At 43.2% G+C, this 71,570-nt stretch overlaps 1 protein-coding gene, 1 long non-coding RNA gene, 1 other non-coding gene and 1 pseudogene across 3 annotated transcripts; 3 read left to right on the forward strand and 1 right to left on the reverse strand.

Moving 5' to 3' along the window:
• Positions 1–15,965: 15,965 nt before the first annotated feature.
• LOC123573169 (U6 spliceosomal RNA) lies at positions 15,966–16,072 on the forward strand. The gene has a single exon (XR_006697912.1). It is a non-coding gene; the product is annotated as a U6 spliceosomal RNA (small nuclear RNA).
• Positions 16,073–17,544: 1,472 nt separating this feature from the next.
• LOC102118070 (calponin-2-like) lies at positions 17,545–18,770 on the forward strand (annotated as a pseudogene).
• A 12,396-nt stretch (positions 18,771–31,166) lies between these two features.
• LOC135970516 (uncharacterized) lies at positions 31,167–31,684 on the reverse strand. Its single transcript, XR_010586197.2, has 2 exons — positions 31,578–31,684; positions 31,167–31,375 (listed from the first exon to the last, which is right to left on the reverse strand). It is a non-coding gene; the product is annotated as an uncharacterized lncRNA (long non-coding RNA).
• Positions 31,685–32,019: 335 nt separating this feature from the next.
• Positions 32,020–53,971, forward strand: AMD1 (adenosylmethionine decarboxylase 1). The gene is made up of 9 exons (XM_045391654.2): positions 32,020–32,450; positions 45,638–45,724; positions 47,058–47,184; positions 48,466–48,568; positions 50,429–50,471; positions 50,571–50,715; positions 51,006–51,098; positions 51,192–51,347; positions 51,753–53,971. The coding sequence occupies exons 1-9, from the start codon at positions 32,341–32,343 to the stop codon at positions 51,891–51,893; spliced, it is 1,005 nt and encodes a 334-aa protein (XP_045247589.1). The 5' UTR covers positions 32,020–32,340; the 3' UTR covers positions 51,894–53,971.
• The last annotated feature ends 17,599 nt before the right edge of the window (positions 53,972–71,570 follow it).

Below are 71,570 nucleotides of genomic sequence, written 5' to 3' on the forward strand. Positions count from 1 at the left end.
CTAGCACTTTGAGAGGCCAAGGCAAGAAGATTGCTTGAACCCGTCAGTTTAAGACCAGCCTGGGCAACATGGCAAGACCCTATTGCTACAAAAAAATTTAAAATATTAGCCAGGCATGGTGGTGCACCTGTAGTCCCAGCTACTTGTGAAACCGAGGTGGGGGGAATCACTTGAGCCTGGGAGATTGAGGCTGCAGTGAGCTGTGATCATGCCACTGAACTTTAGCCTGGTGACAGAGCAAAATACTTTCAAAAAATAAAAAATAAAAATAAGAAAATGACAGGGAGTTGAACTCTCAGTTCAAAGAATAGAGACCCAGAGAAGTTCCACAATAACGTTAAAAGAGCCAATCTCTTCATATATACAACCATAAATCATTAATTTACAATAAAATTAAACTAAAAAAAAAAAAAAAAGAAGAACTGATTTCTTGCAACTGCCTGGCAGACAAAGCCCCAAATTTAATTTTGCAGATTATAGAATTATGACACAACATACAACTTCATCAAGTCTTTCATGTTAAGATGAGGGTATTGGGAAGGAGGTAAACTCTTAGACATGGGTTGGGAATATCTGGGTGGTGGACTCAGGCGAAGCTGGAAATCTTATACCTCCAAATTCCCCTGACCCTCCCTTGCCAGTGAAAACTCCTTCACTGTCTCAGGAAACTGGTTTCCCTTGTTTTAACCTTTCCTAAGGCAGTAACCTTGCAAGAGGATGCCTGTTCTCCTGAAGACCCACCCCAACCATTCCTGCCTGCCTCTATAAACTAGTTCACTCCCAGAGTGCCTTGGGGAGAAAATTAAAATATGTGTTCCAAGTAGATAAGGCTTTACATACCAAAATAATTGCAAAATCTTGCAAGTTGGTATTAATAGGAACCTAGGGAACTTATGGGAATGCATTGAAGTGTTGAAGGAATATGCAATGTAACACTGAACTGGGCAAATTTTACCAATACAAGGCTTTAACTAGAGATTCTGAGTTTAATGTTCAAACTGGAGCAGCTGGAGGTGGCTCTAAGTATTTGCTTAATTAGTTCACTGAAGCCTAGACTGAGGGCTGAGTGTGGTGATTACTTGGAAAGAGGGCATCTTGGTTCTAGTTCTATTTGAGATTAATTTTTTAAATATTTAGAAATGATTTTTGAAATGCAGAGGTAATATATGATCATTATAACTAATAAAAGGTTATATAATATTTAGAAGTTATTTTATTTTATTTTTTTAGATGAAGTCTAACTCTGTCGCCCAGGCTGGAGCGCAGTGGTGCAATCTTGGTTCGCTGCAACCTCCGCCTCCCGGGTTCAAGCAATTCTCTTGCCTCAGCCTCCCGAGTAGCTGGGACTATAGGCATGTGCCACCATGCCCGGCTAAGTTTTGTATTTTTTAGTAGAGATGGGGTTTCAGCATGTTGGCCAGGGAAGTCTTGAACTCCTGACCTCGTGTGATCCATCTGCCTCGGCCTCCCAAAGTGCTGGGATATCAAGCATGAGCCACCATGCCCGGCCTTTTCTTTTCTAATAAAGAAGGGGTCTCATTGTGTTGCCCAGGCAGGTCTTAAACTCTCGGGCTCAAGCAGTTGCCCCGCCTTGGCCTCCCAAGATATTGGGATTACAGGTGTGAGCCACCATGCCAAGCTGTAAGTACTTTTTTGAAAAGTTGTTTTTGTTGTTGTTGTTGTTTTTTCATTGTTGTTGTTGTTTTGAGATGGAATCTTACTTGTCGCCCAGGCTGGAGTGCATTGGTGCAATCTCGGCCCACTGCAACCTCCACCAAGTGATTCTCCTGACTCAGCCTCCCAAGTGGCTGGGATTACAGGCATGTGCCACCACGCCCAGCTAATTTTATATTTTTAGTAGAGACAGGGTTTCTCCCTGTTGGCCAGGCTGGTCTTTTTTTTTTTTTTTTTTTTTTTGAGACGGAGTCTCGCTGTGTCACCCAGGCTGGAGTGCAGTGGCGCGATCTCGGCTCACTGCAAGCTCCACCTCCCGGGTTTACGCCATTCTCCTGCCTCAGCCTCCGAATAGCTGGGACTACAGGCGCCCGCCACCACGCCCGGCTAGTTTTTTGTATTTTTAGTAGAGACGGGGTTTCACCATGTTAGCCAGGATGGTCTCGATCTCCCGACTTCGTGATCCACCCGCCTCGGCCTCCCAAAGTACTGGGATTACAGGCTTGAGCCACCGTGCCCGGCCCGCCAGGCTGGTCTTGAACTCTCGACCTCAGGTGGTCCACCTGCCACAGCCTCCCAAAGTGCTGGGATTACAGGCATGAGCCACCTTGCCCGGCTGAGAAATATTTTTTAATTACCAAAGAGTATAAAGAATAATGGGTATTGTTCATTTATCTCTCACTATGCTAGAACAAATTTGATACATTTTTTTAGCCTTTTGATTTATTACTCAAAAAGCTGCACTTTCTAAATTTAGCTTTTTGATTCTGTGCTTGTGCTCTCAACACTTTACTGATTTTCTGCTCCTTGATAAGGAAAACAAACTTGGTCCTGTTATAGACACATTTAGCACACATGGAACCACCATCAGCCCTCCTGACATTTTTTTGTTTTAGACAATCTCATAAGAACTTTAGGTCTTGTAGCATGAACCCCTGGAAGTCAGCCTGGGCACATGCCACATGTGGATTTTGGTGCTTTCCCAACTTTTCTGGTATCAAGGTAAACAAGTCTATTGCCAGGGGTTCAAGAGAGGCTTGCATAGGGGCTAACAGAAAACTTCCCCTTTGCCCTCTGAAAAAAGCTCACAAGAGGCAGTGTAATAGTTCATTTTGTGCTGCTTGTAATGTAATACCACAGACTGGGTAACTCATCATGGACATAAATTTATTGGCCCACAGCTCTGTGGCTGGGAAGTACAAGATTGAGGAACTGGCATTTGGCAAGGAGTTTCTTGCTCCATCATTCCACAGTGGAAGGGCAAGAGAGGGAGTGTCATATTATATATATATGTAAATAGATAGTTGTGCATCCAAAGCTCCTGGCTCATAAGCCCCATAACTCTTGTTATAATGTTGAGGCACTTTGGGCCTCAGAAAACAGAATCTCTCTCTCTCACCTTCTTTTGCCCTCTTTCACTTACTTCTTTCCCTCCCCAAGGCAGGACTCTTCTCTTGCCTTTCTGTTTTGAAGCTGGTCATAAAGAAATTCTCAGGCCTACCTGGTCTGACTGTAGGTCACAACACCCTCAATTCAGAAGCGGTTCTGCCCCATACCCTGGAGGAAGGAATCCTGCAAGGGACCCCAAGACGAATATGGGGTCCCTGTGACTCAAGGCCTGAACAGTCAGGCCTTGCTGAGTTTCCCTCCTCAGTCTGTTAGTGTTAGAGCATACCCTTTTTCTCCAATCTCATTTCCAAATGGTGGTCAATCATGCCTATCCAGTGAAGTTTCCATACAGTTCCAAGAAGACAGGGTTTAAGGAGCTTCCAGAAAGCTGAACACGTGGAGGTTCCTGGAGGGTGGTGCACTCAGGGAGGGGACCGAGGCTCTGTGTTCCTTCCCCCATACCTCAACCCATGTGTCTCTCCATCTGCATTCTTTGTCATATTCTTTAGAATAAACTGGTAAACGTAAGCGTTTCCCTGAGTCCCAAGACCCATCCTAGCAAATGAATCATACTCAAAGAGAGGGTTGTCAGAGCCCAGAGCTGGTCAGTCAGAAGTTTTGGAGGCCCAGACTAGTGACTGGTGTCTGAAGTGGGGGAAGTCTTGGGGACTGATCCTTGAACTTGTGGGATCTCAACTATCTCCAAGTAGATAGTGTCAGAATTGAATTTGAGGACACCCAGATGGTGTCTGCTGCAAAAGTGATTGCTTACTTGGTGTGTGGGAAAAAAACCTCCACACATTTGATCACAAAAGTCTTCCATGTTGATGACTGTTGTGTGAGGGCACAGAAAAAACAGTTTGAGTTTTTCCACACTCAGGGAGAGAGAGAGAGAAAAGAGGGCAAAAATTGTTTTTTTTAAAATAAGGAAACTACTCCCACAGTAATGGCATTAATCCATTCATGAGGGTGGTGCCCTTATGACGCAAATACTTCGAAGCGTAGGGGCACACCTCCCAACACCACTGCATTGGGGCATCAAGTTTCCAACACATGACCTTGGGGGACACATTCAAACCACAGCAAAAATGTAGACTGAAATTTAATCTCACATTACAGTATCGAAAATAGATTAAAAACAAAGAAACAAATTCGTTTTTATGTTCTGATACATGAACTCATTCATTTTGTCCTTAAAAAGTAATGTAGTTGGCGCAGTGGTTCATGCCTGTAATCCCAGCACTTTGGGAGGCCGAGGCAGGCAGACCACATGAGATCAGGAGTTCAAGACCAGCCTGACCAACATGGAGAAACCCCGTCTCTACTAAAAATACAAAATTAGCTGAGTGTGGTGGCGCATGCCTGTAATCCCACCTACTTGGGAGGCTGAGGCAGGAGAATCGCTTGAACCAGGGAGGCAGAGGTTGCAGTGAGCCGAGATCACACCATTGCACTCCAGCCTGGGCAACAAGAGTGAAACTACATCCTCCCCCCAACAAAAAAATGTAATGTAGTTTATAATTTTAGCTGTTTTGTGTCTCAATGATAAAAGAGACAAGGTTTAGGCTGCTTTTTTTTTTTAACCCAAGATCTAGGGATGGTCTTCAGAGAGTCCAAAATCTCATGACAGCACCTGACCACACAGGACACATAGCGGCTATGAAGCACAGCCTGTTTTTTTCTTATCTGAAAGTTGGTTTTTTTTTTTTTTTTTTTGAGAGGAAGTCTTGTTGCTCTGTTGCCAAGGCTGGAGTGCAGTGGTTCAATCTTGGCTCACTGCAACCTCTGCCTCCTGGGTTCAAGCGATTCTCTTGCCTCAGCCTCCTGAGTAGCTAGGACTACAGGCGCACGCCACCACACCCAGCTAATTTTTGTATTTTTAGTAGGGTTGAGGTTTCATCATGTTGACCAGGCTGGTCTTGAACTCCTGATCTCAAGTGATCTGCCCACCTCAGCCTCCCAAAGTACTGGGATAACAGGTGTGAGCCACCGTGCCCAGCCCAAAGTTGGTTCTTTTTTTTTTTTTTTTTTTTTGACATGGAATCTCACTCTGTTGCCTAGGCTGGAGTGCAATGGCACCATCTTTGTTCACTGCAACCTCTGCCTCTGGGGTTCAAGAAATTCTCCTGCCTCAGTGTCCTAAGTAGCTGGGATTACAGACGTGCATCACCATGCCTGGCTAATTTTTGTTTTTTTAGTAGAGATAAGGTTTCACCATGTTGGCCAGGCTGGTCTTGAACTCCTGGGCTTAAGCAATCCTCCTGCCTTTACCTCCCAAAGTGCTTGGATTACAGGCATGAGGCACTACCTCTTTTTTCTCCCCCCCCCCCCCCCGCCGCCCCGAGATGGAGTTTTGCTTTTGTTGCCGAGGGTGGAGTGCTGTGGTGTGATCTCCACTCACCGCAACTTCTTCCCGATTCAAGCGATACTCTTGCCTCACCCTCCCAAGTAGCTGGGATTACAGGCATGCAATTTTGTTTCTGTTTTTGCTTTTTTTTTTTTTTTTTTCCAGAAGGGGTCTTGCTCTGTTGCCCAGGCTGGAGTGCAACGGTGCCTCTCGGCTCACTGCAATCTCTTTCTCCCGAGTTTGAGCGATTCTCCCTGCCTCAGCCTCCCGAGTAGCTGGGATTACAGGAGCCCCGCCACCACATTGGCTAATTTTTGTATTTTTAGTAAAGATGGGGTTTCACCATGTTAGCCAGGTTGGTCTCGAACTCCTGACCTCAGGGGATCCGCCCACCTCAGCCTCCCAAGGTGCTGGGATTACAGGCGTGAGCCACCATGCCTGGCCCTAATTTTGTATTTTTAGTAGAGACAGGATTTCTCCTTGTTGGTCAGGCTGGTCTCAAATTCCTGACCTCAGGTGATCTGCCTTCCTCAGCCTCACCCAGCTGCCTCTCTTTTTTTAAATCATCTTATATTTCATTTCAAAATTTCTTTTCTAGCCAGGTGCCGTGGCTCTCACCTGTAATCCCAACACTTTGGGAGGAAGAAGCAGGTTGAAGTCAGGAATTCAGAACCAGCCTGGCCTACATGGTGAAACCCTATCCCTACTCAAAATACAAAAATTAACCGGTCGTGGTTGCAGGTGCCTGTTGTCCCAGCTACTCGGGAGGCTGAGGCAGGAGAATCACTTGAACCCCAGAGGCAAGGTTGCAATCAGCCAAGATTGGACCACTACACAACCCCAGCCTGGCTGAGAACAGGCCACTGCACTCCATTCTGGGCAACAGGACGAAACTCCATCTAAAAAAAAAAAAAAAAAAAAAGCCCTCTTTTCTGGATGAAAATTAAAATGTCCCAGCTCTGTGAAATAAGCATCAGCTTGATAATAGGACTAATCAACTTTGTTTTGAAGCACATTGTATTTATTATATACTTGAAGACATCCAATATTTTCCTATACAGGATTTACTAAAAAATGACAGTAAAAACAACAGAAAAATCTCATAATCCATCAACAGAAAACACTAGCCTAATTTTAAAGATTGAAATTTGTCTACCATGATATGCTTTTGTTATCAGAGTAGAGTAATAGAGTAATACCACTAAAAGATGGAGAGGGGGTGTCTTGGTAACATTTTTTTTTTTTTTTTTTTGAGACGGAGTTTTGCTCTTGTTGCCCTGGCTGGAGTGCAGTGGCTCCATCTTGGCTCACCGCAACCTCCGCCTCCCAGGCTCAATTGATTCTCCTACCTCAGCCTCCCGAGTAGCTGGAATTACAGGCATGCGCCATCACACCCAGCTAATTTTGTATTTTTAGTAGAGATGGGGTTTCTCCATGTTGGTCAGGCTGGTCTCAAAATCCCAACCTCAGGTGATCCTCCCACCTCAGCCTCCCAAAGTGCTAGAATTACAGGCATGAGCCACCACGCCCAGCAGTAACTTTCCTGTAGTTAGACTCTCCTTTACAGAAAGAAAACATGAGGACCAGGTGCAGTGACTTACGCCTGTAATCCCAGCACTTTGGGATGCTGAAGCAAGAGGAGTGCTTGACCCCGGGATTTAGAGACCAGGGCAACACAGGGAAACCCTTGTCTTAAAAAAAAAAAAAAAAGAGAGAGATAAAAATTGGCCAGGCATGGTAGCTCACACCTGTAATCCCAGCACTTTAGGAGACCAAGGCGGGTAAATCACTTGAGGCCAGGAGTTTGAGACCAGCCTGGCCAAACATGGCAAAACCCTGTCTCTATTAAAAATACAAAAATTAATTCAGTGTGGTGGTACATACCTGTAGTCCCAGCTACTCAGGAGCCTGAGGCATGAGAATCGCTTGAACCCGGGAGGTGGAGCATGCAGTGAGCTGAGATCGCACCACTGTACTCCAGCCTGGGTGACAGAGTAAAACTCTGTCTCAGAAAAAAACAAAAACTGAAAAATGAAGAAAAAATATGAATAAGGAAGTCCTGGATATGAAAGAAAAAAAAAGAATAAGAAAGTCTATGGATATCAAAGATGCCCTCCAATTCCCACTGAATGACTTTTTCAGGATGGCCCCTCATTCAGTGACAAAGTCAAAGTTTGGACACAGCACTGGGTTAAAGGCTGTTCCCATAAAATTTATGTTTACCTGGAACCTGCGAATGTAACCTTTTTGGAAATAGGCTATTTGCAGATGTACTCAAATTAAAATGAGGTTATGCGGGACGAGTGAGGGCCCTCAATCCATTATGACAAGTGTCTGTGAAATAAGAAGAGGAAATTTTGTTAACACAGCTACAGAGAGAAGATGGCCGAGTGGAGACAGAGATTCGAGTTATGCTGCCATAAAGTAAGGACTGCTGTGGCTTGCAGGCAACACCAGAACCTAGAATCTGCACAGAAGGATTCTCCCTTGTGGGCTTCAGAGAGATCATGGCCCTCCAGATATCTTGATTTCAGACTTGTGGCCTCCAGGACTGTGAGCTAATCAGTTCCTGTCATTTTAAGCCACCCAGTTTGTGGCAATTTGTCACAGCAGCCTGAGGAGACTGACGCAGGCATCAATCAAACTCTTCTCATACCCTATCAGGAGGAGGCGGGCAACCCTTCCTTAATCTGGTCAGCATCCTCATCCAACAGAGAGAAGTTTGCTTCTTTTAATTTTTTTTTAAAATTACACAGAGTCTCTGTTGCCCAGACTGGTGTGCAGTGGTGCAATCATAGCTCCCTGCAGCCTTGAACTCCTATGCTAAAGGCCTGAAACTTCTCCTGCCTCATCCTCCTGAGTAATAGGGATTCAGGGGCCATGTCGCCACGCCTGGCTAATTCTATAATTTTTTGGTAGAGACAGGGTCTCACTATGTTACCCAGGCAGGTCTCAAACTCCTGCCTCAAGCAATTCTTCCACCTTGGCCTCCCAAAATGTTGGGATTACAGGCGTGAGCCACTGTGCCTGGCTAGAAGTCTGATTTTGTGTGTGTGTTTGTTTGTTTGTTTGTTTGAGACAGAGTCTCACTCTGTCACCCAGGCTGGAGTGCAGTGGTGCAATCTCAGCTCACTGCAACCTGCACCTCCCAGGTTCAAGTGATTATTGTGCCTCAGTCACCCCAGTAGCTGGGATTACAGGCACCCGCCACCACATCCAGCTAATTCTTGTATTTTTAATAGAGTCGGGGTTTTACCATGTTGGCCAGGCTAGTCTCGAACTCCTGACCTCAAGTGATTTGCACACCTTGGCCTCCCAAAGTGCTGGGATTACAGGCATGTACCTGGCCTTCAAAATTGGTTATAATCACATAGTGTTTAACATCACCCCAGCTTGCATAAATTAAGTGCTTAAAAAATGTCACTGTTCATTTATCTTAGACTTATTTGCCAGGGGAAAAATAAAGGATATCCTAGACACAGAATAGTGAATGAATATGCAAAAAAAAAAGTAACAAGTGCAGCTCACTTTAACAATACACTTTTTGAAATGTGCATAAATTGAATTGTTTAAAGTAAAATCAAGAGCTAGAGTTCAAAACAGAACTCTAGCAATCTTCTATAACATAATGAGTTTCTGTTTTGTTTTGTTTTGTTGAGATAGGGTCTCTCTCTGTTACCCAGGTTGGAGTGCAGTTGTGGGAACGTGGCTCACTGCATCCTCAACCTCCTAGCCTCAGGCAATCCTCCCTACTGAGGATAGGCGTGCACCACCATGCCTGGCTAATTTTTATTATTATTATTATTATTTTATTTTTTTTTTTTTTTTGGAGAAGGAGTCTCTCTCTGTCGCCCGGGCTGGAGTGCAGTGGCACAGTCTCGGCTCACTGCAACCTCTGCCTCCCGGGTTCAAGCAATTCTGCTGCCTCAGCCTCCTGAGTAGCTGGGACTACAGGCACATGCCGCCAAGCCCGGCTAATTTTTTGTATTTAGTAGAGACAGGGTTTCACCGTGTTGCTCAGGCTGTTCTCGACCTCCTGACCTCATGATCCACGCATCTCAGCCTCTTAAAGTGCTGGGATTACAGGCGTGAGCCACTGTACCTGGCCCATAATGAGTTCTTTTTTTTTTTTTTTTTTTGAGACGGAGTCTCGCTCTGTCGCCCAGGCTGGAGTACAGTGGCCGGATCTCAGCTCACTGCAAGCTCCGCCTCCCGGGTTTACACCATTCTCCTGCCTCAGCCTCCCGAGTAGCTGGAACTACAGGCGCCCGCCACCTCGCCCGGCTAGTTTTTTGTATTTTTTTAGTAGAGACGGGGTTTCACCGTGTTAGCCAGGATGGTCTCGATCTCCTGACCTCGTGATCCGCCCGTCTCGGCCTCCCAAAGTGCTGGGATTACAGGCTTGAGCCACCGCACCCGGCCAATGAATTCTTAACATTATGTAGCTATTCATGTTAAAAGGCTTCCTGGTCACCTCCTGCAATATCTGGGAAACATCAGTTTTGGAATCCATAGTCATATCTAATAAAGTCTCATTCTCTTGCCTTATCTTAGAAATAAAATAAAACAATAATCAATACAAAAATTGCTGTCTTTGGTCTCCATACTTTTTCATTTTTACAAGAAACTTCTTACTTAAACCTTACAATGTCAGTGTAAGAGCCACAATATCAGTGTAAGAGTCAATTTTCCTCCCCCGCTCCCTTCCTCCCTTCCTCCCTTCCTTCCTTTTTCTTTTTCTTTTTTTTTTTTTTTTTTTTTTTTGAGACAGAGTCTCGCTTAGTCGCCCAGGCTGGAGTGCAGTGGCGCGATCTCGGCTCACTGCAAGCTCCGCCTCCCGGGTCTACGCCATTCTCCTGCCTCAGCCTCCCGAGTAGCTGGGACTACAGGCGCCCGCCGCCTCGCCCGGCTAATTTTTTGCATTTTTAGTAGAGACGGGGTTTCACAGTGTTAGCCAGGATGGTCTCGATCTCCTGACCTTGTGATCCGCCCGCCTCGGCCTCCCAAAGTGCTGGGATTACAGGCGTGAGCCACCGCGCCCAGCCTTCCTTCCTTTTTCTTTTTTGAGACAGAGTCTCGCTCTGTAGCCCAGGCTGCAGTGCAGTGGCACGACCTCCGCTCACTGTAAGCTCCGCCTCCGGGGTTCACGCCATTCTCCTGTCTCGGCCTCCCTAGTAGCTGGGACTACAGGCGCCCGCCACCACGCCCGGCTAATTTATTTATTTATTTATTTATTTATTTATTTATTTATTTATTTTAGTAGAGACGGAGTTTTACCGTGTTAGCCAGGATGGTCTAGATCTCCTGACCTCTTGATCCGCCCACCTCGGCCTCCCAAAGTGCTGGGATTTCAGGCGTGAGCCACCACGCCCAGCCAAGAGTCAATTTTCATACTCCAACCTAACACTCTGCCTTATAGGTACTCAATAAATATTTTTTTGAATGAACAAACATTTTAATTAATTAGTTCTAAACCTAAGATTATTCTGGGGTGCGGAAGGAACTAACATGAAAAATTCAGAGATATTAGCAACCATATCGGTCTTTCTTTTTTTTTTAACTTGCATCACTGGCACATCTTTTTTTTTTTTTTTTTTTTTTTTTTTTAGTATGTGTGACTCTATTGCAATATTCACTTTGTTGTGGGATGGTCTAAAATTGACTTTGCAATATATTTGAGGTATGCCTGTATACAACAGCATTTCTGTTTTTTCTTTCCTTTTCTTTTCTTTTTGAGACAGAGTCTCACTCTGTTGCCCAGGCTGGTACAATGCTGTCATCTTGGCCCATTGCAACCTCCGCCTCTAGGGTTCAAGCAATTCTCCTGCGTCAGCCTTCTGAATAGCCGGGACTACAGGTGTGTACTACCACGTTCAGCTAATTTTTGGGTTTTGTTGTTGTTGCTGTTGTTGTTTTGAGATGGAGTCTCGCTCTGTTGCCCAGGCTGAAGTGCAGTGGCGTGATCTTGGCTCACTGCAACCTCCACCTCCCAGGTTCAAGCGATTCTCCTGCCTCAGCCTCCTGAGTAGCTGGGACTACAGGTGCGAGCCACCATGCCCAGCTAATTTTTGTATTTTTTTAGTAGAGACAGGGTTTCACCATGTTGACCAGGATGGTCTGGATCTCTTGACCTCGTGATCTGCCTGCCTCGGCCTCCCAAAGTGCTGGGATTACAGGCATGAGCCACCGCACCTGCCCATTTTTGTATTTTTAGTAGAGACAGGGTTTCACCATGTTGGCCAGGCTGGTCTTGAACTGCTTACCTCAAGTGATCCTCTCACCTCAGCCTCCCAAAGTGCTGGGATTACAGGTGTGAGCCACTGCGCCCAGCCTAACCACATCATTCTTAAACTACCTGACCTTTTGGAACTCACAGTTGAAGCTAGGAATTCTCTATTTTGCCACTCTGTCTACAATCCTCCATTATCTACATAATATTGCAGCTCTTCCCTTATATTGTGGAATGGCTGTGAAGTCACACAAGGCTCAATGTCAAGTGTCATCTGATACTCCATCGCACAACTAAACCCCATGTCACTTAGCAACATTTCCCTGCCCTGCTCTCTCCGCTCTTGTTGGGAAGCCTGCTCCGAGACTGTGGAACTTAGCAGGGGTGAAGGAATATCCAGTGACTGATGCTTTATGTCCAGGAATTTTCAAAGGCTGTAGATGACTTTTGGTTTTGGGTGGTAGTTTTTGTTTTCTTTCTTACATTTTTTCTTTATTAAAGGATTAGAATTTATAAATAATAGAGTGTACTGCACAATGGAAGATGCAGAACACAAACACATTTAACTAGAATAGTATTCTTTAGCACTGGTGGTGCCGCACCTTTATTGCTAAAGACCTGCTGTTGGGAAATGTGGACACTCCCCTTCTTATACTTCAGGTTACAGCCCTGTCCAGTTAAGCAATACACTACTTCACACTGGAGACCTGAATTTAAATGAGTTACAACTAACTTTTATGTAAGGCAGCAAGGCGCATGAAAAGGAAAACAAATGAGTACAAAGGATAAAAGAATCACTCCTTTCTTTTCTTTCTTTTTTTTTGGGGGGGGGGTAAGAGTCTCACTCTGTCACCAAGGCTGGAGTGCAATGGCGTGATCTTGGCTCACTGCAACCTCTGCCTCCCAGGTTCAAACAATTCTCCTGCCTCAGCCTCTTGAGTAGCTGGGATTACAGGCACCCGCCATTATGCACGGCTAATTTTTGTATTTTTGTAGAGATGGAGTTTCACCATATTGGCCCGGCTGGTCTTGAACTCCTGACCTCAGGTGATGTGCCTGCCTTGGCCTCCCAAAGTGCTGGGATTACAGGCGTGAGCCACTGCACTCAGCCCTTTCTTTCTTTTTTGAGTCAGAGTCTCGCTGTTTTACCGAGGCTGGAGTGCAGTGGCGTGATCCCAGCTCACTGTAACCTCTGCCTCCCAGGTTGAAGTGGGAATCACTCCTTTCTATATAACACCTTGGTGTAATTATAATTCTGAGGGGATAAAGCAAATATATAAACACTAGCCTATATGGACAAAGCTAAGCTAAAATTACTGCAAAACCTTGTTCACATAATTGCTTTCTTTAAAAAATTAAGCTATAAAATATCTCTTGGTTAATCAATTAAAGTAGTAATTATAATAATTAAATAGTTGTATGTAATTAAACTCATGGTAAAATACTTAATTTTTTTTTCTTTTTTTTTTTTTTTTGAGACTGAGTTTTGCTCTTGTTGCCCAGGCCGAAGTGCAATGGCATGATCTCAGCTCACTGCAACCTCCGCCTCCTGGGTTCAAGTGATTTTCCTGCCTCAGACTCTGGAGTAGCTGACATTACAAGAGCCTGCCACCACACCTGGCTAATTTTTGTATTTTTAGTAGAGATGGGGTTTCACAATGTTGGTCAGGCTGGTCTTGAACCCTTGATCTCAAGTGATCCACCCGCCTTGGCCTCCCAAAGTGCTGGGATTACAGGCGTGAGCCACTGTGCCCAGTCGATACTTGAATTTTTAACCACTCAAGGCAGAAATAATTTATTTCCTTTCATCCAAAATGATGATTTTTATTTTTCATCTACCTTTCTTTCATAAGTAATAATTGTAAACAGTATAATCAATACTTATAAAGAAATGCATGTTTTTATGATGTCAGAATTAAACATAATTTTTTCTTTTCTTTTTTTCTTTTTTCATACTTCACAGAAGTCATTTTTTTAAAAGCTACTTTAAAAGTATATGTGTTGTGGCTGGGCGTGGTGGCTCACATCTGTAATCCCAGCACTTTGGGAGGCTGAGGCGGGTGGATCACCTGAGGTCAGGAATTCGAGACCAGCCTGACCGACGTGGTGAAACCCCCATCTCTACTAAAAATACAAAAAATTAGCCAGATGTGGTGGTGGGCACCTGTAATCCCAGCTACTCGGGAGGCTGAGGCAGGAGAATCGCTTGAACCTGGGAGGCAGAGGTTGCAGTGAGCCGAGATCACGCCATTGCACTCCAGCCTGGGCGACAGAGCAAGACTGTGTCTCCAAAAAAAAAAAAAAAAAAAGTATACATGTTGTAATCTGACTAGATACCAAAGTACCCATAATTATCTGATATGTGCCCATTTAGAAAAGGTATCTACTTTTACACTGGTGACAATAGAATATCCTCTTTAAATGTTTGTATTTCTTTTTGTTTTGTTTTTGAGACAGAGTCTTGCTCTGTTGCCCAGGTTAGTGTGCAATGGCGCGATCTCAGCTCACTGCAACCTCCACCTCCCAGGTCCAAGCGATTCTCCTGCCTCAGCCTCCCAGGTAGCTGGGATTATAGGCGCCCCACCCCAACTCCCGCCCCTACACCCAGCTAATTTTTTGTATTTTTAGTAGAGAAGGGGTTTCACCATGTTGGCCAGGCTTGTTTCGAACTCCTGGCCTCAGGTGATCCGCCCGCCTCGGCCTCCCAAAGTGCTGGAATTACAGGCGTGAGCCACCGCGCCCAGCCAAATGTTTGTAATTCGTACATTTTCTGGAATAAAATTCATTAGTTGAGTTTATATTGAAATGTAGTAATTCCTAGTTTCATAAATTTTATGTATATAACATTTGAAGGATCCTGATTTTTTGCCTTCTTATTACGTAGTGCTAAATACACAGTATACATGAGATTTTGCCGAGTTGAAAACTGCAATTATGGATTTCAAATAAATAATGCTAAACTAGTTATATGTAAAACGAGAAGGTTAGGTTTATTTATAAATATCTACTTGTATAGATTCTCTTCAGAGTCTCTAATTGCATGACTTAAAATTCTCTCTCTCTCTCTGTTTTGTTTTTTTTTTGAGAGAGTTGTTCAGGCTGTTCTTGAACTCCTGGCCTCAAGGGATCCTCTGGCCTTGGCCTTCCCAAGTGCTAGGATTACAAGCATGAGCTACCATGCCTGGCCTATGTCAGCTTTTTAAGAACCTTGAGATCAAAGAAATAAAAGAAAAATTTCTGAAAATTTCCATATGTACTGAAAACTCTAACTATATACTATATATTAAATCTAGCAAAAAATTGATGGTTGGGAACCTGCAACCAGGATTGAATAGCCTTGTTTTATAGAAGTGTACCAAAACAATTAGAAAAACATAGTAGCTTTTAAACAAAATTTGCTTACAAATTATAGTTTAACACAATTATAAAGTAATAAATGGCATTAAGTTACATAGGTTATGTATCACATGGCTGACCATCTGATGCCTTCCAAAGGCTGCCAAAGCTGCTGCAAGCCAGGCTGAGGCTTGAAGAACCCCTGAATCCCTGTATCTAGAAGGATGCAGGTGTCTCTTGTCTAGGACATTTCAAGGAAATATCTTCTCCCTGTTTCCCTGCTCACAACCAATTTACATACATAACAGGGAATCCGTAGGATCTGGAGGCTCAGAGAAAGGTGCAAAAAGGTAGAGTGACAAAAATGGACTTTTAAAATCTGTTCAGTCAGGTATTCTTTGGTTAACAAGTAGAAGAAAGCTATCCTAACCCAATTTAAAAGGGAATGATCAGCCAGGCGCAGTGATGCATGCCTGTAATCCCAACACTTTGAGAGGCCAAGGAGGGTGGATCACTTGAGTCCAGGAGTTGGAGACCAGCCCTGGCAACATAGCGAGACCCCAACTCCAAAAATAATTAAAAATTTGTCAAGCATAGTGGCACATGCCTGTAGTCCCAGCTACTCTGGAGGCTGTGGTAGAAGGAATAATTGAACCTGGGAGGTTGAGGTTGCACTGAGCCATACTTACACTACTGCACTCCAGCCTGGGCGACAGAGCGAGACCTTGTCTCAAAGAATAAATAAAAATTGATTGATTAATTAATTAAAAGGGGATGATCAGAAATCCAGAGGGGAAGATCACAGATCCCAAGTAGAAGTCACAGATGTCAAAGTTGTCAGACCACTACTCTCCCCACCTTTGCATACACCAAAAAAATGGCTGCCACTGCTCACACTACCTGACTCTCCAGCTCTGGTGTCCTCCACTGAGCTAGTGACTCAAAGTTGAAGTCTCTGGGTTCAAATTAGCAAGCAAAATAATTGGATTGGTGCCCACATAAGCAGCACATACACTAAAATTGGACCAATACAGAGAAGATGAGTATAGTCACTACGCAAGGATGACACCCAAATGTGTGAGGCATCCCATGTTAAGTGGGGAAAAGTATCTGAATGGATTAGGTGTTCTTCTCTGATCCAATCAGCTGCAGCTAGGGAGACAAGGTCTAATGGTAAGTAGCATAGCTGCCCCTGCCAGGGACTCTGTGGCAAGGCAGATTTTCTGAGATGGGGAAGTGGGTAGGGATAAGACAATTAGTATCTCAAATTCCTAGACACCAAATAGGCTGAAATGGACTTTCTGAGTTGGACTTTTTCATCTCTATCTCTCGAGTTGGAGGTTCAGGCTCTGCAGGGAAGAAGCGTCAAATCATATCAGCTTATTCTCCTTATTCCAAAAAAGGCAGGATTTCGGTGTGTGGCACATATAGCTTGGTTATTAAAAATTGGAGTGGTCTGGCCGGGCACGGTGGCTCACACCTGTAATCCTAGCACTTTGGGAGGCCAAGGCAGGGTGATCACTTGAGGTCAGGAGTTCAAGACCAGCCTGGCCAATATGGTGAAACCCCATCTATACTAAAAATACAAAAGTTAGCTGGGTTTAGTGGTGGGCACCTGTAATCCCAGCTAGTTGGGAGGCTGAGGAAGGAGAATTGCTTGAACCCAGGAGGTAGAGGTTGCAGTGAGCCAAGATCACGCCACTGTACTTCAGCCTGGGCAACAAAGAGAGAGTCTGTCTCAAAAAAAATAAATAAATAACCAACTAAAACCTGTGTCCAGATAACAGAATAGCTTTTGTTCTTCAGCTCCACAGAAAAATATCACTATAGCCAGGCACAGTGGCTCACACCTGTAATCACAACACTTTGGGAGACCAAGGCAGGCAGATCACCTGAGGTCGGGAGTTGTAGACCAGCCTGACCAACATGGAGAAATCCTGTCTCTACTAAAAATACAAAATTAGCTGGGCGTGGTGGTGCATGCCTATAATCCCAGCTACTCAGGAGGTTGAGGCAGGAGAATCGCTTGAACCTGGGGAAGCGGAGGTGTGGCAAGCCGAGATTGTGCCATTGCACTCCAGCCTGGGCAACGAGTGAAAGAAACTCTGTCTCAAAAAAAGAAAAAAAGAAAAAAATAATATATATATATATATATCACTACAGATTGATTGATTGATTGAGTTAGAAACAGAGTCTGGCTCTGTCACCCAGGCTGGAATGCAGTAGACTGATGATAGCTTACTATCGCCTAGAACTTCTGAACTCAAGCTGTCCTTCCCCTCAGCCTCCCGAGTAGCTGGGACTACAGGCGCTTGCCACCACGCCCCCAACAACTTTTTTTTCTTTTTGGTAGAGATAGGGTTTTGCTAAGTTGTCCAGGCTGGTCTCAAACTCCTGGACTCAAGTGATCCTCCCATCTTGGCCTCCCAATGTGCTGGGATTACAACTGTTAGCCACCATGCCCAGACCACATAAAACTATCCGGAGAGGAGCGTGTCCCAGACCCGCGCCCACCAGGCGGTCCCGTCCCCTCCCATCCCATCCCACCCCACCGCCGCACCCGCCAGCCATGAGCTCCAGGCAGTTCAACAAGGACTCCTCGTACCGGCTGTCCGCCGAGGTCAAGAACTGGCTCCTGTGCTAGAAGGAGGCAGAGCTCTGCAGCTGGATCCAGGGACTCACCGGCCTCTCCATCGGCCCCGACTTCCAGAAGGGCCTGAAGGACGGGACTGTCTTACGCACACTCATCAACAAGCTACAGCAGAGCTCAGTTCCCAAGATCAACCGCTCCATGCAGAACTGGCACCAGCTAGAAAACCTCTCCAACTTCATCAAGCCCATGGTAGGGAAGGCATGAACACTGTGGACTTGTTCGAAGCCAGCGACCTGTTTGAGAGTGGGAACATGAGGCAGGTGCAGGTGTCTCTTCTCGCCCTGGTGGGGAAGGCCAAGACTAAGAGGCTGCAGAGCGGCGTGGACATCGGCCTTAAGTACTGGGAGAAGCAGAAGCAGAATTTCGACGATGCCACCATGAAGGCTGGCCAGTGCGCCATCGGGCTGCAGATGGGCACCAACAAATGCACCAGCCAGGGCCGGGCGCGGTGGCTCAAGCCTGTAATCCCAGCACTTGGGGAGGCCGAGACGGGCGGATCACAAGGTCAGGAGATCGAGACCATCCTGGCTAACACGGTGAAACCCCGTCTCTACTAAAAAATACAAAAAACTAGCCGGGCGAGGTGGTGGGCGCCTGTGGTCCCAGCTACTCCGGAGGCTGAGGCAGGAGAATGGCGTAAACCCGGGAGGCGGAGCTTGCAGTGAGCTGAGATCTGGCCACTGCACTCCAGCCTGGGCGACAGAGCCAGACTCAGTCTCAAAAAAAAAAAAAAAAAAAACACAAATGCACCAGCCAGTCGGGTATGACTCCGATGGCACCAGGAGGCATCTCTACAACCCCAAGAACCACCTCCTGCCCCCCATGGACCACTCAACCATCAGCCTCCAGATGGGTACAAACAAGTGTGCCAGCCAGGTGGGCATGACAGCCCCCGGCACCCAGTGGACACCAAGCTGGGAACCGACAAGTGTGACAACTCCTCCATGTCCCTGCAGATGGGCTACACGCAGAGTGCCAAGCAGAGCGGCCAGGTCTTTGGCCTGGGCCGGCAGATATAGGACCCCAAGTTCTGCCCTTAAGGCACAGTGGCCAACGGGGCTCCCTCGGGCGCCAGCGACTGCCCGGGCCTGATGGAGGTCCCTGAATATCCGCCTTACTTCCAGGAGGAGGCTGGCTACTGAGGCTCCCAGCACGCTCTCTCCCCACAACGTCTCCCCGTCTGAGTTTTTGGGTTTTTCTGTGTTTTCGTCTTTCTTTTTTCTTAAGCTGTTCAGTGTTGCCAATCAACCCAGGGTCTGTGAGTGGCGGTATGGGATCAGGGAGCAGGTCTTTTTCCCCCTTGCCTTGGTCCTTCGTAGGACTGAGCCACCGGGCTATGGGGGAAGGGGTCAAAGCCGGATCCCATATGTGTAGGGTGAGGGTCTCTGCCGGCAAGTCCAGGCTGTGGGCCAAGCTGTGCTGGGGAGAAGAGACTTAGGCTTGGAGGGAACCAGTCTCGGAAGGTTTCCGGTTGCCTTGTCTCTTCCCCATTTTGTCAGCCTATCAGTTTGTGGTTTCTCTACCCGCAGAAGTTTCAGGAAGTATTAACAAAAGAAAAATACTTTTTTTTTTTCCCCCAAGGAATGGGGCAGGGACAGTGGAGAGAGTGCTGGGAAATGAGTCCCCTGGGAAAGGGGGCCTGGCCACCATGCTAAATATCTCAGGCTGCCAAGTGGCTGCATTTCCCTAGCACCCTCAGACCAACAGACCTCAGACCCTCAGACCTGCCCCAGGGCCGGTGGAAAGGGGGGCCCGTACAATGAAGTGGAATTCTGCGTTGTTGGGGCTAAGCCTGACCCCCTCTCCATGCTAACCACCCCCCTCCACTATGGCCTCAGTCAGTTTTGTTGATGTTGTTGTTGTTCTTGCCCAGGCTGGAGTGCAGTGGCAAGATCTTGGCTCACTGCACCTTCACCTCCCTGGTTCAAGGGATTCTCCTGCTTCAGCCTCCCAAGTAGCTGGGACTGTAGGTGCTCCACCACGCCTGGCTAATTTTTATATTTTTATTAGAGATGGAGTTTCACCATGTTGGCCAGGCTGGTCTCAAACTCCGGGCCTCAGGTGATCCACCCACCTCAGCCTCCTCAAGTGCTGGAATTATAGGTGTGAGCCACCATGCCCGGCCCCTCAGTAGGTTTTAAGGAGCCTCCAGCCCTCCTTCTCCCCTTCTGGGCCTGACCAGCTATACTGCTCCATCTCCCCTGGCCATACGCCCTACCAAGTACTACACAGGGACCCCCACCCAGGAGCCCTGCCCCATGAGATAATGTGAAATATGACTGTGGACCAAACGCAGTAAAACCTCTGTAAGAAGAAAAAAAATGTGTGTGTGTGTGTGTGTGTGTGTGTGTGTGTGTGTGTGTGTGTATCTCCTGAGAGAGAATATATTTATACTCATAGTTTATTATTCCAATTATTCACGTTTTTATCTTTCTCAAATAAGAAGAGTGCAGAATAAGCCAGAAACAGAAGTTAAATAATTTAATATTTTCATTCTATTGCCCTAATTATAATACCATTCTATATTATTAAAAACACACACACACATCAGGCAAGGTGGCTGACGCCTGTAATCCTAGCAATGTGGGAGGCCAAGGTGGAAGGATCACCTGAGATCAGGAGTTCACGATCAACCTGCCCAACATGGTGAAACCCCGTCTCTACTAAAAATACAAAAATGAGCCAGACGTGGTGGCATGTGTCCGTAAGTCCCAGCTACTTGAGAGGCTGAGGTAGGAGAATCCCTTGAACATGGGAGGTAGAGGTTGCAGTGAGCCAAGATCATGCCACTGCACTCTAGCCTGGGTGACAGAGCGAGACTCCATCTCAGAAAAAAGCAAAAACAAAACAACAACAAAACACACACACACATACACACACACACACAGAACAATCACATTTTACTTCTGATTTTTAAATTTGTGGTGATCCCTTCCTTTTATTAATTGGCTGGTTGGGCGCAGTGGCTCAGGCCTGTAATCTCAGCACTTTGAGAGGTCAAGGCGGGTGGATCACTTGAGGTCAGGAGTTCAGGCAAAATGGTGAAACCCAGTCTCTACACAAAACACAAAAATTAGCCAGGTGTAGTGACGTGTGCCTGTGGTCCCAGCTGCTCAGGAAGCTGAGGTGGGAGGATCGCTTGAACCCAGGAGGCAGAGGTTGCACTGAGCCGAGATCGTGCCACTGCACTCCAGCCTGGGCAACAGAGTGAGACTCCGTCTCAAAAAATAAAATAATGAAATAAAATAAAATAAAATAGGCCGGGCACAGTGGCTCACTTCTGTAAACCCAGCACTTTGGGAGGCCAAAGTGGATGGATCACCTGAGGTAAGGAGTTTGAGACCAGCCTGGTCAACATGGTGAAACCCCGTCTTTACTAAAAACACAAAAATTAGCCAGGCGTGGTGGTACATGCCTGTGATCCCAGCTACTCGGGAGGCTGAGGCAGGAGAATCACTGGAACCTGGGAGGCGGAGGTTGCAGTAAGCCAAGGTCACGCCACTGCATTCCAGCCTCTTGCTCTTGCAACAGAGCGAGACTCCATTGCAAAAATATATTAATAAATAAATAAAATAAAACAAATTGAAAAATAGAATAATAATATTTTCCAAATGTTAAAGGTGTTGCTCCATTGTCTTTAAGCTTCCAATGTTGCTGTTGCGAAGTTCAATGCATTTTGATTCTTTGTCCTTTGATTGTGACCTATTAAACATTTAAAATCTTTTTCTTTTTTTTTTTGAGATGGAGTCTTGCTTTGTTGCCCAGGCTGGAGTGCAGTGGCGTGATCGCAGCTCACTGCAACCTCCACCTCCCAGTTTCAAGTGATTCTCGCAGGAGTAGCTGGGACTACAGGCAAGTGCCACCACGCTTCTCTAATTTTTTTATTATTTTATAGAGATAGAGTCTCATTATGTTGCCCAGTCTCCAATTTTTAAAAAATCTCAGCAATCCATAATAAAAAAAAAGAAAAAAAAAAAATCTCAGCAATCCTAGCTTTAATTTCCTAGCATTCTTTTTTAGTTCTTTGAATTCTCCTCATTCACAGTATTCTGGTTTTGTGTGATTGTTCTGTTTTTTTGTTTTTTGTTTTTTTTAATGGATAGAGTGCTTTCTCTTATTTGTATGGGATATAATAATGGTCTTATCCTTGGAAGTTTCCTTCTACTTCCTGCATTATTTCTGTTTCCTCTGGTTTCCTTTTTTGCCTATTTAACTTTTTTTTTTTTTTTTTGGAGACAGAGTCTTGCTTTGTTGCCCAGATTGGAGTGCAGTGTTGAGATCTCAGTTCACTGCAACCTCTACATCCCAGATTCAAGCAATTCTTATGACTCAGCCTCCCGAGTAGCTGGGATTACTGGCTCGCATCACCACGCCTGGCTAATTTTTGTATTTTTAGTAGAGGCGGCAAGTTTCACCATGTTGGCCAGCCCGGTCTTGAACACCTGGCCTCAAGTGATCTGCCTGCCTCGGCCTCCCAAACTGCTGGGATTACAGGTGTGAACCACTGCATTCAGCCTATTTACTTTAGTTTCTCTTTCTCTCTTTAATGTTGAAAGCTCTCCTCAAATATCTGACACTTGACATTAGTATTTAAGCTTGAAGCATTACAAACGGATGGTAAACTCTTGACTTGTGGACTTGTGGTCCTCACGATAGGAAAACCAAGTTCGGTTTTTTAAGTTGGAATGAGTCTTGACTGTAGATACACACGTCTTTTACTTAGGGCTACTTCACTTCTACAAAGTAGAAGCTTCCTAACTCTGGGAAACATAAACCTGATTCTGCTTTTTTTTTTTTTAGACAGAGTCTCACTCTGTTGCCCAGGCTGGAGTGAAGTGGCGCAATCTCAGCTCATTGAAACCTCCACCTCCTGGGCTCAATCAATTCTCTTGTCTCAGCCTCCTGAGTATCTGAGATCACAGATCTTGTTGCCCAGGCTGGAGCGCAATGGTGTGATCTCGATTGACTGCAGCCTCTGCCTCCTGGGTTCAAGCGATTCTCCTGCCTCAGCCTCTGGAGTAGGTGGGATTACAGGTGTGCGACACCATGCCCAGCTAACTTTGTATTTTTATTAGAGACGGGCCAGCCTGGTCTTGAACTCCTGATCTCAGGTGATCTGCCCACCTTGGCCTCCCAAAGTGCTGGGATAACAGCGTGAGCCCCCACACCCAGCCTGAGTTACCACTAATTTTAAGAAGATAAACATTATAAATGATGAAAAATTAACAGAGTAAATAAAGTTTTTGTAAATATACAAAAGGAACCTGTACACTTCTCAAAAGGCCTTTAAAAAATATCTCTGCAGGAAGAACTGATTCTCCTGCAGAGAATCATTAAAGTGAAACAGTTAATGTTGATGAAGCTACAAAATTAATGGCTCAGCTGTAATACAGTGGTGAAGCATCTAATTCCCCCAAAAGACCAATAAATTATAAATGTTTTATATAAAAAAAACTTACTATGAGCAATAAACTCAGTAACTGAATTTGTATAAATATTTGTCCTTAGAAAACATGGGCTTTTAAATTTCAATCTGACAGATGTTTTGAGATAGTGATTTGTGGGACTCTAATCATGGGGTCAGACCCCAATAATACTGATTAATGGGACCCCTTAACTTTCTAACTTTGTCTACCAGTGGCCTAGAAAGACTAGGGAAGTTTTGGGAGTTTTGGGGACTTCATTTTGTAAACTCTAACTAGCATCACCCCTAGACCCAGCAGGAGGGGCCCCTGCCCTTAACCCTGCATATCACAAATAAATGCCAAAATGTGTTTATTAAATGACACACAGATACCTTTGTTACTTGGAATCCAGCATACAGGCTGGCATTGTATGACTTGCAAACTTAAACATCCACTCCTGGAAATAACACCTATTAGACCCCAAGGAAACACTTCACATCACTTGTTCTATGTCTACAAAACAAAAGGGAACCGAATACAAATGCCATGGTTTCTGCTGCTGTTGAAGTAGGAGAAAGACCTTGCTTCGGAATGTGGGGAGGATTCTGAACAGCAGAAACAGTTAGATAAGAGAAAAGACAAAATAATTAGCTTGTCAAGTAAATTCTTCCTCTCAGTGTGAAAGCAATAGCTTTTGGCTTAACAGAGTATCTTTTCCTAGTGTCAAGCATTTTCTTGCTTTTCTTAGGACACCAGAGATGCTCACAAATTAGGATGAAATTTCAGATGGGTAGCTGAGAAACATTCTGCAAAACTGAGCACTTTTATATTATTCTTAAATGTTTGTATAGATGTAACAAAGTGTGATACTGATTCTTTACATTTGCAGCAAAAGTGACACGGAATGTTAGAATTGCAGATAGTTTTTTTTTGTTTGTTTTCTTGAGTCTCACTCTGTCACCCAGTCTGGAGCATAGTGGCGTGATCTTGGCTCATTGCAACCTCCACCTCCCAGGTTCGAGCAATTCTCTTGCCTCAGCCTCCCCGGTAGCTGGGATTACAGGCATGTGCCACCATGCCTGGCTAATTTTTGGATTTTTTTAGTAGACACGGGGTTTCACCATGTTGGCCAGGCTGGTCTTGAACCCCTGACCTCAGGTTATCTATCCACCTCAGCCTCCCAAAGTGCTGGGATTACAGGCATGAGCCACTGTGCCCAGCTGGAATTGCAGATAGTTTATTAAAATGTTTAATAAACTTTCATTTTCTTTTTTTCTTTCGTTCTTTGTTTTTTTTTGTTTGTATGTGTGTGTGTGTGTGTATGTGTGTTTGAGATGAAGTCTCACTCTGTTGCCCAAGCTGGAGTGCAATGGTGCAATCTTGGCTCACTGCAACCTCTACCTCCTGGGTTCAAACAATTCTCCTGCCTCAGCCTCCTGAGTAGCTGGGATTACAGGTGCCTGCCACCACGCCCAGCTGATTTTTGAATTTTCAGTAGAGATGAGGTTTCACCATGTTGGCCAGGCTGGTCTTGAACTCCTGACTTCAGGTGATCTGCTTGCCTCGCCCCCCAAAGTGCTGGGATTACAGGCGTGACCCATTGTGCCTGGCCTTCATTAAATTTTCAAAAAATTAAATTAAAAAACTTTAGCCTTATCTACATAATTTTAATTTTATGTTTTGTTATTAATTTTAGTTCATTTATTGATTGTTTTAAAGTTTTAATAGATAATCAAGGTTAGAGGAAATATAGTTTTTGGAAATATCTCAAAATAATTTCCTGATTATTTTACAATTTCGGTAAAATAATGTAAATGTAATATAAAATGGAAATGTAAAGGTTTTTTATCATTCACTTTAATGCATATTTTATACACTGTAGGGATCAAAGGAGCGCTTTCCCCTTGACCCTCTGAGGGTTCACTGAAAATCGTCATGAGGCAGTTTAATGGAAGAACAGGCATACAAATTTATTTAACAAGTACATAACGAGCACAAGAGGAAAATCACAGAGTCATTCCCCACCCACATTGTGATTCAGAAGCTTATAGACCACGCTAGCAAAACAGGTTGTGGAAGTAGGGAAAAGAATTCTGTTACTAGGGAGAATGAATGGATTAGGGAACAGAGATTAAATTGTACATGATCCTGTGAAAAGCTATGTTCAGGAAAGCTACATTCCTGGTCTTCCAGGGAGGAGAAAAAAATTAATTTTTTTTGATGGTCTAGATCTTAGGAAGATAAAGAAACTCCTATTTTACAGAGGGTGGGGGTAGGGAGAGGTGTAAGTCAGAGAGACCTTGAGGCTTCCTCAGTTCACCAAGCCATATATGGTGGTATCGGTTTCTGAGCTCCAACAATACTTTCTTTTTTATTTTTTCTTTGAGACAGAGTTTCGCTCTTGTTAACCAGGCTGGAGTGCAATGGTGCAATCTTGGCTCACTGCAACCTCCGCCTCCCCGGTTCAAGCGATTCTCCTGCCTCAGCCTCCCAAGTAGCTGGGATTACAGGCGCCCAACACCACACCCAGCTAATTTTTTGTATTTTTAGTAGAGGCTGGGTTTCACCATGTTGACCAGGTCAAACTCCTGACCTCAGGTGATCCACCTACCTCGGCCTCCCAAAGTGTTGGTATTACAGGTGTGAACCACCGCGCCCAGCCTCCAACAACACTTTCTAAACAATTACTTTTTCTTTCTTTCTTTCTTTCTTTTTTTTTTTTTTTTTTAGAGACAGTCTCACTCTCTTGTCCAGGCTGGAGTACAGTGGCTCAAACATAACTCACTGTAACCTCAAATTCCTGGGTTCCGAGCAATCCTCCTGCTTCAGCTTCCCAATTAGTTGAGACTACAGGCATGAGCCACTGTGCTAGCCCAATTACTTTTTTAATCATTTAAATGACAGAATAAGTATGGTTGAGATTATAACATAAAAAGTAAATACATAAAAAGAAAATACAGGCCAGGTGCAGTGGCTCACGCCTGTAATCCCGGCACTTTGGGAGGCTGAGACGGGGGATCACTTGAGGTCAGGAGTTAGAGACCAGTCTGGTCAACATGGCGAAATCCCATCTCTACTAAAAATACAAAAATTAGCCAGGCATGTTGGCAGGTGCCTGCAGTCCCAGCTACTCCAGAAGCTGAAGCTTCAGAATCGCTTGAACCTGGGAGGCAGAGGTTGCAGTGAGCCAGATCATGCCTTTGCACTCCAGCCTGGGCAACAAGAGGGAAACTCTGTCTCAAAAAAACAAAACAAAACAAAACAAAAGAAAATTAATGTAATTCAATGTAATCTGAGGCATTACCGTGTTGTTTCTTTCTCCATTACTTTAGCTTCTATTTCTTCTGTATTTTGCAGTAACAATACTGTATCTTTACATGTTGTTTTACAGTTTCTTTTTTTTCTTCTTCTTCTTTTTTTGAGACACAGTTTCACTCTTGTTGCCCAGGCTGGAATGCAATGGCACGATGCTCACCGAGATGCTCACCGCAACCTCCGCCTGCTGGGTTCAAGTGATTCTCCTGCCTCAGCCTCCCGAGTAGCTGGGATTACAGGCATGTTCCACCACGCCCGGCTTATTTTGTATTTTTAGTAGAGACAGGGTTTCTCCATGTTGGTCAGGCTGGTCTCGAACTCCCGACCTCAGGTGATCCGCCCATCTTGGCCTCCCAAAGTGCTGGGATTACAAGTATGAGCCACCGCACTCGGCCTACAGTTTCTAAAACACTTTTCTCACTTACAGTCTCTGAAGTCCCACAACAGCCTTGGGCAGTAAAACTTGCATTGACATTAGAGAAAATCATGTTTTCTTTTTCTTTCTTCTTTTTTAAATAGAGATGGGGGTCTTACCATGTTACCCAGACTGGTCTTGAACTCCTGGGCTTAAAGCAATCCTCCCGCTTCAGCCTCTCAAAGGGATGGGATTACAGGCATTAGCCACTGTGCCTGGCCAAGAAAACCATGTTTTCAACACCATCAATGTGACAGATTTGTGAAACCAGAGGAACGCTGGTAAACATTTAACAACTGGTGTTTAACAATCACCCAGCTGAGGGTATGGAGAACCCTGATTATAGTTTGCCAATTTCACTGATGTAAATAGTCACAACATGGCTAATTTCAAACCACCACTGTGATGTCAACTGACTCCCCAAATTTCTGAGAGTGTAACGATTAGCTCTCACAAACAGTAGGAAGCCAGTTCCAGCACACTACTTGGTCACTTTACATTGAATCTAAGGCCAGGTATGGTGGCTCATGCTTGTAATGCCAGCATTCTGGGAGGTTGAGGTGGGCAGATCATCAGTCCAGGAGTTCAAGACCAGCCTGGGGAACATGGTGAAACCTGGTCTCTACTAAAAATACGAAAATTAGCCAGGCGTGGTGGCGCTTGCCTGTAGTCCCTGTTACGTGGGAGGCTGAGGTGGGAGGATCACTTGAGCCCAGGGAAGTTGAGGCTGCAGTGAGTCAAGATGGAGCCACTGCACCCCAGCCTGGCTGACAGAGTGAGACCCTGTCTCAAAATAAAAACAACAAAACAAGTTTCCATATCTTGTTTTTATAAGGAAAGTAGTTTTTGTCCCTTTCTTTTTTTCCTCTTCTTCCAAGCTAGACTGTGGACAGATTAAGTCAGCTTCAATAATGAGAATAAAGATTTTACTCTATGGTCAAAATGGGTTAGAAGGAACCTGGTTCCCTGAATGATCTCATGGAACAGAGCTGCCCACTGATCCTAGACTACCTGCCTACCTCTGTACTGTTATGTGAGAGAGAAATAAACCTTAATCTTTGAGTTATTGTATTTGGGGATCTCTTTGCTATAGTAGCTTAGTGACTTCTCAGAAGAGGCAACATTTAAGCTAAGATGTAAATGACAAGAATGAACAAGCCATACCAAAAGGGAGAGAAAGAGCATTTCAGATAAATGAAAATGACCTAAAGGGAGACAGGTCAGTATGGATGGAGTACAGAGAGTGAATGGTAGAGATGAGGTTGGAGGATAATTAATTCAGGATCAAATCACATAAGGATTTGAAGGCCAGGGTAAGAAATTTTTATTTTAAGTGTAATGGGAAACCACTGGAGAATTTTAATAAGTGTCATAATTGGGCTTATGTTTTAAAAACATCATTCCATCTTGGGCTATGGAGACATTTAAAAAAATGAAAACAAAAAACAATCACTCTAGCTGCTCTGTGTTAAATCAAGTGAGGTGGCAAAGTGAAGACAAACACTACTATAGTTAGAAAGCTACAGTCATAGTTCAGGGGAGCTAATTTTGTGCTCTGAACTAGGATGGTGGTATAAATGAAGGTAGAGAGATCAAATTCTTGAAATGTTTTAGAAATATCAACAAGGCTAATTATGAGTTGGATGTAGGACAATGCAGGAAAGAGTGGAATCATTGATGATTCTGAGTTTAAGCAACTGCTATTTAAAGAGGTGATCTGTTGTGTAAAGAGTGGACCATAAAGAGGTAAGAAGAGATAAGAGTGGAGACAAAGAGGTCAGCGGGAAGCTTGAGTTGAGGACAGCTGAGTTTTTGTTAATTTGTTTTTGCTTTTGTGGGGAGGAGGCAGATTTTGCTGTGAACAGCTCTTTTCTAGTAATGTTAGCTTCTATGTGCTTGTTAGGCATTCAAGTAGTCAGGCAAGTGTCTCAAAGGTCTGAAATTCAAGGAAGATGTCTGGGCTGGAGATATGAATTTGAAAATCATTAATATTATGAGCGGGTCATAAAGCCATAGACTGGATGATGTAGGTCATCTAGGGAGAAAATGTATGTAGAAAAGAGGGCAGAGGCATAGCCAAGAGCACTGAAGCATTGGGAAGAAAATTCCAAGGAAAACCAAAAAAGAGAGATGTCAGGAAAGACTGGAGACTTGCTTCTAGAAGGCAGGCATAGTTAATTGTGTCACAAGCTATTGAAAGATTGAGTAAATGGGGATTGAGACCATTTACTGGTCTCAATGGCTTTGGCAACCACTGGCTTTGGCAAGAAGTGGGCTTTGAGAAGTGCCATTTCAGTCAAGTGCTAGGAATAAACACCCATCTGGAGAATTTGAAGGAGAGATGAGGAGGTAGGGACCACAAGTATAGACATGTCTTTACATCTTTTAGGGATTTTTGCTGTTAAGAGAAGCAGAGAAATTGGGTGATAGCTGAAGGTAGAAGTGGGGTCAAGTAAGGATTTTTTAAAATTTGAGTAAGATCTTACTAGGAATGATTACCAAAGAGAATGAAGGGAAGGAGTACAATCAGAGGTATCTTAAGAAGGCCTAGTGAATGGGAGTCCTTTAAGTAAGTGTTTTGTGTGCAAAGTGCTATAGCCAATGAGGCATTTTTATTTTTATTTATTTATTTATATTTATTTATTTATTTATTTTGGGATGGAGTTTCGCTCTTGTTGCCCAGGCTAGAGTGTAATGGTGCGATCTCAGCTCACTGCAACCATCACCTCCCAGGTTCAAGCGATTCTCCTGCCTCACCCTCCCTAGTAGCTGGGATTACAGGCATGTGCCACCATGCCTGGCTAATTTTGTAATTTTAGTGGAAACAAGGTTTCTCCATGTTGGTCAGGCTGGTCTCAAACTCCCAACCTCAGGTGATCCACCTGCCTCCCAAAGTGCTGGGATTACAGGCATGAGCCACTGCGTCCAGCCAAGGCATGTTTAAAAAACTGGAAGTGTGGGGGAAAAATGGTCACTATTGATAGAAATGGGGCTGAGAAAGGAAATCATTTTAGAAACAATGATAAATGTATTTTTGACATATTGAGTTCAGGAAAATATTTAAGCAAAGATTAACCAACTTAGTACAAGGGATTTTTATTTTTATTATTTCTATGATCCGAAGAGAAACCAGAGTATACAAGGAATTTTGAGCTTCAAGATAACATGAAAAATGATATATTTGACAAAGGACGAATCCAGTTGGTAGACTCTATTTAAATTATCCTGTATCAAATTAACAAGGATTTACTTTGCCAAGATTCTTGGCACTTTTATATTAACTTAAATTGCACTGGGAAAAAAGTATAATAGTAGTTGAGAAGCAACTAATTATAAGCAATTATAAGCCAAATTATGTTTATACCACAATTAGTGTTTGAGGTGGTTTAGTAGGTAGATTCTTCAATAAGCAACCATCAAATAATTGAATAGCTTGTAAAACACAGAAATACTTCTTTTATCTTTATTCCAAGTAGAGTAACCACATTCTTTTATCATTATAAAATAAGCAACATTTATTATCTTTTGTCCCAATCCGCAGTTTGAGTTGGATGCTTATAAAACACGGCAAGAGGGCTGGGCGCGGTGGCCTCCCAGCACTTTGGGAGGCCGAGGTGGCCAGATCACCTGAAGTCAGGAGTTCGGGACCAGCCTGGCAAACATGGTGAAACCTCCTGTCTACTAAAATACAAAAATTGGTTGGCGTGGTGGCATGCACCTGTAATCCCAGCTGAGGCAGGAGAATCGCTTGAACCCAGGAGGTAGAGGTTGCAGTGAGCCGAGATCACGCCACTGAACTCCAGCCTGGGCCACAGAGTGAGACTCCGTCTCAAACAAACAAACAAACAAAACATGGCAAGAGTAGTGTATGTACCTAGCTCACAACATAGCTTCTTTCAACAGGTTTCACGGAGACATGTGAATCCATGTTCTTGTAAGACAAGTGCTATTCTGCAGGGTATCTAGAGTGCAAACCCAAACCATGTCTTTTTCAGTGGATTTTTCATGCTGACATCATCTTACTTCACTTTGGGGAAAGTTTTTTTCTAAGGAAGATAGCGAAAAGTCTTTTTGTCTTGCGACAATAGCAATTTTTATGTCAGCTTGGGTTTTTTCCTCCCATATTTCCAAGTAAAAGTCATAACTTTGTTACCACAATTTTGCCATCTGAGGTTAAACTGTTTGACCGTGGCTTGACGACTATTTTACACTTAATATTTATAAAATATTAGACTGATAGTTCGTTAAATTACCACCAGTGATAGCTCTGGAATCCCTGTTATATTAATTTCCAGGTAAATCCTTCTTAAGCACATGAGAAGATAGCACTGTAAATTTTGGGGAGTAAGGAGAACCTCCATCAATTAATACATCAGCTTGATAAAATTCAAAGAAAAACATGATCAAATTTCAGATTATATTTAACACATTCAGTTTCTAGAAGTAGTTTTGCTGAATAAATTCCCACCAGTTGAGCTAATGGAGCAACGGAGTTGCCAGTGCTTCCCGGCGGCTGCTGTGCTCAGCCAATTCGGAGGCATGGCGAGCCACACGGCGGGAGGTGGGTAGAGCCGGAGCCCTCCAAGGCTGGGCGCCACGTTGCTTTTCTCTTCTGAAATGAGAAGACAATGCTTCTGGCTATTGTATAAACCAGCCGAGGACTGCATTCATTCGCACGTCAGCCAAGGCGTGAGCAGAATTAAAGCGCCTTCTAATTCGACCCCTGGCAACGTGCGCGTCACGGACAAATGTTTAGTTTTAACGCCTGGCTGCGTTCGCCTTGGGAAAACACACTTTAAAGAATGGCCAAGTACCTCAGCAGTCGCGGTGAACTGCACAAGATTGAAAGCACCACGCCAACCCAGCGCTGGCCACCGTCCCCGCTGAACCCCGCCAACACCGCTAAGGACCCACCCATGTTTTCTGCTAATCATTTTTTTCCTAAACAGCTCTGCACAGCCTTTCCTCATTCGGTTCCCGCTCTCCCCACCCACTCTGCATTCGACCCGAGGTTTCCAGTCCCCAGCTGGACATCACGGTAAAGACTACCACTCAACAGCCGGCCAGAGCCCGAGCCGCAGCGCAGGGGGCAGCTCCCCGCGCTCTCCGCCAGGCCCTCGGCCAGCCAGCCGCCACTCGGCCGCTAGTGATTGACAGGCGGCGGCAGCTATGGGCCGTGGAGGTGGGACGATGCGTCACTTCCTGGTCTTTTGGGGGAGCCGGGATATATAAGCGCGGTGCTCACGCAGCGCTCTCGCTTACACAGTATGGCCGGCGACATTAGCTAGCGCTCGCTCTACTCTCTCTAACGGGAAAGCAGCGGACTACAAGAGACTGAACTGTATCTGCCTCTATTTCCAAAAGACTTACGTTCAACTTTCGCTCACACAAAGCCGGGAAAATTTTATTAGTCCTTTTTTTAAAAAAAGTTAATATAAAATTATAGCAAAAAAAAAAAGGAACCTGAACTTTAGTAACACAGCTGGAACAATCCGCAGCGGCGGCGGCAGCGGCGGGAGAAGAGGTTTAATTTAGTTGATTTTCTGTGGTTGTTGGTTGTTCGCTAGTCTCACGGTGATGGAAGCTGCACATTTTTTCGAAGGGACCGAGAAGCTGCTGGAGGTTTGGTTCTCCCGGCAGCAGCCCGAGGCAAACCAAGGATCTGGGGATCTTCGCACTATCCCAAGGTGGGTCCCCGGGGCGCTCGCTGACATCCGGGCCTGGGGACTGTCGCCGCCGCCGAGGCACCAGCCACGGGCGGGGCCCGAGTTCCCTCCGCCTTCAGGTGGGGGCAGGTCTGCGGCCGGGGGTCGCTTCGGCGGCCTTGGAAGGTTCGCGGTTTGGGGGAGAGCGGCCGTGTCCACGCGGGCCGGAGCCGGCTTCTCCCGCGGTGGTTGCCGCGCCTGGCACTGTCCTGGGGGAGGGGAGGAGGCCGGCGCGGCCGCGTGCTCAGGTAAAGTCCCGCGCTGGGCGGCGGGAGGCGCGGCCCGGGGTGGTTTTGCGGCCCGCGCCTCCCGACGTTCCTCTCCGTAGTAGTTGGCGGCAGGGGCCTCAGGTGGGGGTCGGGGGCGCCTGCGCGGGTTGCCTCCGGCAGGTGTGGCTCGGCGGGCTTAGTCAGGCGCTAATTCGGGCGTGCCCGCTTCGGGGAAGGGAGGGCGGGAGCGGCGCTCGTTCTTGCCGCGGGCGCGGACAGGAGGGGCCCTCCCGGCCTTGTCTGAGGGGCTGGCGAACAGGCCTCCCACCCGCGGTGGCCGCGGGCAGCCTGTGGCGCTCGGGCGGCGGGGATTGGGCGGGAGCAGTTGTGTCGCAGTGGCGGGGCCCCACCGCTGCCCTAACGTGCTCTGCGCCAGAGCCTTTTCGGGGCGGCTGGGCAAACGGAGCAGTCCCCGGGGCCGCCCTCGACACGGCCGCTGAGCCCGCCGAGGGCTGCTCCCCAGTCTCTTGACCTTGGGTTGTGTAACCTGCCACGGAGCCGGCGGGAGAGGTGCGGGTGGCGGGAGGCCCGCCTGCCCCAGGACATAATGCCTCTAATGCCTTAAGCTTGAGCAAAGGAATCTGGGGCCCACTCCTACTGCCGGCCGTCACGCGAGACATACTTGGGCTGACTGCGCCGAGGAGGCGTGTTAGTTGGTATTGCTGTGGAAATCCATACTTAAATAAAAGCCCAGAGATCCCGTGGATGCTTGGGCCTTGTTCCCGGCAGCGGTCGCACCGGTGGCCACCCATGGCCTTCCTAGGCCCTGCCACCGGATCCCCGGCTCCTCTGCGCACAAGTGCGGCTAGAGTGGCCGTGCTACGGAGTAACCGGCGTGGCCAGCTTCATTGAGAGGCGGCGACCAATGGGCTCCTGGGCCCGACTCAGAGCCTGGCCCCAGGGTGTGGGCCAATGGGCGTTTTAGGAATGTTAGCTAATCTCGGAGCTGTCCCTTGACAAAAAGCAACTGGAAAAGGGAATCCAGGCAGACACGTGCTACCGAGACTTTAAGGCACGATGGGAAACCCAGTTTCTAGCAGTATATCTTGAACGATTCCGTTGTAGAAAAAAGCTACTAGTGATAGCTAATATGTCACACATCTCATTTTTCAAGCTTCGTGTGACACTTAAAAATGTCTATAGCGCTTACTACGTGCCAGGCTCACGTGCAGATTATAGGAAGCGGACTTTGGTCATGGAGAAGCTTAGTATTTCCTTCATTTCACAAATGAGAAGGCTGGTATTTGTGATAGGTGTGTGGTAAAAACGATTGTGATCAGGATAATTAACCTACAAAATCTTGGCAAGGAAGAACTGATGGGTAAGAACAGTTCTAGAAAACGAATAGCAGAAATTGTCACTTTGGCTTTTTAAATGTTTGAGCCCTTAAATAATAGTAAGTACATGTTCTTAATAAAGGGAAGAAGGTTTTGTTCTCCCCCAAGTTCTTGGCGGTTTGGCTGTTTAGAGCTTCCTGAGTCAAAGTGGAGAGGGGGAAGAGGCTTTTAACAAAGCAGCCTGCTTTCTTTAAATGTTTAAGAATCCCTTTTACTTTGTACTTTGATCAGCCCAAAATGTTTTACTGCTCCAGTGTGGCTCTTAAAATCATGGCCAAAGTTGAACTTTGAAGGACAAAATATTCCCTGTAGAGTTCATGATTTAGTGCCATCCATTTTGTGGGCATGTAACATTCATTGAACAACTACTGGTAGTATACTGCCACATTGTAATTGTTGTAGATAAAGCAAGTTAAGCAAGAACGGAAAAATCTATTGATTTAACTAAGGTCCCCTGGTAACCTTCATAGGAACATTTTTCAGCGACCACTCAACTGGTTAGGTTATTTACCGGGATGTTAAAAAAGCTTGAAATAGTAGGTGTTCGTTGAATCACCTAAAATCAACAGCCTAGCAAAGAGAGTATCGTCGATGGAGTCTGGTCTGTAGGGACATGGGCCCAGTCCCAGAGACCCTAGGGAAGGATAATCGGTTATCTAGAAGAATAAAGCATGACGCGTTTTACTCAAATGACATGATTAAATGCACAGCCTCTGGAATAACAAGATTTGAATTCAAACAGCATTTAATAGCTGTGTGAGCTGTTTCCTCATCTTTAAAATGGAGACAATAAGGGCATATAGCTCATGGAAGTTGTGAAGAATAAATAGGTTAATATTTTATATGCAGTACTAAAGACAGGATCCCTCTATAGCCCAGGCTGGAGTGTAGTGGCACGATCATGGCTCACTGCAACCTTGACCTCTTGGGCTCCATTAAGATGCGAATAAACTAAAAGTGGGTTAAAAGACGAACAGGCTGAATTAAACAAATTTGTTTATAAAGCATACTAAACATACGGACATAGAAAGGATTAAGAGAGTGAGAGGCTTAAATATCCAAAGAGAGCATTAGTGTTGATGCTAAAGACAAGGATAACAAGATAAAGATATTAGGGAGAAAAAACTCCTGGAAAAATAGCTTTCCAAAACTAACGCAAGAAGAAATAGAGAACCTAAAATAGTCCTAGAACAACACCTAAATAACTTGAATCAGTCAATCATCTAGGCCCAGATGGTTTCACTGGAGTGTTCTACATAATTCAAGGGAGAAAATATCCAACCTTTTTCACACATTCTTCTGGGAAACGACATACTTCCCTCAGTTTGCTCATCCCAAAGTCTGAAATATTTTTTTCTCCTACACGATATTTACCTTTCATATTTAGATCTGCAATCCATCTGGAATTGATTTTGTGTATGGTGTGAGGGAATAGAATTCACTTTAAACAAACTTGGCTCATCAGTGCAAGCTTTAATGCCAAGTTAAGCTGGAATCCTTTCTGAATATACACCTTTTTACTAAACACTGCTTTCCTCTTGTAGATCATTTAAGATAATTTATCTTAATAAGTGAACAAATTATGTAATACTGAGAAATTTAACAAAGAAAAATCTTGTATGATATAGCTTGGGTTAAACACTACTGTTGGAGAAAAGCAGCAGACCAGGTGTACCCAGATGAATAAAGGACAATTAAGGGAGAGGCAGTTTCTTAGGGGTAACCTGCAGTTTTCTTTAATTTTTCAGATTTTAGGGATGTTGAATAAAAATCAGTGACCATTTAAAAATGGTTTAGTTGTTGAATCAAAGTGCTGTAACAAACAAAAGCCTTTTATAAGAAATGGCAGCTTTAGGGAGGATGAGAGTAGTAAGGAGGAAATCTGTTAGAAAATAGAAAATTTTGCTGAGAAAAGTGATTTTTTCAGGACTGGAAATCCTATTCTGTGCTTTACTCAGATTTTATAAACTAAAACATAATTTTTAGTAAAGGATTGGGGCAGTTGCAAAGATAGTCATACCTCAGCTTAACTTTCCCCAAACTCATGCCTTCTTTGACTACGTCATTATGCAGTATTATCGCACTATCAATAATTTACATTGCAGGAATTTACAACCCATTGCCAAAAAACCTTTTAGTGTAATGTTTCAGGGTAAAAATGCTTCCTACTAAAGAATTAAGCTTCTCGTTACATTCCTCCCAGCAGTTTCAAAAATATTTCGGGGCTGGGCTTGGTGGCTCATGTCTAATCCCAGCACTCTGAGAGAGGCCAAGGAGTTTGAGACCAGTCTGGGCAACATAGTGAAATCCTGACTCTACAAAAAAAAATTACCTGGGCATGCTGGTCCATCCTGGTGCGTGTCTGCAGTCCCAGCCACCCAGGAGGCTGAGATGGGAGGATTTTTTGAGCCATTGGGGGATTGAGGCTGCAGCAAAATGAGATTGCACCAGTGCGCTCCATCTGGGTGACAGAGTGAAACCCTGTCTCAACAACAACGAAAAGATTTCAACTGTTGTTTACAAACCACGTATCTTTAAGAAGCGCATGTTGAAAGTAGCAGAAAACTGAGAGGAGTATCCCGATTTGGGGTAAAAATTTGAGACAGAAACAGTAATGTGATTATAATAGCGTGGCTGCATTCTAGGTTCATATCTTTGAACAAAAGGAGGAGGCTTATTTCTCAGGGTATCTGAATTCACTGCCCCAGGAAGGCATCCTCAGAATCTAACTTCTGGTCAGTCTAGCTTTACTCAAGAATAATACGGTTTTAGGATGCCTTTGACCTAAAGACTGCTTACTACCTGGGGTAGAGGCACCCTGATGAATGTACTGTAATGAGAGTCTCTAAAACAGACCTAAAAATATGAGGTAAGCTCAGAATTGGGAAGCTGCAGTGACTTTGGATAAATTACCTGAACTCTGAAACTAGCTAGTTTTACATTAGAAAGTAATGAGTAATCTAATGACCTGGAAGCTTTTCAAATAAAAATTTCCAGGCATCATCCTCAGAAAGTGTCTGACCTAACTGGATATGGGAATAGGATCTATGTAGTCATTTTTCAGGTGATTAGAGCATAACCCTGCACTAATGGGTTCCTTCTATATTTAAGTCCTTTGTCTTTTTTTTTTTTTTTTTTTTTGACACTCTCAGTCACCCAGGCTGGAGTGCAGTGGTCACATCTCAGCTCACTGTAACCTCCTCCTCCCAGGTTCAAGCGATTCTACTGTCTCAGCCTCCCTAATAGCTGGTACTACAGGTATGCGCCACCATGCCTGGCTAATTTTTGTGTTTTTAGTAAAAGACAGGGTTTTGCCATGTTGACCAGGCTGGTCTTGAACTCCTGACTTCCAAGTGATTAAGCCATCGCCCTGGTCCCTTTGTCCATTTTTTAATCACTTTTTTGTTGTTGTTGAGTTGTGTGTAGGTGTTTCTTTTATTTTGGATATTGACCCCTTATAAGGTGACTTGCAAGTATTTTATTCTGTAGGTTGTCTTTTCACTCATTTCTTTTGATGTATAGAAATTTTTACATTTTAGGTTTTCAAGCTCCATTTGTCTGTTTTTGATTTTGTTGTATGTCATATCCAAGAAATCATTGTCAAATGTAATGCCTGAAGCGTTTACTCTATGTATTCTTCTAGGAGTTTTATTTCCTCTTAATGTTTAGGTCCTTGTTCCATTTTTAGTTAATTTTTGTTTATGATGTAAGGTAAGAGTCCAACTTAATTTTGTTTGCATGTGGACATCCCTTTTTCCCAGCACCATTTGTGGAAGAGACTGTTTTTCCCTGTTATGTAGTCTTGGGACTCTTGTTCAAGATACTTGACCTCATTTACTTCTTGTTTTGAGACAGCTTATCTTGCTGTCTCCCAGGCTAGAGTGCAGTGGTGTGATATTGGCACACTGCAACCTCCGCCTCCTGGGTTCAAGCGATTCTCCTGCCTCAGCCTCCCGAGTAGCTGGGACTACAGGTCTGTGCCACCACACCTGGCTAATTTTGGTATTTTTTAGTAGAGATGGGGTTTTGTTATGTTGGTCAGGCTGGTCTTGAACTCCTGACCTCAAGTGATCCGCCTGCCTTGGGCTCCCAAAATGCATTTAATCAGGCATAGAGAAGTCTTGTTATAATAATCTTGTCCCTGTAAACATTCCTAAGTTCTATTTTTATTAGATCTCGGCCTCTAAGAAAACATTTTAAATATAAAACGTGGCATGCCACTAAAGTGTTGTTTTTCAGACATACAATTTATGTGCTGTTATTAATATAGAACATCTATTTCTTTGGGATCATTTATCATGATCTCTGATTATATTTAATATTTTAGTACCTACTCTTTAAGTGAAATTAGGGTGTCTCAACTTCAGCATTCTTGACATTTTGGTTCAGATAATTCACTGGTGTCAGTGACTATCCTGTTAATTATACCGTGTGTAGCAGCATCCCTGGCCTCTGTCCTCTACATGCTGGCAACACCACTACCACCGCAGTTGTGATAAAAAAAAAAAAAAAAAAAAAAATCTCCAAATGTTGCCACATGTCTCCTGGGTGACAAAATTATCACAAGTTGAGAACCACTGAATTAGATCAAAGAAGTGGCTTTTTTTTTTTTTTTTTGAGACGGAGTCTCGCTCTGTTGCCCAGGCTGGAGTGCAGTGGCCGGATCTCGGCTCACTGCAAGTTCCGCCTCCCGGGTTTACGCCATTCTCCTGCCTCAGCCTCCTGAGTAGCTGGGACTACAGGCGCCCGCCACCTCGCCCGTCTAGTTTTTTGTATTTTTTAATAGAGACGGGGTTTCACCGTGTTAGCCAGGATGGGCTCGATCTCCTGACCTCGTGATCCGCCTGCCTCGGCCTCCCAAAGTGCTGGGATTACAGGCTTGAGCCACCGCGCCCTGCCAGCAGTGGCATTTAAGATGAGAAAAAGGAATTCAAATCAGGAAATACTCAATCTACATATTTCTTTGTGTTTTATAAGCACCTAAGAATTGTGTGCTTTGAGCTATGTGCACATGCCTGTAATCCCAAATCCCAGCACTTTGGGAGGCTGAGGTGGGTGGATCGCTTGAGGTCAGGAGTTCGAGACCAGCCTGGCCAACATGGTGAAACGCCTTCTCTACTGAAAATACAAAAATAAATTAGCCGTGCATGGTGGCAGATGCCTGTAATCCCAACTACCCAGGAGGCTGGGGCAAGAGACTTGCTTGAACCTGGGAGGTGGAGTTTGCAGTGAGTTGATAGCGTGCCATTGCACTCCAGCCTAAGTGACAGAGCAAGACTCCATCTCAAAAAAATAAAAATTGTGTGCTTGAATAGCTTTATAATAATTTCTAATGACTAGATCAGTATTATGTGATCTGTAATGTGAATAAATCCCAAAATTATCTAGCTGTCTTGCTTCTCTGTCTCTCGATTCTGCTTTATATCCATCAATTTGATTTATTGAACTCTATAAGAATTGCCAAATATAGATGAGTTTTGTAAACAGTTTATAATAGACTAGTGTTTCAAAGTCTCAGTGCGTAGTATGCCTGGGAATGAAGCAGAGATGAGACCACCACCACTGCTGAGCCTGATAAAACATTCTAGCTTAATGCTATCTTTTTTTTTTTTCTTTTGAGACAGTCTCACTGTGTCACCCAGACTGGAGTGCGGTGGCGTGATCTTGGCTCACTGCAACCTGATTTAGAAAATGGCTCTGTCGACTGTATAAAGCACTTTGTCTTTTCCATCGTTAATTTGATCAGAAAGCAGACCACTGAAAACCTTCCCTCCAAAACGAGAGTCAGCAAACTTTCTGTAAAGGGCTAGAGAGTAAATTTTAAATTTTGCAAGGCAGACAGTCTGTCGCAACTACTCATCTCTGCCCTTATAGGGAGAAAATAACCATAGTCAATGTATAAATGAATGGGTGTGGCTAGGTTCCAGTAGAGCTTTATTTACAAAAGCAGGCCATTTTTTCCCACAGAAATATGATAGAAATAATTTGTGCTGAAATTTTCAGCTGTTGCAGTTTTTCACCTCTTTTATGTACACATATAGCATTGTATTGACTTCTTCATTTTTCTTTCATCTATCTTGCCCTCTGATTTATTTTTCTTGAGCCTGGCAACTCTGGTAAGATGCCTTTATCATCACTAGGTTGATAGACAGTTTAACTGTTTGTCCTAGGGTGCTTAAAGTAATTGCTTTCTTTGATACTATGATTGAAAAATTCTGACTAGTGGAGCATTACTATTAGTTGAGGAAAGGTTTGGTTGGAGAATTTTATTAACTGTTGATGAATGAGTATTAGAGCATTTTGAAGCCAGATGGGTTGGCACGTGCCTATAATCCTAGCACTTTGGGAGGCTGGGGTGGGAGGATTTCATAAGCCCAGAAATTTGAGACAAACCTGGGCAATATAGGGAGACCTCATCTCTACAAAAAATTTTAAAATATATTAGTAAGGTGTAGTGATACATGCCTGTGGTCCCAGCTACTTGGGAGGCTGAGAAGGGAGGATCTCTTTGAGTCTGGGAGGCCAAAGCTCCAGTGAGCTGTGATTGTGCCATTGTTCTCCAGCCTGGGTGACAGTGAGACTGGCTCAAAAAACAAAAGGTTATTTCTTTCTGCCATTACAGAAGAAACATGCTACACTGTCTTCTTTTATTAAAATGCAATTAATAAACCCTGGACAGAATGCCTTGTTGAGCAGCTATCCAAGGACTCTAAGAAGTAAATTTTAGCAGGTGAAATGGAGAAGAAAGCCAGAACTTTAAATTCCACTGAACCACTAATTTCCTGTTTTTTTCCCCCTTTGGTATCTCCTCACTGATTTCTCCTGGGCTTGCCAGAAACCCAAAACTGAACAGTACGGGCAGGCAAAAATAGTTCCAAGAAAGGCTCTCTAGTTCTGGTCTGCAAAGAAAGAAAGAGAGGCCCCTTTGAGTCAGAGTGGAGGAAATCTCTTTTTTGCTTTTGTTTTTTTCTGTTCTGCCCCAACCCCCTTGTAGGCCTTTAGCAGCTGTGGCAGTTAGGCAGATACCTAAAACGACAAGAGAAGGGAATCGTTTTTTTGTTTGTTTGTTTTTGAGACAGAGTCTTGCTCTGTTGCCCAGGCTGGAGTGCAGTGGCGCGATCTCAGCTCACTTGCAAGCTCCATCTCCTAGGTTCACACAGTTCTTCTGCCTCCACGCTATTCTCCTGCCACAGCCTCCGGAGTAGCTAGGACTACAGGTGCCCGCCACCACACCCGGCTAATTTTTTGTGGTTTTGGTAGAGACAGGAGTTCACCGTATAGCCAGGATGGTCTCCATCTCCTGACCTCGTGATCCGCCTGCCTTGGCCTCCCAAAGTGCTGCGATTACAGGCGTGAACCCTCACGCCTGGCCAAAGCCCTGTTTTTATAGATAGTGGATGAAGAAGAGTCCTTCCCCTATTCCCTATGTGAGTCAGGCATTGTCAGAGAGATTATGGAGAGTTGAAGAAAAGTAAACCTATGAAGTTTTATATGAACGTTCCTTAGCCATTTTGCATGGATCTGACCCTAAACAGCACATCAGAGGTTTGAAAACTAAAATACAGGATAGACTGCCTCCCCAGGGCCAGCCTGGCTATTGGGTGGCAAATAAGTGGGACAGATGCAAATAGCATAGCAAAGGAGTTCATAACGAGCCTGACATTGGAACCATAACACAACCTACAAATGTTGAGTAAAAACTTGAAGCCTGAACCAAACCAGATTGTCTGCTAAACGTTTTTAAAAATCAAGACCTAGAATGATGTAACATGTCAAAATATCCAGGATGCAACCCTAAATTAGTTGACATACCCAAAACCAGGAAAATCTTAACATCTCGAAGGAAAAAACAGCAGACACCAACCTCAAGGTGACATGGACCACGATTTTTTTTTTTTTTTTTTTTTTTTGAGACGGAGTCCCGCTCTGTCGCCCAGGCTGGAGTGCAGTGGCCAGATCTCAGCTCACTGCAAGCTCCGCCTCCCGGGTTCACGCCCGTTCTCCTGCCTCAGCCTCCCGAGTAGCTGGGACTACAGGCGCCCGCCACCTCGCCCGGCTAGTTTTTTGTATTTTTTAGTAGAGACGGGGTTTCACTGTGTTAGCCAGGATGGTCTCGATCTCCTGACCTCGTGATCCGCCCGTCTCGGCCTCCCAAAGTGCTGGGATTACAGGCTTGAGCCACCGCGCCCGGCCGGACCACGATTTTAAAGTATCTGTGCTACAAGTTGTAAGGGTGAATACTTTTTATTTTAACAGAGAGTCTTGCTTTGTTGCCCTGGTTGGAGTGTAGTGGTGTAATCATGGTTCATTGCACCCTCCACCTCCTGGGCTCAAGCAAACTTCCCACATCAGCCTACTGAGTAGCTGGGACTACAGGCCTACACCACCACTCCCAGCTGCCTTTTTTCTTTTTAAGAGACTGGCTATTGCTGTGTTGCCCAGGCTGGTGTTGAACTTCTGGCCTTGTGATCCTTCCTTCTTGGCCTCTCTGAACCACAGTGCCTGACCACAACAGCCTTTTAAAAAAGAGAAAACAAAAATAAGAAAGGAAAAGATTGTTACATTGTTTGGTTCAGCCAGGGACCCTGTTGTTAAAAGTCTTAATAGAAATGGTGAGTATAACTGAGAAAGGGAGGGTGGGATTTGTTAGTGCATCCAGTGGGTAAAAAAGAACATGTGCAAGAGTGGTAAGTTATAGTGGGAAGTCAGTAGGTGATGACTTAAGCAGGTAGCATTATTGATGGACCTGAATTAGATAAGCTCTTTAAAAATCTGAAATTTTAATGCTTCAAATACTTAAATCATAGTTGGTATTTTTATTTACCTTCATATTCAGGAATGGGAGTCTTAATAGTAGATAATTTTTGCAAGGATTTTGTAAATTTATCTTAGTCAAGTGAAGCAGGATTTCATTCCCACGAGTAAAATTTGTTTATTTTTTTGAGATGGAGTTTCACTTTTATCACCCAGGCTGGAATGCAGTGGTGTGATCTCGGCTCACTGCAACCTCCATCTCCGTGTTCAGTCTCCTGCCTCAGCCTCTGGAGTAGCTGGGATTATAGGCGCCCGCCACCACACCCAACTAATTTTTGTATTTTTAATAGAGACGGGGTTTCAACACGTTGGCCAGGCTGATCTCAAACTCCTGACCTCAGGTTATCCACGCGCCTCGGCCCCCCAGAGTGCTGGGATTACAGGCGTGAGCCACTGTGCCTGGCCAAGTTTTTTTTTGTTTTTTGTTTTTGAGACGGAGCCTCCCTCTGTTTCCCGGGCTGGTATGCAGTGACAAGATGTCAGCTCACTGCACCCTCCACCTTCAAGTGATTCTTCTGCCTCAGCCTCCTGAGTAGCTGAGATTACAGGCGTGTGCCACCACACCAGCCAGGGGTAATTTCAAGGGTTGTCACAGTATATGTCCCGCATATGTATTCTTTGCATATATGAACAAATTGTTAGCACCTTTTTAAAAGAACCTTAATTTTTTTTAATAGCTCTCTTTAAAAAGTTGTTTAGTCATGTTATAGTCAAATACAGGAAAGCTCTGTAATCATTAGCAAGCCTAACACATTAAATATTTTTGGATGGGTATTGGTACACAGATGGGTCAGTAACAGTTTCTTATAGCAAAATGGTGAGACACACACAAAATTCTACCAGGCTTGTTTGGTATTGTGGTTGCTTTTTAATACAAACGAGTAAAACATTTTGCTGTTGGATTTCACTCAGACGTTCTTATCTGGTTAACAAATGATTTGCCAGCTGGGCACATTGGCTCACGCCTGTAATCCTAGCACTTTGGGAGGCCGAGGCAGGCGGATCACCTGAGGTCAGTAGTACGAGACCAGCCTGGCCAACATGGTGAAACCCTGTCGCCACTAAAAATACAAAAATTAAAATTAGCCAGGCGTGGTGGTGCGTGCCTGTAATCCCAGCTGCTTGGGAGGTGGAGGTTGCAGTGAACAGAGATCTTGCCACTAGACTCCAGCCTGGGTGGTAGAGCAAGACTCAGTCTCAAAAAAAAAAAAAAAAAAAAGATTTGCCATTTTTGTGAGTTATAGAGCAATGGCCTATCAGATATCATGGGGCTTAAAAATTTTTCTTCTTTTTTTTAAAGACCTAGGGTATTGCTCTATCGCCCAGGTTGGTCTCAAACTCCTGAGCTTAAGCCATCCCAATCCCAAAGTGCTAGGATTACAGGCGATTCTCCTGCCTCAGTCAGCCTCCTGAGTAGCTGAGATTATAAGCACCCACCACCACACGTGGTCTCAAACTCCTGACCTCAAGTGATCCACCTGCCTTGGCCTCCCAAAGTGCTGGGATTACAGGTGTGAGCCACCGTGCCCGGCCTAGAAAATATTTCTGGCAAACAACTGGGCATGGTGGCACATGCTTGTGGTTCTGGTTACCTGAGAGACTGAGGCAAGAAAATTGCTTGAGCCTGGGAGGTCAAGGTTGAAGTGAGCTGTGATTGCACCACTGCACTCCAGCCTGGGCGACAGAGTGAGACCCTGTCTCAAAAAATAATAATATCTGGCCGGGCGCGGTGGCTCAAGCCTGTAATCCCAGCACTTTGGGAGGCCGAGATGGGTGGATCACGAGGTCAGGAGATCGAGACCATCCTGGCTAACACGGTGAAACCCCGTCTCTACTAAAAAAATACAAAAAAATAGCCGGGCAAGGTGGTGGGCGCCTGTAGTCCCAGTTACTCGGGAGGCTGAGGCAGGAGAATGGCGTGAACCCGGGAGGCGGAGCTTGCAGTGAGCTGAGATCCGGCCACTGCACTCCAGCCTGGGCGACAGAGCGAGACTCCGTCTCAAAAAAAAAAAAAATAATAATAATAATAATATCTGGTCTTGTTAAGCTGTTCCATGGAATTACATTGTCTTTTTATAATGGGCACACTGATGAAAGAATCAATACTTTCCTAATTCTATCTCAGGCAAATTAAGACTAGTTTCTTCATGTCCATATGACCTCCATTGCTATGGTTGCTTGTACTACACATTTCCTGCTAAATGGGCTTTCTCATTGCATTTGGAGAGCTGTGTAGTATTCCCAAAGTCTTCTAGGTGTGCTTATGATTGGCAAAGTAATTCCAGTTTTTTGTAAGTGCTATAAGGGTAACATCACTCACTCTGTCCAGACAGTTAGGCTTTTAAATCTCTATGCCAATTAGATTGGTAAAATTATGCTCTTTTTTTGAAGTGTTTCTTAAGGTTAAAAATCTGCACATTTTAGAGACAGAGTATCCCATTGAATTTCTATAATCATTGAGTTAACGGTTTACCTTGGTTTATGGACCTTTGAACATTTTTTTGCCTATTTTTCTTTTAGTAATTTGTAAATACATAGTATAATGACCTTTTTTTTTCATATATAGCATAATATACCTTTCATTTATCTGGATATGTCAATGTAGATTATTTTGAAAGAAACTAAATGTTGGTGTACAATATTAATTAAAAATGTGGTCTCTTCGTGGGAAAAAGTGTGAGCTTTGTAATTTTTATGACTAGGTGGGTACTGTTGTGGATTAATCATAATTTTTTTTGTTAAATGATAGATCTGAGTGGGACGTACTTTTGAAGGATGTGCAATGTTCAATCATAAGTGTGACAAAAACTGACAAGCAGGAAGCTTATGTACTCAGGTAAGTCCTGTGAAACAAGTGCTAGGTTGAAACAAGTGTTAGCTCATTTCAGTCCTAATCATAATGTGAAACAGTAAGTTCCTCTCAGTTGTAGTTCTGGGTTTTTTTTGTTTGGTTTGGTTTTTTGAGACTTAGTTTCACTCAGTCACCCAGGCTGGAGTGCGGTGGCGTGATCTCAGCTCACTGCAACCGCCGCCTCCCTGGTTCAAGCAATTTTCCTGCCTAAGCCTCCTGAGTAGCTGGGATTACAGGCACCCTCCATCTCACATGGCTAATTTTTGTATTTTTAGTAGCGACGGGGTTTCATCATGTTGGCCAGGCTGGTCTTGAACTGCTGACCTCAGGTGATCCACCCGCCTCGGCCTCCCAAAGTGCTGGGATTATACATGTGAGCCACTGCACTCTGCCTTTTTTATACATTATTTTTAAGAATATGGTATAAAAGGAAACGTTTAGTGTAACATGGATGTTTCTAGGATGTAGGTTTTGAAGCCTCACCGGATAGTTCAAGGTGGTTGCCATCTTTTCCTCCCACTTAAGAAAGAAGTACCTCTTAATCAGAAGTTCAGGCAAAGGGAAGGTTAGCTTTGCTATACAAATACAGTTGTCTAATTGGTATATAAAAGCTCATCACCTTTTTTATAGTTGCAGAGTTAATTTATTCAATAAATACTTTGAATGAATGCTTATAGTATATATTGTGTATATATTGTGATGGACCTTGCAGGGAGATACTGGACTAAACAGCCCCCCACCCTTGTTTTTTTTTTTTTCTTTCTTTCTTTCTTTTTTTCTTTTTTACCCCCTGAGACGGAGTCTCACTCTGTCCAGGCTGAAGTCCAGTGGTGCAATCTCATCTCACTGCAACCTCTGCCGCCCAGGTTCAAGCAATTCTCTTGCCTCAGCCTCCCAAGTAGCTGGTATTACAGGCACCTGCCACCGTGCTTGGCTAATTTTTGTATTTTTAGTAGAGACGGGGTTTCGCCATCTTGGTCAGGCTGGTCTTGAACTCCTGACCTCGTGATCCACCCACCTCGGCCTCCTAAAGTGCTGGGATTACAGGTGTGAGCCACCATGCCTGGTGTCTCTCTTTTTTTTTTAAAACTAAGTTTATATTATAAATATACTAATGTTTGTGAAAATGCTTACCATGTGCCAAGCCCTGGGGATGTTTTGTATACTAGAAAAAAAGAATACTGTAGTGTGTAACTTGCTTCCTTGAGATCCTAATATTTAAAAATACTAGCCAAAATTGTAAATAATTAAATTGGTTGATTGCACCCTCAGTAGTATATTAGTATTGTTATAATATTGTGACTTTTTTCAACTGCAGTGAGAGTAGCATGTTTGTCTCCAAGAGACGTTTCATTTTGAAGACATGTGGTACCACCCTCTTGCTGAAAGCACTGGTTCCCCTGTTGAAGCTTGCTAGGGATTACAGTGGGTTTGACTCAATTCAAGTAAGTAGCAAACTTTTAAATATTTTTTCAGGCATAAATGTTAGAGTTCTTATCCTGTAATATGCAAAGTAAATAAATTTATATACTTACTGCCTTTGTTACAATGCATGTAAACACGTGGTAAGGTGTTCATACCTTAGAAAGAGATCTGATTCTCAAGAACAGCAGAAAATATGAAAGAAGCAGAGAATGAGTTAGGATGAAATTCAAGTGGGAGAAAGAAATGAAGAAGCCAGACACTTCCAGTAGTTAATTTCTTAACATGGTTACTTATAATAATAGAGAAATGGTAAGAAAAGAAGGAAAAGCAAAATGTCATTACCGAAATTTTCCAGTCTTTATAATGAGTAAGGTCAAAGAGCAACAGTCAGTATTGAGTTAAATTCTCATACTCTTCAATAACTAAAGTGTTTTTACCTAGAGTATAATTTTCTGATTAGTGGTTGTCACATTTTATTTTATTTTTTATTTTTTTGAGATAGAGTTTCGCTCTAGTTTCCCAGGCTGGAGTGCAATGGCACAATCTCAGCTCACTGCAATCTGCACCTCCCAGGTTCAAGCGATTCTCCTGCCTCAGCCTCCCAAGTAGCTGGGATTACAGGCGCCCACCACCACGCCCAGCTAAATTTTTTGTATTTTTAGTAGAGACGGTGTTTCATTATGTTGGCCAGGCTGGTCTCATAACTCCTGACCTCAGGTGATCCACCCGCCTTAGCCTCCTAAAGTTCTGGGATTGCAGGCGTGAGTCACTGCACCCGGCCTGCGTTTTAATCTTTAACTTCATAAGGAAAGGATGGATTGTCATTAGTACTCAGTACAGTTTTTTTTGTTGTGAATTGATCCTTGTAAGAAATCTAAAGCAATGTGTGCTTAACTTGGATCACTGATGCTTAAAAACTAGTATGTTATTTCCCCCAAATTTTTGCTTACATGACTATTAATAAGCCCAGTTTAGAAACTACTGTTCTAGAAAGGAATATACTTGGTGTTAATAGTTGTTATGACCCATCATGCCTAGACTGGGCTTTTTTTAAAAAAAAAAAAAGAGGGAGAGATGGAGCCTCAGTATGTTGTACAGGCTGGACTCCTGGACCAAGTGATCCTCCTGCCTCACCCTCCCAATAGCAGAACCTACAGACATATGTTACCATGCCCAGCTAAAATATTTGAGTTTTGATTTTGCCGAGTTTTAGTATGTGGGAAATAGTTGATTAGCTTCAAAAAGTGATAGAATTCTACAGCTAAAAGTTATCTTTTTTTTTTTTTTCTTTTTTAATAAAGAGCTTCTTTTATTCTCGTAAGAATTTCATGAAGCCTTCTCACCAAGGGTACCCACACCGGAATTTCCAGGAAGAAATAGAGTTTCTTAATGCAATTTTCCCAAGTAAGTTTAAATAAAATCTAAACCTGTTATCTTCTTAAAGATAGAAAGTGCAACCTTTCAGAGATCTTTCTATATGAGAGCATATGTATGCAGATACAGCACTCTACATACACTCATATTTGCTTTCCTTATGGATTTTTTGGTTTGTTTTAGACGGGGGTCTCATTCTGTCACCCATGCTGGTACGGTGGTGTGATCATAGCTCACTGCAGCCTCAACATCCCAGGCTCAAGTGGTCCTCCCACCTCAGCCTCCCAAGTAGCTGGGGCTACAGGTGCACACCACCACACCTGGCACTATATATATATATATATAATTTTTTTTTTTTTTAAATTTTTAGTAGAGACAAGGTTTTGCCATGTTTGCCCAAGCCGGTCTTGAACTCCTGGACTCAAGGGTTCCACCTGCCTGATTTCCCAAAGTGCTAGGATTACAGGTGTGAGTTACTGCACCTGATCCGTATTTACTTTGACTTGGGTGTTTTAGGAGTACAGTAGTGATCTTTATATAACCTGTAATTCAAAATATGCAGAATTTATAAAGAGCATTAAAATATCAGATAAAATATTTTTAGTCAAGAGAGATGAACAGATAGTTTATTACAAATTATGTATACACATGCACTTGTAAAAATAATTGTGCGTCATAAATCAGTGGTGTTTAACGGATGGAATTTTAAAATGTAGAATTGATCACCTGCCACCTCTGGTTTTTCATATAGCATAGAGAGAGTTCATCTTCATCTGGCCAGTCACTCTATTTTGTGTCTCACTCTGGTTCTTTTTGCGTTTTTGTTTGTTTGAGACAAACTCTCATTCTGTCTTCCAGGCTGGAGAGCATTGGCATCATTATAGTTCACTGCAATGTCAAACTCTTGAGTTCAAGCACCCAGCTAATTTTTATTAAATTTTTAATAGAGATAGAGTCTCGCTATGTTGCCTAGGCTGGTCTTAAACTCCTGGCCTGTAGCAGTCCTCTAGCCTCAGTGGTTCTTAACCTATAGATCATAATGTCCTTTGACAATATGAACAAGGTTATATGATTCCCTCCAGAAAAATGCCTAGTGCTCTGCTCCAGCATTTTATATAATAATTGACCTTCCTTTTTAAAATTGCACAGTGTAAAGTAGTGTTTCCTCAATGAAATTGGTAAGGGTTTCTTTCATCCTTTTACTAAGCTTTTATTTATAGAGGTCAGGGAACTAAAGGTTATCTGATAACATCCTTACTTCCTAGATAAGGCTGAAAACCTAAGATAATTTAGTAACTTTGCACAAAGTCGCTTACAAGCATGAAAATCGAACTTAGCACATCTACTAATATGAAACCAAATCAGGCTAATCAGAGTGTTGGGTGTTTGGTGCAAATATCCACCAAGTCAGTCGATTCTCCTTATCTGGGAATTCACCTACTGTTTCCTTTCCTTTCACTGATGACATTTCTTCTTTTTTCTTGAGACAGTGTGTCACTCTGTCGCCCAGGCTGAAGTGGAGTTGCATGATCTTGGCTCACTGCAACTTCCACCTCCCGGATTCAAGCAGTTCTGCCTCAGCCTCCCAAGTAGCTGGGATTATAGGCGTGTGCCAACACGCCCAGCTAATTTTTGTATTTTTAGTAGCAACGGGGTTTCATCATGTTGGCCAGGCTGGTCTCGAACTCCTGACCTCAAGTGATTTGCCCACCTCGGCCTCCCCCAGAAGGGGTGGGATTATAGGCATGAGCTACTATGCCCGGTCCACTCATGGATGACATTTCTAATAAGTGGCAAATAGTATCATTCTGCTTATTATGGAAGGGTAGTAACAAACCATCCTATTAAATGGATGTGTTATATTTATTTTGTGTTCTTTTCCCTCAACAGATGGAGCAGCATACTGTATGGGACGTATGAATTCTGACTGTTGGTATGTTTAGTACAATTTTGTGGATTTTTGTTGTCCTATGTAAGATTTAATTTAAACTGCCAATTGTCATTTTTAGGAACATTTTAAACTTTTATTTAGGTACTTATATACTCTGGATTTCCCAGAGAGTCGGGTAATCAGTCAGCCAGATCAAACCTTGGAAATTCTGATGAGTGAGCTTGACCCAGCAGTTATGGACCAGTTCTACATGAAAGATGGTGTTACTGCAAAGGATGTCACTCGTGTAAGCATTTTTAGTAATAATTGTTGCTGGATTCTTCTGCATGGGGACTAAATTTTATTTTTCATTCTTTAACTTTTAAGTTCAGGGTTACAAGTGCAAGTTTGTTACGTCGGTAAACTTGTGTCATGGGGGTTTGTCGTACAGAGTATTTCGTCACCCAAGGGTTAAGCCTAGCACCAGTTAGTTACTTTTCCTGGTCCTCTCCCTCCTCCCATCCTGGGACTAAATTTTGAACTCATTTGAAGTTTATTTGTCAAACCTTTGTTAAACTCGGTCTTTTTTCCCCCCAGGAGAGTGGAATTCGTGACCTGATACCAGGTTCTGTCATTGATGCCACAATGTTCAATCCTTGTGGGTATTCAATGAATGGAATGAAATCGGATGTGAGTAGTTATATGTATTGCTTAAATAATTATTTAAATATTTAAATATGTAATAGTCTTTCCATTCTTAACACTGTGAACTGTTTCTCTCAGGGAACTTATTGGACTATTCACATCACTCCAGAACCAGAATTTTCTTATGTTAGCTTTGAAACAAACTTAAGTCAGACCTCCTATGATGACCTGATCAGGAAAGTTGTAGAAGTCTTCAAGCCAGGAAAATTTGTGACCACCTTGTTTGTTAATCAGGTAATTTTATATTTTATTTTTAATCAGGTAATTTGGTTTTTAAAATCTAAAGGAAATGAGACTGAGGCCTAAGATGTATTCTAAGATAGCACATATACCAGCCACTCAGATATCCAGAAGTAATACTGTTTGAGGTTACTGGTAGCTGAGAAGCTTTGTTTCATTAGACCTATATCAGTCCTTGTTTTCTATCTAGCCAAATTGATGGGTTCCTTCTGTCTTGCTATTGACAGGCCTGGTGGGAGGAACCATAAGAAGCCCTGGTCCCTCCAGCACATAAGAAGGCAGCTAAAATAACTCAAATGCTTTAGTTTCATTAAGATAAAAGTCTGTCACTTAACTGTTTTGGTTGAAAACACTTCTCTGGATTGCAAACACTAATGGTTATTTAATTTTTTCCCCCAGAGTTCTAAATGTCGCACAGTGCTTGCTTCGCCTCAGAAGATTGAAGGTTTTAAGCGTCTTGATTGCCAGAGTGCTATGTTCAATGATTACAATTTTGTTTTTACCAGTTTTGCTAAGAAGCAGCAACAACAGCAGAGTTGATTAAGAAAAATGAAGAAAAAACGCAAAAAGAGAACACATGTAGAAGGTGGTGGATGCTTTCTAGATGTCGATGCTGGGGGCAGTGCTTTCCATAACCACCACTGTGTAGTTGCAGAAAGCCCTAGATGTAATGATAGTGTAATCATTTTGAATTGTATGCATTATTATATCAAGGAGTTAGATATCTTGCATGAATGCTCTCTTCTGTGTTTAGGTATTCTCTGCCACTCTTGCTGTGAAATTGAAGTGCATGTAGAAAAAACCTTTTACTATATGAAACTTTACAACACTTGTGAAAGCAACTCAATTTGGTTTATGCACAGTGTAATATTTCTCCAAGTATCATCCAAAATTCCCCACAGACAAGGCTTTCGTCCTCATTAGGTGTTGGCCTCAGCCTAACCCTCTGGGACTGTTCTATTAAATTGCTGCCAGAATTTTACATCCAGTTACCTCCACTTTCTAGAACATATTCTTTACTAATGTTATTGAAACCAATTTCTACTTCATACTGATGTTTTTTGAAACAGCAATTAAAGTTTTTCTTCTATGGGTTGAGTCCTTAAGAAAATGATTCCAGTTACTCATTTTGCATATTTACTATTTTAACATTATTGGACCCTGCATTTATAGTCCTTTGATTTCTTCCCTCTCCCTGGTGTCTCCCCCAAGACCCCAAATAAAGCAATACACTGTTAACACTGTGGGTTTATATATACTAATTCTATACCCCAGATGGGGAATGGAGGAGATGGTGCCTGGGCTTAATATTTAAAGGGCATGGGAATTTAGCCTCTCTTTTATTGTAATGTGCTCTTTTGGAAAATAGTTGATTAGCAGGGAAGACCCAGAGTTGTAGATTGAGATTAGGGTGTACTGGCTGAACTGTGGAAAACATACAATTCTGTGTTCCTCAGTAAATGAGATTAGCGTCTAATGAGTAGCACGCCTTTACTAACCTACTAAGTAGTAGTATAAAATGATTTTTTATTTAGTTAATTACCAGAGAGATTTAGCATAATTTTGTTCTGGATTCAGTAAATCAAGTCAGCTTGGATCATTCACCTTAACTTTTCCTTTAGCAGCCATTTCCACTAGTTTCCATTAAGTAGTGTTCTATAAACTTTGATCCAAAGCAGAATCAATGTCTTTTCCATCTTGTGACTTAAAGTTCTGTGACTGTGATGCATGTGTGTTCTGACTTCATCTGTACCTCTAACCTACGGTGTTTCCCTCACCATGGCATTCATAGGATGAAATGAATGACTGCCCAGAATGAGAATTTGTCCAGATTATTCAGATAAACATCATAAAGTAGAATACATGAATAAATAAGTAGAACATAAATAAAATTCCAAAATACTCAATGAGAAATGACTAGTAATATAGGCTTTCAAGAGTTGGTACCTTTTAGCTATATTTGCAGATACTCTGGGATTTTAAGGAACTGAGAAAACAGCAAAGTTGACTAAATTTTATATTTCTTGTCCTCTAAATATTTTGATAATTTCTGGATTGATGCAGTGATGTTTTTGTTCCTTCCGTATTTATAAATGAAACACCTTTTTTTAGTGTTTCTAAACCTAAAATCTACTTGGTTTGAAATCAAGTGGTTGGAACACTGTTTGACTTTTATTTGAAGCATGTGGTTGATTGAAAATTTCATTGAAGTTTTCAGTCAGTGTGTAAGTTTGATTCTGTAATGAGCACAGCACCTAATATTTTGAGGAGCTCTGTTTTAAGGACCAATGCTTAAGGTGGACTTTGTTTGTAAACAGTATCCCAATAGATTTGTTGACTTGAGGTCTGTGGGTTTTTTTTTTTGTTTGTTTTGTTTTTTTTCCTAATAGAATTAAGAATTCTAATGTTGAAAAACTGCACAAATTTGTATGGGACAAAGCCTAGAAAAGAGAAATGTAGATTGAATCATAATATAAATCATGGTTTGATAGAAGAGGGAAAGTTTTGGTGCCATAATTTCTCCTTTCACTGGTGTTGGACTTAAATCAATTGAAATGTATTTCTGTACCACAATTTACGCTTCAATAAAAGTTTAATTGTCTAGTGACATTCAGAAACTTTTCTGTTGCCCTGTTTTTTAAAGGAGGCTACTTGACCAAATACTCTATATCTGAAGTTTAAAAGCAATATAACAATGTGTGTGTATGAGTTTGGAGTTAGAGAAAAGTTTAAAATCAATATAACAATGTGTATTTATGAGTTTGGAGTTAGAGAAAAGTTTAAAAGTGTTAGGTCCCAATCTTTATTATAGACTAGACTCTTAAAACATTGGTTGAGGATGATCAAACTATAAGTTTCCTTATTTCATTCATGGTTATTTCTGTTAAGTAGAAAAAATGTATAAGCGTGATCATTTCCTTTTTTAACTTAGGGTCTTGTTCTGTTGTCCAGGGTGGAGTGCGGTGGCTGTTCACAGGTGCGGTCATAGCATACTGCTTCCTTGAACTCCTAGGCTCAAGCAGTCCTGCTGCAACTTCCCAGGTAGCTGGGACTGCAGGCTTCTGCCATCACACTTGGCTTTCCCATTTTCTTTATTTGGCAACATTTTAGTTCTACAGACAAATATGTAATAAGCTGAAAATGTTATGAAAATGTATATTCTGATGTTTCTCAGAATATGCTTCAGTTAGAAAATATTTCCTCAATTTTCATTAAAAACAGATGGTGTTCCTAGAAAAGCAAAATATTACGTATCTGTGCAATATGTAATTCACAAAATTCATTTGCCAAAAACAGGTGAGTGAATTTGGGGGTTCATTAGTAAGCAGTCATCAAGTTTCCATCATAGACACATAAGTGGAAATGTTATATTATTTTATTCTCCTGGATGGACAATTGTGATGGATTTGTTGGGTTCTGGGCTTCAGGCTTTATAATCTCATCCACTTTGCCCTTCCTCTTGTCATAATAGAAGAGGTGCTCCTAATTTGGATTCCATCCTTTCCTGCTTTCAGAGACTGTCCTGTGATTTCCTAAAACATTTCCATTAGTTTGTTTGAATTTTCTGATTTTCTTCCCTTAGGGCCCTCCCGCAGGCCTCTGTGCTAGTGCCTTGAATGATGGCAAGTGACCAAAAAAAAATTTTTTTTTCTTTTTTTTAAAGACGTTCTTGCTCTGTCACCCAGGCTGGATGCAGTGGTGCGATCTAGGCTCACTGCAACCTCCACCTCCCAGGTTCAAGTGATGTCGTGCCTCAGTCACCCCAATAACGGATTACAGGGATGTGCCACCACACCCAGCAAATTTTTGTGTTTTTAGCAGAGACAAAGTTTTACCCTGTTGGCCAGGCTGTTCTTGAACTCCTGACCTCAAGCAATACGCCCGCCCACCTTTGCCTCCCAGAGTGTTAGAATTACAGGCGTGAGCCACTGTGCCTGGTCAAGTGTCCAAATTCTTATTCCAAAACAACTTTAGACTGGGCGCCATGGCTGGACACCTGTAATCCCAAAAGTTTGGGAGGCTGAGGTGGTAGGATTGCTTGAGCCCAGGAGTTTGAGGCCAGCCTGAGCGACATAGCAAGACCCTGTCTCTACAATAAATAAAAGGAAGTTGAGACTGTAATGAGCTGTGATCACACCACTGTACTCCAGCCCGAGCAAAAGTGAAACCCTGTCTCAAAAACAAAAATCATGACTTGTGCAATAGCCACCAGTTTTCCTGGATTCTCAACAGAACCCTATGGTGAAATTAGAAACAAAGCTAGAGGTATGTGACTTCAAGATGGTAAGAAAATCATCAAACAGATGTTATCCCTTGTCAAGGGATACCTGATAAATTGTTGGATATATGGCCTAGGGGCCCAGACAATAGATTTTAGATTTGTAAACAATATGGAGGGTTTTTTGTTTTTGTTTTTGTTTGAGATGGAATGTCGCTCTGTCACCAGGCTGGAGTGCAGTGGCGCCATCTTGGCTCACTCACACCTCCCGGGTTCAAGTGATAGCCTCCTAAGTAGCTAGGATAACAGGCATGACTGGCCAATTTTCTGTATTTTTAGTAGAGATGGGGTTTCACCATGTTGGCCAGGCTGGTCTCGAACTCCCAACCTCAGATGATCTGCCTGCTTCGGCTTCCCACAGTGCAGGGATTACAAAGTCTTAATATGGAGTCTTAATAGGGACAATTTTCAAACATACAAAGTAAACAAAATGGTACACTAAACCTTTATATACAAGTTTCAACACCATTCTAGTTAGGCATATCTGTCTACTAACTACATGCCCTTTTTCGATAAATTTAAATTGAAATGCATAAATCTAGCCGGGCACAGTGGCTCACGCCTGTAATCCTAGCCCTTCGGGAGGCCAAGGTGGGTGGATTAGCTGAGGTCAGGAGTTCAAGACCAGCCTGGCCAACATGGTGAAACCCCATCTCTGCTAAAAATACAAAAATTAGCCATGAGTGGTGGCACATGCCTGTAGACCAAGCTACACAGGAGGCTGAGGCAGAAGAATCACTTGAACCTGGGAGGCTGAGGTTGCGGTGAGTTGAGATTGCCACTGCACTCCAGCTTGGGCGACACAGTGAGACTTCATCTAAAAGATATATATGCATACCCACAAATCTAAGCTATAATTTTGATAAATGATTCTCCTTCGCCCACACCTTACCAGGACAAAAGGAGCTCATTTACCTCTACCCAGGCAATTAAGCAATCTCCTACCACCACCATATTCAAATGTTTTCATCATAGACTAGGGTTCATTTTTACTTTCCTTCCCTAGAACTTTGTAATTCTTTCAGCATAAACATTGTTGAAGTTCAACAGTCCTTATTGAGTAGGACTCTATTGTATGAATATACTATAATTTGTTCATCTGTTTTCCTGTTAGTGAACATTTTATTGATTTCTAGTTTTTGGCAAGTGTGAGTAAAGCTGCTGTGAACATTTGCACACCAATACTGTGACTTCTGGCCATGAAATGGTATCTTGTGGTTTCAGTCTGCATTTCTCTAATGAACATGTTCTCATGTGTTTATTGGCCATTAATATGTCTTTGAGTGTGTATTTTTAAATTAGGTTGTTTTTTATTACCAAGTTATAGGAACTCTGTATTTTGAATAAAATTCCTTGTCAGTTATTTTACAAATATTTTCCCCATTGTGTGTCTTGACTCTTGATTTTTTTTTTATAGTGTTTTGAGCAGAAGTTTCCACTGGAGTCTTAATTTATCAATTTTTAAGTGGACTTTTTCTAAATAAATCTGCCTACCTCCAGATTGTTATGGTGGTATTGTTTTCTCATAAAATGTTTAAGCTTTTATGTTTAGGTCTATTATCAATCTCAAGTTTTTGTATGTGATGTAGGGTAGAGCTTGAGGTTCATTTTTCTCCCCCCATCAAGTTATTCTAACACTGTGGGAAAGATTCTTTTCTCCGTTTCTGGAGTGTATTCTCGCTTTTTTTTTTTTTTTTTTTTTGAGACAGAATCTTGCTCTGTTGCCCAGGCTGGAGTGCAGTGATGCGATCTCGGCTCACTGCAACCTCCATCTCCCGGGTTCAAGGGATCCTTATGCCTCAGCCTCCCAAGTAGCTGGGACTATGGGCGTATGCCACCGCACCTGGCTAGTTTTTGTATTTTTATTAGAGACGGAGTTTGGCTATGTTGGCTAGGCTGGTCTTGAACTCTTGGCCTCATGTGATCCACCTGCCTCACAGGTGAGAACCACTGCACCCAGCCTTCTGGAGTGTATTCTCTCACTGATCCACTTTTTATCTGTCTATATGCCCATATAATACTGATTGCTAAGCTTTAAAGTCTTGAAGTCAAGTTGTCTTCTTTTGTTCTGTTTTCAGATTACTTTATCCTTTAGATGTTGATATAAATACGATAACCTGTTGGTTTCAATTTTTTTAAAAGCCTGGTAGGATTATTAGAATTAAGTTGAATTGTTTTGTTTTGTTTTGTTTTTGTATACAGTTTTGCTCCTGTGACCCAGGCTGGAGTGCAATGGCGCGATCTCAGCTCACTGCAACCTCCAATTCCTGGGTTCAAGCGATTCTCCTGCCTCAGCGTCCTGAATAGCTGGGATTACAGGCGTCTGCCACCATGCCTGGCTAATTTTTTTTATTTTTAGTAGAGATGAGTTTTCACCATGTTGGCCAGGCTGGTCTTGAACTCCTGATCTCAGGTGATCCACCTGCGTCGGCCTCCCAAAGTGCTGGGATTACAAGTGTGAGCCCCTGTGCCCGGCTAGTTTTTTGTGAATTCCTGAGCATTTTTGGTTTCTGGATGCTAGTCTAAATGGAATTGGTTTCTTTTTCCAACTGGTACTAGTTTATAGAAAGGCAACTTTTAAAATGTTGACTTACGAGACTTTGCCAGTAATGGGTGGTTGGTTGGTTCTTCCCTTATTCCACTGGTTAGGACTTCCGTGGTGAGTAAAAGAGGTAAGAGCAGACTGTGACTAAGGTGAGATATATAGTAAAATGTAAGGAGGCACCGTCAGGGCAGTGGAAGCATAGAGTGGGCATCTGAGTGGGAGTACATCCTTGCACTTGCTCCTTCCTTTCACTTGTACCTTACTTGCTTGGTCTCGTGCTGTTCCCGTGGGCTTACATCCTTGCCCTGTTCCCAGTTTTAGGAAGAAAGCATTAAATATTCCATCAAGACTGTTTGCTAGTAGGTGGTGTTTTTGTTTCATTTTGTTGAGACAGGGTCTTGCTCTGTCACCCAGGCTCAAGTGCAGTGGTACAGTCATGGCTCACTGCAGCCTCGACCTCTCCAGTTCAAGTGATCTCATCTAAGCATCCCGAGCAGCTGGGACTGCAGGTGCACACCACCACACCTGGCTAATTTTTGTGTTTTAGTAGAGACAGGATTTTGCCATATTGCTCAGGCTGGTCCCCACCTCCTGGGCTCAAGCAATCCGTCCATGTTAGCCTCCCAAGGTGCTGGGATTACAGGAGTGAGCCACCTCACCTGGCCTCTACTGGTTTTATGTAGATGTCTAGATCAATGCCTTTGATTAGATTAAGGTAGTCCCCTTCTAGTTTTCTGGGTTGTCATGAATAGAAGATAGCACATCCCGGCCGGGCGCGGTGGCTCAAGCCTGTAATCCCAGCACTTTGGGAGGCCAAGACGGGCGGATCACGAGGTCAGGAGATCGAGACCATCCTGGCTAACACGGTGAAACCCCGTCTCTACTAAAAAAAATACAAAAAACTAGCCGGGCGAGGTGGCGGGCGCCTGTAGTCCCAGCTACTCGGGAGGCTGAGGCAGGAGAATGGCGTGAACCCAGGAGGCGGAGCTTGCAGTGAGCTGAGATCCGGCCACTGCACTCCAGCCTGGGCGACAGAGCGAGACTCCGTCTCAAAAAAAAAAAAAAAAAAAAAAAGAAGATAGCACATCCCTACCCGCCTTTTTTCCCATCCACTGAGATGATAATGGTTTGTATGCTTTTTTAGATACTGTTTCTGTCCTCAGAATGAAAGGAGTTTAGTAGTGGAACCTGATGACTGAAACAGGCCCTCTACCATTGGAGACAAGAAGGGAAGTGTATGGAGTAGCCATTCTTTTATTTGTTTACTTTCTTAATAAACTTGCTTTCACTTAAAAAAATAAAATAAAAGTGTAAAGGCACCTGGGTAGTTCTCTGGTTTAAAGTAACTTTGTGGCCGGGTGCGGTGGCTCACGCCTATAATCCCAGCACTTTGGGAAGCCAAGGTGGGCAAATCACGAGGTCAGGAGTTCAAGACCAGCCTGGCCAACATGGTGAAACCCTGTCTCTACTAAAAATACAAACATTAGCCAGGTATGGTGGCATGTGCCTGTAGTCCCAGCTACTCAGGAGGCTGAGGCATGAGAATCGCTTGAACCCGGGAGGCAGAGGTTGCGGTGAGCCGAGATCATGCCACTGCACTCCAGCCTGAGCAACAGAGGGAGACTCCGCCTTAAAAAATAAAAGTAATTGCCCAAGGTTAGAGAAACTAGAAATGATATAGCCCAGATTCAAACTCTGGCAGGCTAGAGTTTGTTTTAGTCACTGTTATCTCTCAGCTAAATCTTTTAATCTACTTAAAGCTTCAGAATTCAATTATTTCCTTTCCTATTTTTTACTGTTGAAGAATTCCTCATCCTTGGTAGCATGTTTGGTTCTGGTGACTTCAGCCCCACCTTCAGCATTTTATTTTATTTATTTATTTAGAGACAGACTCTTGCTTTGTCACTCAGGCTGGAATGCAGTAGTGTAATCTTGGCTCACTGCAGCCTCCGGCTCCCGGGTTCAAGTGATTATCCTGCCTCAGCCTCCTGAATAGCTGGGATAACAGGCACCTACCACCATGCCTGGCTAATTTTTGTACTTTTAATAGAGACGGGGTTTCACCATGTTGGCCTGGCTGGTCTTGAGCTCCTGTCCTCAAGTGATCTGCCCTCCTCAGACTCCCAAAGTGCTGGGATTTCAGATGTGAGCCACCGTGCCCAGCCACCTTTAGCATTTAAGATGTAAGAGATACTGAGATGAAGCATGCAAAACGTGGAGAATAGATGCTGGTTAGTTAATGTGGTCTTAAGTTCTATGCAATTATATATAACTACATAAAATTACATGGGCTGGGGTGTGGTGGCTCAAACCTGTAATCCCAGCACTTTGGGAGGCCAAGGCAGGAGGATCACCTGAGGTCAGGAGTTTGAGACCAGTCTGGCCAACATGGTGAAACCCCATTTCTACAAAAATAAAAAAATTAGCCAGGTGTGGTGGTGTATACCTGTAGTCCCAGCTACTCAGGAGGCTGAGGCAGGAGAATCACTTGAACCTGGGAGTTGGAGGTTGCAGTGAGCCGAGATTGCACCACTGCACTCCAGCCTGGTGACAGAGCGAGTCTCTGTCTCAAAATACAAAAAGTACATGAATGTTTAGTTAAAAATAACTGGATGAGTATGAATTAAATGCTTGTCTTACTGGTAGATGCTGAGAATATAAATAGAAATGAGCTGAATTTTCTGACCCTTAGAGGAGGTCAGTCTAGTCTCTACTTGTAGAGGAAATAGATGTGTTAACAACATGAGAAGTTATGGAAGCATGTACAGAGGAGAGCCTCTGCCCAGGGAGTTTAGAAAAGGTTTACAGGAGGGCTCATCTTTGACATGACTGAAAAAAAATCCACAAGATGGTAAGGGTGTGGTGTTTTAACGCAGATCTTTTTTTCCGGGGAGAAAAAAAAAAAAGTGAATTTCATGCTCTACAAACTGCATGTGATTGCTGTGGGGAGTGGGGACAAGAAATGAGTTAAGATAGGATTCTGGTAGATGCTATGCTGCCACACCAGTCACCCCAAGGACTAAGGTCTTTATTCTTTTACTTACAATTCCTTACTTATAATAATTCTTTTACTTATATAATAATTCTTTTACTTACAATTCTTATAATTCTTTTACTTATAATAATTTTACTTATAATTCTTTATTCTTTTACTTTATTCTTTTACAGGAGTATTGGTTACTAGCAGCTCACAGCTAGGTCCCTCTCTAGAAACTTCTCAGCAAAAGATTTCTGTATAAGAACAAAAATACTTGAATAAATTTCAAGTATTTGAAGTAGTTTGGGGAAAATTGAAAAGACCAAAAAAGGTAGTGCTGGTGCAGCTTACAATGGGATTGCAGAAAGTTAGTTTGGAAGCCAGGAGGCCAGTTAGCCTAGAGAGGTAAGAAATGTTAGGGCTGGCATGAGGAAGTGGCAGGGACAGAAAAGAAGTCAAGGGTAGACCTAGAGTTTCTGGCATCATTCCACTGATGACTCAGGGAGGAGGATGGGGATAAAAAGAGGTAGATTTGCTTTTGGATATGTTGAGTTTAATGAGGCAAAATGTGCATAAACCCAAATTCGTTATGCTACAATTGTGGGGTTATGAGCACTTTCAAAAAGAATGCTTAATCTTTTCAACAAGTAATTTTTTTTGTTGTTCTTGTTTTGAGACAGTCTCACTCAGCTGCCCAAGCTGGAGTGCAGTGGCATGATCTCGGTTCACTGCAACCACCGCCTCCCAGGTTCAAGTAATTCTCCTGTCTCAGCCTCCTGAGTAGCTTGGATTACAGGCACCCGCCATCATGCCTGGCTAATTTTTGTATTTTAGTAGAGATGGGGTTTCACCATGTTGGTCAGGTTGGTTTTGAACTCCTGACCCTCAGGTGATCTGCCCATTTCAGCCTCCCAAAGTGCTGGGATTGCAGGCATGAGCCACCGCACCTGGCCTCAACAAGTAGTTTCTAAATAATTTTTTAAATTTTACATTGAGATTGGTTAAATAATTATACATCGAAATATGAAGCTATGAAGACTACATACGGATTTATATTGGCATCATAATTTTTTATAACATTAAGTGAGGAAAAGTAAGATAGAAAAATGGCCGGGCATTGTGGCTCACACCTGTAATCCTAGCCCTGGGAAGCTGAGGTGGACAGATCACTTGAGACCAGGAGTTGGAGACCAGCCTGGCCAACATAGCGAGATGCCCCATCTCTACTAAAAATACAAAAAAATTAGCTGGGCACGGTGGAGCACACCTGTAATCCCAGTTATATGGGAGGCTGAGGCATGAGAATTGCTTGAACCCGGGAGGCAGAGGTTGCGGTGAGCCAACATCGCACCACTGCACCCCAGCACTGGGCAACAGAACAAGACTCTGTCTCAGCAACAACAAAAAGACTCTGAATAAAATTAACTTAAAAAAAAAAAAAGGAGAGAGAGAGAAGAAAGAGAGAGAAAGAAAGAAAAGAGAAAGAAAGAAAGAGAGAAAGAAAGAAAGAAAAAGAAAGAGAAAGAAAGAAAAAGAGAAAGAAAGAGAAAGAGAAAGAAAGAAAGAAAGAAAGAGAAAGAAAGAAAGAAAGAGAGAGAGAAAGAGAGAAAGAGAGAAAGAAAGAGAAAAGAAAAGAAAGAGAAAAATATCCATTGCCGATCTGGGAAATAATAATAATTTTTAAAAAGTATTCCTGCAGGTATGAGGCAGGCAAATAGTAAATGATCACCTTTTTCATTTTAAATAGTGGAACAATAGATACAGGAAATCAAAAGTATCCTAGTGATGGAACTGTGGGTGTGCTTTTGCTTATCTATTTCTATAATCTATATGGACTGTTTAGTAGCAAATAAGAATATCTTAAAAAAACATGTTCCTGCTGTTGCTCGTCCATTCCACCCTGAGCCACTTACCATAAATCTACCCCCGCAGAGACTATATTTTGTGAAATGGATAGCTCCCTCGGGGCAGCCACAGACCTGTGGGGAGGCATGGAGAGTGGACCTGAGGGTGTGCTGGGTTTCAGCCCTGGCCTGAAAATCGACCTTTAGGCAGTGCAAATTATATCACTGTATGTAGCTGCCCTGATTGCAGGAAAAGAATGGAGACCAAGGTTAAGGTAAGACCAGGCAGAGTCAGAGACAGAGGCCAATGGCATAGAGGCATTCAAAAAGACAAGGCTTCCAACCTAGGCAACATAGCCGCACCCCCATCTCTAATTTAATGTGGCAGACACCTGTAGTACCAGCTACTTGGGAGGCATAGGTGAGAGGATCACTTGAGCCCAGGAATTTGAGGCTGTAATTTAGAAGAGTTTCTCAAATGTTTGTTGTTGAAGGACCAGTTTTCATTTCTAATCTGCCACAGACTGATGCTTTTGTAAATGGCAATAAAAGTCAATTGCTATTCAAATGAATTTTTTAAAAAATCAAAAATACCCCATTTTTTTTTTTTTTTTTTTTTTTTGAGACGGAGTCTCGCTCTGTCGCCCAGGCTGGAGTGCAGTGGCCGGATCTCAGCTCACTGCAAGCTCCGCCTCCCGGGTTTACACCATTCTCCTGCCTCAGCCTCCCGAGTAGCTGGGACTACAGGCGCCCGCCACCTCGCCCGGCTAGTTTTTTGTATTTTTAGTAGAGATGGGGTTTCACCGTATTAGCCAGGATGGTCTCGATCTCCTGACCTCGTGATCCGCCCGTCTCGGCCTCCCAAAGTGCTGGGATTACAGGCTTGAGCCACCGCGCCCGGCAAAAATACCCCATTTTGAATATTAATATAGTCAAAACAAAATTGCCAAGTATTTATAAAAACTAAACATGTATTTTAATTCCTGTGTTTATCTCACTGCAAACTGATATAGTCTGTGCGTGGTGGCTCACGCCTATAATCCCAACACTTCAGGAGGCCAAGATGGGTGGATCACTTGAGGTCAGGAGTTGGAGACCAGCCTGACCAACATGGTGAAACTCCATCTCTACAAAAAATACAAAAAAAAAAACAAACCCAGGTTTGGTGGTGTGCATCTGTAATCCCAGCTACTCAGGAGGCTGAGACAGGAGAATCGCCTGAACCTGGGAGACGGAGGTTGCAGTGAGCTGAGATTGTGCCACTGCACTCCAGCATGGGTGACAGAGTGAGACTCCACCTCAAAATAAATAAACAAAAAACAAACAAAATGATATAGTTTGGGACTGCTACCAGTCAACAGACCACAGTTCGTGGTAGAGTGTAGAAGCCGGGACACGGGAGAAGGGAGACATGACGATACAGATCACACAATCAGCTGCAGGCCATGTCGCCCTGAAGAAACAGGAATCCAAATGGCATCTGGGGCCAGAGGCTTCCCCCACAACACAGCTCACTTATTCAAAGTTGTTCAAAAGAATTGCCTGCCAGTACTGCCTCCTTAGGAGGTGAACTCTCTGTTAAGGCAGAATAATACTATGTAATTTTTAGAAGTATGTATTAGACATAAAATATGTCAAAATGCATGTGAAATAAAGTATAATTCACAGTAGAACAAAGTTTTAGTTTCTTAGGGTTGAAATGTAGATCATCCTATCTGAAATCATTACAGTTACTATATTGGGGCAAGTCTCCTCAGGGCCATAGAAATTAATTGAAGCAGTTAATTCACAATTTGACCTTTCTTGCAGTAGGCACTTAGGTTGATAAATCCCTAATCTAATAACTAACTGTTCTATGCTCTGGAAAGAAATTTGATAAATTTCTGCTTACCAAAATGCCCTATTCTAACATTGTGAGTTCTTTCACAAAGACTGTATTGTGAAATGGGAGTACATATTTGTGATGTGCTGTTTATTATGTGGACATAATATAAGAAACTCTCACGTATTATCAGTAAACAAAAGGAAACATCCTTTCCATTCAAAACAGAGTAATTCAGTGGACTAGAGACTTCAAAATTTCTTTGTTTTTAGAGATGGGGCCTTTGTGTTGCCTAGGCTGGTGTCCAACTCCTGGACCCCAGCAAACCTCTCGCTTTGGCCTCCCAAAGCTCTGGGATTACAGGAGCTAGCCACCGCGCCTGGCCTAGACTTCTCTTTTTACGTAGTAGAGGCAGTTTATGAAGATAAAAGTCCCAGCTCTAAAAGTGTGGCGTTAAATTACTTCACAGTTTTTCTTTTTTAAAAACTATTAGTGCACACTTCACCTGGACTTCACGTTTTTTCAAAGTATACTTGTGAGTTATCTTAATGGTATTCCTTAATTATTTGTAACTATGTAGTGTTGTCTGAACACTTTTCCTGCTTTTCCTGCCTCAAAACATCCTCCCCAACTTTGGCTATCCTGTCTTCTCCTGTCCCTGACCTGCTTCCTCCTTGCTCAGTCCTCTCCAGGAACTCTGGCTTCTTGCTCTTCCTAGAGCACACCAGGCATGATCCTGTGTTAGGACCTCAGTGCTAGCTGTATTCTGGAATGCTCTTCCTTTATACATCTACATAGCTCACTCCCTAACCAGACTGTCTTTGCTCAAAGTCTTAGTGAGACATACCATACCCTGACCATCCTATTTTATATTGCAAACTGACCCCCAAACAGTCCTAATCCCCCTCATCTCTATTAGTGTTTTTTAGATACTAAGTATTCATCATGCTTGCTTTTATTGTCTAGCTCCCTCTACAAGAATGTAAGCTTTCTGAGGACAGGGATTTATATCTGCTTTGTTTCTATTTCCCAAGCATGGAGGTCCAAGATAGTCCTAGCAATGGCCACATACTGTGCTGTGTTCACACCCTTCTGTAGTCCCTTCCCACATTGATAGGGCTGACTTATGTGGCCAGCAGGTTATTGCAGAAATCAGGGAGTATGACTCCAAAGATAGGTCATAAAAGGCATCCAAGGAATAGGTCCTCTAGACCCAGACAAGCCTTTAAATGACTGTAGATCTCGCCACCATCTTTGTATTTTGGCTAGCTCCTGTATTCCCAGAGCTTTGGGAGGCCAAAGCGAGAGGTTTGCTGGGGTCCAGGAGTTGGACACCAGCCTAGGCAACACAGAGGCCCCACCTCTAAAAACAAAGAAATTTTGAAGTCTCTAGTCCACTGAATTACTCTCTTTTGAATGGAAAGGATGTTTCCTTTTGTTTACTGATAACACGTGAGAATTTCTTATATTATGTCCACATGACAAACAGCACATCCCAGCATCTGGAGTGGACCTCCAGCAAACTCCAACAGACCTGCCGCTGAGGGTCCTGACTGTTAGAAGGAAAACTAACAGTCAGTATTTTTTCCCCATTATCTTTAATTTTTCTTTCCTGAGAGCCATTATAGGTTTACAGCTAAACTGAGCAGAAGATACACAGATTTCCTATATATCGCCTTCAGCACATGCATAACCTCCTTCACTATCAACATCCCCCACCAGAGTAGCACGTTTGTTACAATTGATAAGCCCACATTCTATTACCGAGGGTCTGTAGTTGACATTAGAATTCACTCTTACTGTTGCACATTTGATGGTTTGGACAAATGTATAATGTCATGTATCCACCATTATATTATCATGCAGAGTATTTTCACTGCACAAAAAATCCACTGTGCTCCATCTATTCGTCCCTCCCTCCTCCTCAGAATTATTTGTAAGACTCCAAAAACACAGGACAGAGGGGATGTTCCAAGATGGCCGAATAGGAACAGCTCCAGTCTGCAGCTCCCAGCGTGAAGGACACAGAAGACGGGGGATTTCTGCATTTCCAACTGAGGTACCGGGTTCATCTCACTGGGGCTTGTCAGACAGTGGGTGCAGCCTACGGAGCAGGGTGGGGCATCACCTCACCCAGGAAGCACAGGGGGTCAGGGAATTCCCTTTCCTAGAAAAGAGAAGACGTGACAGACGGTACCAGGAAAATCGGGACACTCCCACCCTAATACTGCGCTTTTCCAGCGGCCTTAGCAAACAGCACACCAGGATATTATATTCTGCACCTGGCTCAGAGGGTCCCGTGCCCATGCAGCCTTGCTCACTGCTAGCACAGCAGTCTGAGATCGATCTGCAAGGTGGCAGCGAGGCTGGGGGAGGGGCATCAGCCATTGCTGAGGCTTGAGTAGGTAAACAAAGTGGCCAGAAGCTCAAAATGGGTGGAGCCCACCACAGCTCAAGGAGGCCAGCCTGCCTCTGTAGACTCCACCTCTGGGGGCAGGACATAGCTGAACAAAAGGCAGCAGAAACTTCTGCAGACTTAAACGTCCCTCTCTGACAGCTTTGAAGTGAGTAGTGGTTCTCCCAGCATGGAGTTTGAGATCTGAGAACAGACAGACTGCCTCCTCAAGTGGGTCCCTGACCCCTGAGTAGCCTAACTGGGAGGCACCTCCCAGTAGGGGCCAACTGACACCTCATATGGCCGGGTGACCCTCTCAGACGAAGCTTCCAGAGGAAGGATCAGGCAGCAACATCTGCCGTTCTGCAATATTTGCTGTTCTGCAGCCTCCACTGGTGATACTCAGGCAAATAGGGTATGGAATGGACCTCCAGCAAACTCCAACAGACCTGCAGCTGAGGGTCCTGACTCTTAGAAGGAAAACTAACAAATGGAAAGGACATCTACACCAAAACCCCATCTGTACGTTACCATCATCAAAGACCAAAGGTAGACAAAACCACAAAGATGGGGAGAAACAAGCAGAAAAGCTGAAAATTCTAAAAACCAGAGCGCCTCTTCTCCTCCAAAGGAACACAGCTCCTTGCCAGCAATGGAACAAAGCTGGATGGAGAATGACTTTGACAAGTTGAGAGAAGAAGGCTTCAGACAATCAGTAATAACAAACTTCTCCAGGCTAAAGGAGGATGTTTGAACCCATCGCAAAGAAGCTAAAAACCTTGAAAAAAGACGAATGGCTAACTAGAATAAACAGTGTAGAGAAGTCTTTAAATGACCTGATGGAGCTGAAAACCATGGCATGAGAACTACATGATGCATGCACAAGCTTCAGTAGCCGATTTGATCAAGTGGAAGAAAGCGTATCAGTGATTGAAGATCAAATGAATGAAATGAAGCAAGAAGAGAAGTTCAGGGAAAAAAGAGTAAAAAGAAACGAACAAAGCCTCCAAGAAATATGGGACTATGTGAAAAGACCAAATCTACGTCTGATTGGTGTATCTGAAAGTGACAGGGAGAATGGAACCAAGTAGGAAAACACTTTTCAGGATATCATCCAGGAGAATTTACCCAACCTAGCAAGGCAGGCCAACATTCAAATTCAGGAAATACAGAGAACGCCACAAAGATACTCCTCGAGAAGAGCAACTCCAAGACACATAATCATCAGATTCACCAAAGTTGAAATGAAGGAAAAAATGTTAAAGGCAGCCAGAGAGAAAGGTCGGGTTACCCACAAAGGGAAGCCCATCAGACAGCAGATCTATCAGCAGAAACCCTACAAGCCAGAATAGAGTGGGGGCCAATATTCAACATTCTTAAAGAAAAGAATTTTTCAACCCAGAATTTCATATCCAGCCAAACTAAGCTTCGTAAGTGAAGGAGAAATAAAATCCTTTATAGACAAAAAAAAGCTGAGAGATTTTGTCACCACCAAGCCTGCCTTACAAGAGCTCCTGAAGGAAGTACTAAACATGGAAAGGAACAACCAGTACCAGCCATTGCAAAAACATGCCAAATTGTAAAGACCATCAATGCTAGGAAGAAACTGCATCAACTAATGAGCAATATAACCAGCTAACATCATAATGACAGGATCAAATTCACACATAACAATATTAACCTTAAATGTAAATGGGCTAAATGCTCCCATTAAAAGACACAGACTGGCAAATTGGATAAAGAGTCAAGACCCATCAGTGTGCTGTATTCAGAAGACCCATCTCATGTGCAGAGATACAGGCTCAAAATAAAGGGATGGAGGAAGATCTACCAAACAAATGGAAAACAAAAAAAGCAGGGGTTGCAATCCTAGTCTCTGATAAAACAGAATTTAAACCAACAAAGATCAAAAGAGACAAAGAGGGCCATTACCTAATGGTAAAGGGAACAATTTGACAAAAAGAGCTAACTCTCCTAAATATATATGCACCCAATACAGGAGCACCCAGATTCATAAAGCAAGTCCTTAGAGACCTACAAAGAGATTTAGACTCCCACATAATAATACTGGGAGACTTTAACACCCCACTGTCAACATTAGACAGATCAAGGAGACAGAAAGTTAACAAGGATATCCAGGAATTGAACTCAGCTCTGCACCAAGCAGACCTAATAGACATCTACAGAACTCTCCACCCTAAATCAACAGAATATACATTATTTTCAGCACCGCATAGCACTTATTCCAAAATTGACCACATAGTTGGAAGTAAAGCACTCCTCAGCAAATGTAGAAGAACAGAAATTATAATATCTCTCAGACCACAGTGCAATCAAGCTACAACTCAGGATTAAGAAACTCACTCAAAACCGCTCAACTACTTGGAAACTGAACAACCTGCTCCTGAATGACTACTGGGTACATAACAAAATGAAGGCAGAAATAAAGATGTTCTTTGAAACCAATGAGAACAAAGACACAACACACCAGAATCTCTGGGACACATTTAAACCAGTGTGTAGAGGGAAATTTATAGCACTAAATGCCCACAAGAGAAAGCAGGAAAGATCTAAAATTGACACCCTAACATCACAATTAAAACAACTAGAGAAGCAAGAGCAAACACATTCAAAAGCTAGTAGAAGGCAAGAAATAACTAAGATCAGAGCAGAACTGAAGGAGACAGAGACACAAAAAACTCTTCAAAAAGTCACTGAATCCAGGAGCTGGTTTTTTGGAAAGATCAACAAAATTCATAGACTGCTAGCAAGACTAATAAGAAGAGAAGAATCAAGTAGATGCAATAAAAAATTATAAAGGGGATATCACCACCAATGCCACAGAAATACAAACTACCATCAGAGAATACTATAAACACCTCTACGCAATTAAGCTAGAAAATCTAGAAGAAACGGATAAATTCCTGGACACATACACCCTCCCAAGACTAAACCAGGAATAAGTTGAATCCCTGAATAGACCAGTAACAGGTTCTGAAATTGAGGTAATAATTAATAGCCTACCAACCAAAAAAAGTCCAGGACCAGACGGATTCACAGCTGAATTCTACCAGAGGTACAAAGAGGAGCTGGTACCATTCCTTCTGAAACTATTCCAATCAATAGAAAAAGAGGGAATCCTCCCTAACTCATTTTATGAGGCAAACATCATCCTGATACCAAAGACTGGCAGAGACACAACAAAAAAAGAGAATTTTAGGCCAATATCCCTGATGAACAATATCCCTGATGCAAAATCCTCAATAAAATACTGGCAAACCGAATCCAGCAGCACATCAAAAAGCTTATCCACCACGATAAAGTGGGCTTCATCCCTGGGATGCAAGGCTGGTTCAACATATGCAATAAATGTAATCCATCATGTAAACAGAACCAACGACAAAAACCACGATTATCTCAATAGATGCAGAAAAGGCCTTCAACAAAATTCAACAACCTTTCATGCTAAAAACTCTCAATAAACTAGGTATTGATGGGACGTATCTCAAAATAATAAGAGCTATTTATGACAAACCCACAGCCAATATCATACTGAATGGGCAAAAACTGGAAGCATTCCCTTTGAAAACTGGCACAAGACAGGGATGCCCTCTCTCACCACTCCTATTCAACATAGTGTTGGAAGTTCTGGCCAGAGCAATCGGGCAAGAGACAGAAATAGAAGTATTCAATTAGGAAAATAGGAAGTCAAATTGTCTCTGTTTGCAGATGACATGATTGTATATTTAGAAAACCCCATCATCTCAGCCCAAAATGTCCTTAAGCTGATAAACAACTTCAGCAAACTCTCAGGATACAAAATCAACGTGCAAAAATCACAAGCATTCCTATACACCAATAATAGACAAACAGCCAAATCATGAGTAAACTCCCATTCACAATTGCTTCAGAGAGAATAAAATACCTAGGAATCCAACTTACAAGGGATGTGAAGGACCTCTTCAAGGAGAACTACAAACCACTGCTAAAGAAAATAAGAGAGGACACAAACAAATGGAAGAATATTCCATGTTCATGGATAGGAAGAATCAACATTGTGAAAATGGCCCTACTGCCCAAGGTAATTTATAGATTTAATGCCATCCCCATCAAGCTACCAATGACTTTCTTCACAGAATTGGAAAAAACTACTTTAAAGCTCATATGGAACCAAAAAAGAGCCTGCATGGCCAAGAAAATCCTAAGTAAAAAGAACAAAGCTGGAGGCATCATGCCACCTGCCTTCAAACTACACTGCAAGGCTACAGCAACCAAAACAGCATGGTACTGGCACCAAAAGAGAGATATAAACCAATGGAACAGAACAGAGCCCTCAGAAATAATACCACACATCT

Source organism: Macaca fascicularis, chromosome 4 (genome assembly GCF_037993035.2).
Source record: "Macaca fascicularis isolate 582-1 chromosome 4, T2T-MFA8v1.1".
Taxonomy (NCBI): domain Eukaryota; kingdom Metazoa; phylum Chordata; class Mammalia; order Primates; family Cercopithecidae; genus Macaca; species Macaca fascicularis.

Excerpts from the sequence above, each read along its gene's own strand:
- AMD1 (XM_045391654.2), top strand. The coding sequence starts at position 32,341 with ATGGAAGCTGCACATTTTTTCGAAGGGACCGAGAAGCTGCTGGAGGTT. Across the intron at positions 32,451-45,637 it reads GATCTTCGCACTATCCCAAG|ATCTGAGTGGGACGTACTTT; the intron begins GTGGGTCCCCGG and ends GTTAAATGATAG. Across the intron at positions 50,472-50,570 it reads CGTATGAATTCTGACTGTTG|GTACTTATATACTCTGGATT; the intron begins GTATGTTTAGTA and ends ACTTTTATTTAG.